Source organism: Coregonus lavaretus (assembly GCF_964263955.1).
Source record: "Coregonus lavaretus genome assembly, chromosome: 13".
Classification (NCBI taxonomy): Eukaryota; Metazoa; Chordata; class Actinopteri; order Salmoniformes; family Salmonidae; genus Coregonus; species Coregonus lavaretus.
In genome coordinates this window covers 22,225,037-22,297,125 of record NC_140000.1, presented here as the reverse complement: position 1 = coordinate 22,297,125, position 72,089 = coordinate 22,225,037, and the positions used below count along the sequence as shown (strand labels likewise).

The 72,089-nt window shown below is 42.7% G+C and overlaps 2 protein-coding genes across 2 annotated transcripts; one reads left to right on the top strand and one right to left on the bottom strand.

Moving 5' to 3' along the window:
* Positions 1–37,424: 37,424 nt before the first annotated feature.
* LOC311139971 (uncharacterized protein) lies at positions 37,425–51,757 on the top strand. The gene is made up of 16 exons (XM_084174958.1): positions 37,425–37,507; positions 38,338–38,464; positions 39,282–39,404; positions 40,544–40,696; positions 41,532–41,750; positions 42,764–42,929; positions 43,073–43,181; positions 43,373–43,468; positions 43,670–43,722; positions 46,130–46,254; positions 46,513–46,635; positions 47,240–47,392; positions 48,311–48,535; positions 48,691–48,856; positions 49,072–49,174; positions 51,119–51,757. The coding sequence occupies exons 2-16, from the start codon at positions 38,339–38,341 to the stop codon at positions 51,216–51,218; spliced, it is 2,040 nt and encodes a 679-aa protein (XP_084031084.1). The 5' UTR covers positions 37,425–37,507; position 38,338; the 3' UTR covers positions 51,219–51,757.
* Positions 51,758–55,840: 4,083 nt separating this feature from the next.
* On the bottom strand, positions 55,841–62,414 carry LOC311139103 (one cut domain family member 2-like; the record flags this gene model as incomplete). Its single annotated transcript, XM_084173988.1, has 2 exons — positions 55,841–56,151; positions 61,376–62,414. 2 exons carry the CDS (start codon positions 62,412–62,414, stop codon positions 55,841–55,843), a joined length of 1,350 nt encoding a protein of 449 aa, XP_084030114.1.
* Between the last annotated feature and the right edge of the window lie 9,675 nt (positions 62,415–72,089).

Genomic DNA, 72,089 nt, shown 5'->3' with positions numbered 1-72,089 from the left:
TCAAAACAGTGACCTTGCAGTGCGTACATAGCTACAGAATCCCCATTACTGACTCCATGGAATCACTTTAGGTAACCAACACACTCAGCACCGTGGCTCATGAGCCACCTCCTCATTTTGACCCGCAGCAGAAACGGAGCAAAACAACAATCCCAAACTAAGTTTGATCTGTTTTTTGTGATTTATTGCTTTGAAGCCTGCCTAGTATTGCCCAAAGCCTTTGGTCTTTCCTACCTCAAGACATATTTTTCCCAATCAGTATTGGCAGGAACACTTAGTGATTATAGGCAAAAAGACCCAATTGAACAGCTGCATGATGTCTAGCTGGGGACTGCTTTGGATGGGCCACAAGAGCAGTCTTGTGTTCATTCATTGTATTGAAGTCAGTCCTCAAAACAGACACCCTGGCAGACTTTTCCTCCCCTCCCCACATTGGTCACTCTCTAAATCACCATGGGGTTAGAAAGAGAATGCACAGTGTAAGCCAGGCTGCACTTTGACACTTGTCTAAGTGCTATTCTTAGACCAATTAAGATGGCTGAAATGAAACAACAGCACGGACCAGGGGGCCCGGGTGTGTGTATCCACTCTGTTGAAAGTTTCTCTGTGTGGCCTCCCGAGTGGCGCAGCGGTCTAAGGCACTGCATCGCGGCGTCACTACAGCCTGGGGTTTGATCCCAGGTTGTGTCATTACCGGCCGTGACCGGGAGTCCCATAGGGTGGCGCACAATTGGTTAGGGGAGGGTTTGGCTGGGGGGGCTTTACTTGGCTCATCGCGCTCTAGCGACTCCTTGTGGTGGGCTGGGCACTTGCAGGCTGACTTAGGTCATCTGTTGAACTGTTTCTCCTCCGACACATTGGTGCAGCTGGCTTCCGGGTTAAGCGGGCGGGTGTTAAGAAGAGCGGTTTGGCGTGTCATGTTTTGGAGGATGCATGACTCGACCGTCGCCTCTCCCGAGCCCGTTGGGGAATTGCAGCGATGAGACAAGATCGTAATCACGAAATTGGGAAGAAAATAGGGGGTAGAAATGAAAGTCTCTCTGTGTGTATATATCTGTATGTTTTTATGTACTAGAAAGACATTGTACCTGCCACAGTGTACCAGCCTCTGTGATATGCACCAGAGTTCTACAAGCGTGTTTTAAAAGGTTTGTGAGCAGAACAGCTGCTAGGCTGAGGGGGAGAGAATAGCAGTGCTCTTCAGAATGCCAGATTTGTTTTCCATTGGGTCTGCCAGGGAAAGGAGAAAGGGCTCGTAAACAACGTCAAGTCAAGCGAGCCATTTCCGATTCAATCACTTTAAAACTTTTGTAAAGACAACGTATACCTCAATAATATTGCTGTGTGTGTGTATGTACAACTACGTTAGATAGATTGTGTATTTGCATTACAGTAAGCATGTAGGGAAGCCATAAAGAAGAGTATGTCTGTCTGGCTGTAAGCTTGCGACTGTGACAAATATGATTATATTAACTGTGTGACACTGTACCCACATTTGCAATTGGATTTGTTTCATCTGGATTTAATGTGTTTTATACAAATGCTTTTTGTGTGTATTTGCAACTTAAATGTCTGTGGGTTTTGGGGAGTTTCTGGTCTTTGTATGGTGGGATGTGTGGTGGAATGTGTGTTTATGCGTTGGTATGGTGTTGGTATGTTTATGCGTTGGTATGTTAGGTGTTATGCATTATGTGTGTGTGTTCTGAATATGTTTGAATTTACACTCTCACTCTGTCTCACAGGCAGAGGCAGAAGTGGGTCACTATGACAGCCCACTCAAATCAATCTGGTTCCAGAGACACTGTTCTGTCGTGTTGCAGGGTGCACTATATTATAATTCTTTATCAAGGCAGTAAGTTAAGTCACTGCTCGCACAAAGTGCACTGTCTGCTAAATTAATAATAGCACAAATAAATGAGAAAGATAATTGGTTTCAGTGTAGCACTGATGTGACATGCCAAATGAGGTCGTTTTAGTTAATAGCATTGACGGATTGAATCCATCGAGGTACAGTGAGTGAAAGAACAATGTCTGACAGGAGGAGATGGATGTAACACAAGGATTCCAGCCTTATCAAAGGTGCTTGATTCTTCTGAAGGTGGACTTCGGCGGTCAGGAAACTTTTCGCCTATGGGGAATATACCAAGAATATATAACAGCGGCCATTTGTACCATTCGTGGATTACATTGGGCCTCTGTTACAAGGTCTCCTTTAGGCTACACTTTCATTAGACAGTCCTTCCATTTTCAGCATACTCTCTCTGCTTTCACTATTCCAAAACAGCTTTGAGAGGACAAAGAGATCAACCTCTTGAAAGAGAGCCACAACAGTTTGTTATCGGTTGCATTTTTCACAGAAAAGCAACTACCAACTACACTACATAATCCTGCACACACCACTGGACAGGTGGAGCTTTTCCCCTTTGGCACACTTACTGGGCTGCTTGCTAATCTGATCCATCCACAATCCTAACTTCATTCCAATAAAGGTAACCTGCTATGGTGGTGCTCTTAGCTATAGTCCCGTGTATAGGTCCCGTGTAGCTCAGTTGGTAGAGAATGGCGTTTGCAACGCCAGGGTTGTGGGTTCGATACCCACGGGGGGCCAGTATAACAAAAATAAAATAATGTATGCACTCTAACTGTAAGTCGCTCTGGATAAGAGCGTCTGCTAAATGACAAAAAAAATAGCGTGGGTCAAATCATGTGGAAAGCTACTGAATTGCACATACTGTACTCTCTGGGTACAGCACATACTGGGGCTGTTCTCTCATTCAATAAATGTGATAACCTCGATTGAGTCCGAAAGAATACATCAAATAAAGGCAGAGACACAGAGTCCATTTCCTTGTGGCCTCAGAGTAAGTATGCAGGTTTTTGTTTCAACCATGCTTCATTTTTGCTCAAATCGATTGGTTGGCAGATTAACAATGAGGTTTTATTATAGTGCTGTGATGTTGTGTTTACATCATTGATTAGTTTAATAAGTCATCTGATATGCAGAAACACTACCGCAATTAGTTGAACATAATCATATTAAAGTTGGAATGAAAACATGCGTAACATTAGTCCTTATCCTTTAGCACCATCTCTCATGACCACTGCAATGGTGAAAATAAGTAATTTGTTGGTTTGACGTGAGCCCAAGGGTATTGGCATTTAAATATTCATATTGTGACTTTTATTACGTACGCATAATGTACATCAGGCCTTGCTATTCAGCTAACAATGGGCTAAATCAGTAGTGATCTTGAGCACTGCAGCCTGAATAGCGTCCATGTGCACAACAGACAATGTGCTGGGGGGCACAGATTCTGTCCTGGATAGGCTTGTTAATGCACAATCCTTCCAAATGGGTCTTGTTTGAGGCTACTGACATGACATTAAAAAAAAGAGAATGACAGAAACAATCCTTCGAAACGGTCAACCAGAGTTGGTGTAAACAGAATGCATTATCTTCCATAAACTGTTTTTTAAACCAACTCTCCAATACTAGTGATGGGCATTTCCATGTAAAAATCTTTATGAGAATGAACATGTGAAGTTCATAGGAGCACATCAAATGTGGTGTGAAATGAAAACTAACAGTCTATATTTCTGGGGGAAAAAATTGTCAACCATTTTCCATCCTTGAAAATAGGAATAAGCTAAGGCATTGATTTCTGGTCAAACAGATGGAAAAGCGGTCTTAGAAAATGTCTTTAAAAGGTATTAGAAATTTGCCTTCTGTAAGTTTAAGAAATATTGCCTAGTGTCTTGTCATTCTGTTCCCAAAAACCCACATATCTTTAAGATATTTTCTAATTTCTCTCCCTCATCAAGGAGGATAATGAAAGTTCACAGAATAACCAAAAAAATCTGTAACAGAATGACTACAACTGAATGGCTACAATGGGAATTCATAGTAGTCAGAAACCACAGTTGGGTACTGTCCTCCCTTCCACTGGCATACTGTTATGTTCAGCTCATAACTGTTTTCTATCTGTCACGTGGTGGTCAAAGCAAGAGTTTGAAAACAGTCTGGACAACCCACCTCTTACTGACACCTACCCATGAGCCCCCTCTCTTTCCATTTAGTGTAACCCACTGAGCACTGACCAACACCAGACCTCCATGGATGTTGAAAAGTCGTTGAAATTTGGTCAGCCCAAATATGAACCAATCATAGACGTCTGTTTCACAAGTTTGGACAGCACAGTACAGTACAGCACAGCACAGTATAGGACAGTAAAGTACAGAAAAGTAGAGGTCAGCACAATACAGTAATGTACAGTAGAGTTTAGTACAGTAGAGCACACTAGAGTAGAGTAGAATTTACTCTATTGTACTGTACTGAAATGTACTGTACTGAACTATACTGTTCTGTACTTTACTCTAATGTGGTGTGCTGCACTGTGATGTCCAAACTTGTGAAACATAGACATCTATGATTGGTACAGATTTGGTCTGGTCCATAGTGATGCATTGTGGGTACAAACCCAGCTAGCACATAACCATATGTTTCTTAGAGCTTGGTGAGAGTGTGGTTGTCCATTGGGAATATTCTCAAATTGTTCTTTACATAACATCTACAATAAAACGTTAGTAACGTTCAGAGAACGTTCTAATAATGTTATTTAAAAACATATACGTTCCGTTCTCAGCATCAACAAAATTCTCTATCTTGTTAAGTGTGTTCAGGTGTATTGGCCGTGCCCACTTATTGGCCAGACCTTATCTTAATGAGTGCTTTTTTCCTTTGAAATGGAGTCTGTTTGAATAGACTAAAATGAACAGCTTTGTGTGCGTAAAAAAACATGTCATGCTACCTCCATCCTGGTGGCGCAGTGGACTAATTCCGTGGAAAAATAACAGAAGATTATAGGTTCAATGTGTCCAATCTGTGCTTGGAGTTCAAAAAAGTAACCCAAAATAAGATAGCAGTTTAAAAGTCTTTAAGGAAGTTATTCAAGAACCTCCAAATTAACTATAATTTCCATTCTCAGAGCATTAGTAAAACCTCCCAGGAAAGCTTTCAAGGTACCAGAGTAAAACGTTCTCAGAACCTCCCTGTAACCTAAAATACAATTTCTTAGAACAGCCAACATTTTCACTTCTGTTCTCAGAATGTAAAAAAAGAAAACGTTACGTTTTACCAGTCAGAAAAAGCGTGGCTTCGTTCCAACAACCAATGTGAAACCAAAAACATTAGTTCCCACAACTTCCAAGGAACCAAATATGCTAGCTGGGAAGGCCCCAATTATTTGATGGGTCATATGGATGCATTGACTGGCAAGAATGCAAGAGTTGTTTATCGATAGCACTGAAATCACACACACAAATGTGGAATTGTTTGGCGGCGTAGCTCATTCGAATAATAGCCAGTGTGTAGAATAATACAAATGTTCTACCTTTGTGTACCTATTCAGGATACATCATCCTGAAGAGAATGACATTCATAATTATGCATTTCTGTATAGAAGGGTTGGTTGTTAAGCAACAAAACTGACGCGTGCACAACTATGGGGCAAAACAGACGGGGGTTGGCTTAGATCTTTGACAGCATGTAAACTACACCGAACAAAAATATAAACGCAACGTGTAAAGTGTTGGTCCCATGTTTCATGAGCTGAAATAAAAGATCCCAGAAATGTTTCATACGCATAAAAAGCTTATTTCTCTGAAATGTTGTGCACAAATGTGTTTACATCCCTGTTAGTCAGCGTTTCTCCTTTGCCAATATAATCCATTCTCCTGACAGGTGTGGCATATCAAGAGGCTGATTAAACAGCATTGTCCCCAGCACAGGTGCACCTTTTGCTGGGAACAATAAAAGGACACTCTAAAATGTGCAGTTTTGTCACACAACACGTCACAGATGTCTCAGGTTGAGGGAGCGTGCAATTGGCAAGATGACTGCAGGAATGTCCACCAGAGCTGTTGCCAGAGAATGCAATGTTAATTTCTCTACCAAAAGCCGCCTTCAACGACATTTTAGAGAATTTGGCAGTACGTCCAACCACCCTCACAACCGCGTGTATGGCATTGTGTGGGCGAGAGGTTTGCTGATGTCAACTTTGTGAACAGAGTGCCCCATGGTGGTGGTGGGGTTATGGTATGGGCAGGCATAAGCTACAGACAACAAACACAATTGCATTTTATCAATGGCAATTTCAACCCTGAGGCCCATTGTCATGCCATTCATCCGCTGCCATCACCTCATGTTTCAGCATGATAATGCACGGCCCCATGTGGCAAGGATCTGTACACAATTCCTGGAAGCTGAAAATGTCCCAGTTCTTCCATGGCCTGCATTCTCAGCAGACATGTCACCCATTGAGCATGTTTGGGATGCTCTGAATCAACGTGTACAACAGCGTGTTCCAGTTTCCGCCAATATCCAGCAACTTCGCACAGCCACAGGCCACAATCAACAGCCTAATCAACTCTATGTGAAGGAGATGTGTCGCGCTGCATGAGGCAAATGGTAGTCACATCAGATACTGACTGGTTTTCTGATCCACACCCTACCTTTTTTTAAAGGTATCTGTGACCAACAGATGCATATCTGTATTCCCAGTCATGTGAAATCCATAGATTAGGGCCTAATACATTTATTTCAATTGACTGATTTCCTTATATGAACTATAACTCAGTAAAATCTTTGAAATTGTTGCATGTTGCGTTTATACACTGCTCAAAAAAATAAAGGGAACACTAAAATAACACATCCTAGATCTGAATGAATGAAATAATGTTATTAAATACTTTTTTCTTTACATAGTTGAATGTGCTGACAACAAAATCACACACAAATTATCAATGGAAATCAAATGTATCAACCCATGGAGGTCTGGATTTGGAGTCACCCTCAAAATTAAAGTGGAAAACCACACTACAGGCTGATCCAACTTTGATGTAATGTCCTTAAAACAAGTCAAAATGAGGCTCAGTAGTGTGTGTAGCCTCCACGTGCCTGTATGACCTCCCTACAACGCCTGGGCATGCTCCTGATGAGGTGACGGATGGTCTCCTGAGGGATCTCCTCCCAGACCTGGACTAAAGCATCCGCCAACTCCTGGACAGTCTGTGGTGCAACGTGGCGTTGGTGGATGGAGCGAGACATGATGTCCCAGATGTGCTCAATTGGATTCAGGTCTGGGGAACGGGCGGGCCAGTCCATAGCATCAATGCCTTCCTCTTGCAGGAACTGCTGACACACTCCAGCCACATGAGGTCTAGCATTGTCTTGCATTAGGAGGAACCCAGGGCCAACCACACCAGCATATGGTCTCACAAGGGGTCTGAGGATCTCATCTCGGTACCTAATGGCAGTCAGGCTACCTCTGGCGAGCACATGGAGGGCTGTGCGGCCCCCCCAAAGAAATGCCACCCCACACCATGACTGACCCACCGCCAAACCGGTCATGCTGGAGGATGTTGCAGGCAGCAGAACGTTCTCCACGGCGTCTCCAGACTCTGTCACGTCTGTCACATGTGCTCAGTGTGAACCTGCTTTCATCTGTGAAGAGCACAGGGAGCCAGTGGCGAATTTGCCAATCTTGGTGTTCTCTGGCAAATGCCAAACGTCCTGCACGGTGTTGGGCTGTAAGCACAACCCCCACCTGTGGATGTCGGGCCCTCATACCACCCTCATGGAGTCTGTTTCTGACCGTTTGAGCAGACACATGCACATTTGTGGCCTGCTGGAGGTCATTTTGCAGGGCTCTGGCAGTGCTCCTCCTGCTCCTCCTTCCACAAAGGCGGAGGTAGCAGTCCTGCTGCTGGGTTGTTGCCCTCCTACGGCCTCCTCCACGTCTCCTGATGTACTGGCCTGTCTCCTGGTAGTGCCTCCATGCTCTGGACACTACGCTGACAGACACAGCAAACCTTCTTGCCACAGCTCGCATTGATGTGCCATCCTGGATGAGCTGCACTACCTGAGCCACTTGTGTGGGTTGTAGACTCCGTCTCATGCTACCACTAGAGTGAAAGCACCGCCAGCATTCAAAAGTGACCAAAACATCAGCCAGGAAGCATAGGAACTGAGAAGTGGTCTGTGGTCACCACCTGCAAAACCAGTCCTTTATTGGGGGTGTCTTGCTAATTGCCTATAATTTCCACCTGTTGTCTATTCCATTTGCACAACAGCATGTGAAATGTATTGTCAATCAGTGTTGCTTCCTAAGTGGACAGTTTGATTTCACAGAAGTGTGATTGACTTGGAGTTACATTGTGTTGTTTAAGTGTTCCCTTTCTTTTTTTGAGCAGTGTATTTTTGTTCAGTATATATTTCATCTCCAATGTTTATTGAAAAACATAAGCACTTGTCTTTCAAATACATCGTTACAGTTGTTGGTTAGCTAGCTAGTACATTTTTGCCATATTAGCATTGACATGAAATCAGTCAAAACACCTCAAAACAAGACATGGTATCAAGAACAAGATAAAACTAGCTGAAACGACTCCACACATGGCAGCTTCTTATCATTGTTGCTAGCTATCTGGCCATCCAGAATCACAACAACACACTGCCTTCTTCCCCATTAAAAAAGTTTGTATTGTTTTTGTGACGTTGTCAGCAAACCCGTCTATAGTACAGATCAGGGACCCATGAGGTAATTATGTTACCGGGTGTTAATCCACTTCACTGTAGTTCAATAACCAAAATATATATATTTTTTGTTTTAAATCACAGTGTCATACACTACATGACCAAAGGTATGTGGACACCTGCTTGTCGAACATCTCATTCCAAAATCATGGGCATTAATATGGAGTTGGTCCCCCCTTTGCTGCTATAACAGCCTCCACTCTTCTGGGAAGGCTTTCCACTAGATTTTGGAACATTGCTGCGGGTACTTGCTTCCATTCAGCCACAAGCACATTAGTGAGGTCGGGCACTGATGTTGGGCGATTAGCCGTAGCTCACAGTCGGCGTTCCAATTCATCCCAAAGGTGTTCGATGGGGTTGAGGTCACAGCTCTGTGCAGGCCAGTCAAGTTCTTCCACACCGGTCTCGACAAACCATTTCTGTATGGACCTCGCTTTGTGCACGGGGGCATTGTCATGCTGAAACAGGAAACGGCCTTCCCCAAACTGTTGCCACAAAGTTAGAAGCACAGAATCATCTAGAATGTCATTGTATGCTGTAGCGTTAAGATTTCCCTTCACTGGAACTAAGGGGCCTAGCCGAACCATGAAAAACAGCCCCAGACCATTATTCCTCCTCCACCAAACTTTACAGTTGGAACCATGTATTGGGGCAGGTATCGTTCTCCTGGCATCCGCCAAACCCAGATTCGTTCGTCGGACTGCCAGATGGTGAAGCGTGATTCATCACTCCAGAGAAATCGTTTCCACTGCTTCAGAGTCCAATGGCGGCGAGCTTTACACCACTCCAGCCGACGCTTGGCAATGTGCTTGGTAATCTTAAGCTTGTGTGCGGCTGCTTGGCCATGGAAACCCATTTCATGAACCTCCCGACAAACAGTTATTGTGCTGACGTTGCTTCCAGAAGCAGTTTAGAACTCGGTAGTGAGTGTTGCAACCGAGGACAGACAATTTTTACGCGCTACATGCTTCAGCACTCGGCAGTCCCGTTCTTAGAGATTGCGTGGCCTACCACTTTGCGGCTGAGCCGTTGTTGCTCCTAGACGTTTCCACTTCCCAATATCAAGCACTTACAGTTGACCGGGGTAGCTCTCGCAGGGCAGAAACTTTACGAACTGACTTGTTGGAAAGGTTGAATCCTATGACGGTGTCACGTTGAAAGTCACTGAGCTCTTCAGTAAGGCCATTCTACTGCCAATGTTTGTCTATGGAGATTGCATGGTGGTGTGCTCGATTTTATACACCTGTCAGCAACGGGTGTGGCTGAAATAGCTGATTCCACTAATTTGAAGGGGTGTCCACATACTTTTGTATATATAGTGTATCATAGCTGACACCCCATTATTTCTGCAGGCATCTTTGAATCTTAATGCAGTTGTTTTTGGACAACGTGGTCACATAAACAACTGAGGGCGCTTTCACTCTCATTCTGTTACCAAACTTTACATCTGCACTGTTCTTCAAGTAAATGTACTGTACCATTCCAACACCACCTTATATGGATAATCTGGTACACCTACTAAGTCAGTGCAAACCTGCCTGTGTGACTCCTGAAAGTATGTGCTCTGTGGTATAGGAAAATGTGTGTCTCATGTAATATTTTTTAGAATTGGGGCCAGATCTTAAAGGTGCAATATGCAGAAATCGCTATTCCATTTCCTTGTTACTAAAATTCTAATAGTTCGCCTTATTTTAGTTTATGTGACAAAACAAGCAATGTATAGTGTAGAGAATTATTGTACCATCTAAACCTCTGTGAAATATATTTTCAGTAACCAAAAATATTGTATTTTCAGCTGTTTGAAGCTAGTGTACAAAACCGAATGTAAAAGACACAAGAACTAAACTTAATAAATGGGAAACATAGAAATAACCCACATAGAACAGATCTCCCGCTTCTTAGACTTGCTTTCAATGTGAATTTCTTTGTGCCGTACTAGGTAGTGCAATACTAACAAGTAATTGTTCAAATATATCTTTAATGCAAAAAATTGCTTGGTGATGGAGTCACAGCTGCCCAGAAACGTAATAATACATCTTAATTGTATGCATTTAATGGCTCCCATATGGCTCCATGACACATTAAAAAGATATGGCCGTTTTTATAGTGGGAGTGTGACTGTTACCGTGTGACCTTGCCCCAATGCTTTTAGCTAAGCCCATTATTAAGGGCTGCAGATGAAGCTAAAAGCTGCAGCTGAGCAACCTGTCAAAATATATTCTCATTCCTGGATTGTTGGGACTGTGTAAGCAGCCCTGCCTCCCAGAACAAGTCCATTCGAAATCTTTACACTTCGGTAACGATGACCAAGCAAAACAAAGACGGCACTGATGAAAAACACTTTCTTGCTTGACCCAGATCAGGTCTGGTTGATAATTACAAGTCAGGATAAATCATTCCCCTAACAAGGAGACTGAAATACTTCCTGTGCATAAAGCACCTCCTGATTAAAGTGACTATTTGGCCAGTCACCAAAAGGTACTATCTTTGGCACTCTCTGGCTCTCGATGTTGAGTCTGCTTTGCCAGTCCCACTTCATTGATGTGATATTCTAATTCTTCTGTGATATGCTCCTTCTCTCTGGCTGGGGAGAAAACCTACACTTTTTTCTACAGGCTGGATAACATTATTGTATCTTTCTCTCTCCCTTGATGAATTATAATTGAAATGTTAATTTTAGTTTCAGGCTGCAGATGAAAATCTATTATGAAGTTGAAAATCTATCATAAACGTCTAGTTATCTAATTATACGTTATAATGGATATTTGTATGATTGGCTCATCCAACTTATTCTAGATGATAAGAACATTTACCATGCTCACTCAGGATTGCTTTAAATTAGATTTTTTTTGTCACCACTAGAAAAATGTAGCGTCATGCATACACTTGCATCTGAGGATAAATCAAGTAGTCTAGCTTTTGCTTCTTCGACAATATAGCCTAACCAACACAGGTACTGTATTTTTTTATATTTTGTTTGTGTTTTTCTTCCTTCCATATTAGGTTGTGGACCTGTTTACATTTTGAGTCGAGAATAAAATGGAAATGACAGTCACCATTTTGGCACTTATTGTGGGATTTAAGTCGAAAGCCATGTCAAGAACTCGTTTGAGCAGGTCTCTGTCCAGAAGCCCACGTTGACCATAAAAACTATTACATGGGGTCTGAATTAGGCTGACCCATAAATCAATCGACGCCAAAGGGCGACAACACAAGTCCACTCCTGGACTACTGTCCTGCTTGAGTTTCCAGAAACAAACAAGTATGATGTCTTTCATAATATGTACAAAATATTGCTGCCCACAGGTGCTTAGTTAATTTTATTGACAAGTAGCCTACAATGCAGATTGGTAAATCAGTAGCCTAGCCTATGAACTATGTCTGATATAAAAACACAATTGCAAAATCAATTAGGGTTAGGGTTACACAATTTCAAATGTACAATGAAAATTGTATACAATGAACTTAAACTTACCAGCTAATGACTTCAATAAAACGTTGATAGTAAAACATTTCCATATTTTACGCACAACTCCAAACGTTCGGGTTCTTTCTCGCCTAAGCTTTTCGTTCGGTTGCTGGTTGATCTATCATGTTTTACAAGACTTTAAAACATATGCCTTGAGACCTCGCACAATTTAATTCGTCCTCCTTCATTAATTTCTTCTGACTACTGCAGCACCCTCAGGGAGTTGTAGGATAATTACGCTACGGAAAATAATTTAGATCGACTTCTTTATTCTCTTCTGACGCTATCGAAAGCCCGCCTTCTTGCCCCTGCTCGTGCTCTTCTGAGTGGTAGTGGTGCTCTTCTGAGTGGTAGTGATGCTCTTGCTCGAGTCGCACTCATCCCACAGAAAAATATTATAATTACCTCAAGCGAACTGGAGGAAAGTATCCTATTGGTGTGAATCAACGAACTACATGAATGAAACACTTGTCCATGAGGACAGAGTGCAACGACCAAGTGTGTAACAACGAGTTCAAAGTAGGCTACCATAGATGCGCGAATATTGTGGCGAAATCCCTGAGCTCTCAGCATTCTGACAGGATTTGTGATTTTATCCACTAGACTGAGTGAGTGCTGGAAATTATCCAGGACAGTACATTACTATCGCGCTGGGTAGGCCAAGATTTGGGAATGATGGGCAAATGTGCACTCTGGTCAGCCAAATCTTTTGACTTAGGCAAGACACCAGCTGGATAGAAAATAAAGAAATATATAGAAATAAAAAAAACGATAGGACAATCACAGACTAAATTCATCCCCTTCACGGTTCGGTTGGAGAGCCCATGTCTCAAAGTGTGCACACGCACACATGCAATCATTTGTGGATTTGCCCCAATAATCCTCACAAAAACATGATTTGATATGTTGGTATGGTTGATTCTAACCTGGAATTGAGCATTCCCTTTAGGTTATACAAGAGATTTGTGTTCAAGAAGAATTCTGTCTAGCACCTTATCAAGGTTGGCCAACCTGACTATGCTAGCTGTGAGCTTTACAAGTCAATCCAACTCACCATCAGTGGGATTCCGGCAAACAACTCTGGGTTTTGTTTTAATCTAACACTGTGACTGTTTCTCAGAAAGAAGCCAGATGGGCTAGATGTTGGGCCTTGGCTCCCACTAGTAAATGGTAGATTTGGGCTCAACCTCACGTTCCATTTTAATTAATCCTCATCAGTTTGCCTGGTGTTCTCTGATTGGAGCAGGGCAGCCTTGCGGTTCCTCTCCTCTATGGAGCATAACTCGAAGCATCTGCCAGCCGGTATGTTCTTGATGAGAAGCAAGAGGAAAAGTGCGTCTGAAACTGAGGCAGGTGCAGAAGGTTATTGTGTTTAACAACACTCAACACATGGCCATGTTAATTTGGATAAACTGCCCGAGGCCTTGTCAAAGTTCGTTTGGAACAGATGATATCCCTACAAGCTCTCACAGTCTCGCGTCAGAATTATACATTCATCCATGCTTCTCAAATGTCACATTTTGAAGCAATTCCAAACGTCACATTTCGAAGTGTTTAAGGTTAAGTTTAGGCATCAACACCGACTTTTTTGGGTAATGTTTAAGTTTAGGCATTAACTCAAAAATCTTAAGGTTAGGCATTAACTCCGAATGGTTAAGGTAATGGTTAAGGTTTGGGATAGGCTTAAAACAAAAATATAGAAAACTACTTTCTATCACTGGATTCGAACATGCAACTTTTGGAATCAGAGGCAGATGCTTGAAGGTAACAGCGCTCACTGTTGCCCCTAGTGGCCGGTTTCCACATCATCTCCTGACGTCCTCGGACGTGGATGGACGTCGAATACTGACTTGTATCAAGAGTGACCTGCCTGCGATATCCAGCATTCAGACAGAATGGAATTGATATAAAAAATGCATTAGAGATACATTATGTCTTGATTGCACAGGAGTCCCATGCTCTCCACATGACATTCTGCTACAGTGTTGTTCACTGAGGTGCATTAGTTGGCATTGGTTGCTTTGGTGACATAATGTAGCTGTCAAAGTCACGTAAATCATTTTAATGACCAGTATGGTACATTTGCTTTAGTGATCGTGAGTAGCCTTTTGTTTCTCTGTATCTGAAACTGGTGCGCCATCCATTAGTGATTTGGGAGGACAGTGGCACTCTTGGCAAAGCCCAAAGGACTTTAATTACGTTTGGCCACTGGGGGGAGAATGTCTAAAATGAACAAAGGGAGATGGAGCCGGTTCTCTATAATTAGCCAGGTTCACCTTTACCACTGAATGGAGTTCACTTACTTTAATCTGAATTAAAGTAGTACAACAAAACAAGGTAGTGGCCTACATTAGTGTCACATACTCCATTTCACATATATCAGACCTGAATGAAATCTGACAAAACACGATGAGGAATGATTTGCATCATTGTCAACATTTGCATATCAACATCGTTGATTAATGTACAGATATTTTTCTAGCCAAAAACAAAACATGTACAGAATAACAGAAAGATAATGTTGTGTTTCATCAGAATGATACCATAAAGGATCATAATCTATATAATATGAATAATCTTCATGTTTTTCTCTGCGTGGGAAGGAGCCTGAAATTAAGAATGAGCTCTTTCTTGAGGGTTTTTCTTTTTGTAGCGTCTGCCGCAGACAGCTGGTCAAAGGCCTGCTGACAGGCTCTGCTTGGTTAGCAGCCAGCACTTCGTTTTGTAACCAGGAAGATTACATTGGGATTATTTGTTTTGGGTGGCTCTGATCCATCCTTAAATGTTTTTATATAATGAAAACAAGAGATAAACAAAAACAAAGCACCCTCCCTTCCCCAAAGCAAGACTCAAGAAAATGAATTAAATGTAAACGCTAATCTCAGGCAAACCTGTAATTAACAAAACATTGTTGTGCTGAATTCCTTAAATGTTTTTGCAAAACAGAATCATGTGTTGGTAATGTTGCTTGGTTGATGCTGGGAATAGATTCTGGGATACTGGGAATTTGTGAAACTGGCATTCATCTGTCATTTTATAACAGTTTGACCACCATTTAAATTTGAGATTTGAGATTAAAATCTATAACAGACTGAACCAACCAAGTAAACAAACACACACATACACACATACACAATAGTAACTGTGGTGCATGGAATTTCCGATGATATCAAAGGTCCTCCTAATACTATTCCGTGGATCAAAGCATGGAACTCCAAATAGGCCTATCAGCTTTTAAACCCACAGTGAGGCCTCAGCTGTTTTCTCTTGTGGCTCTGCTTGGCTCTACTAATGAGCAGGCCCATAATGCAGTGTGCTCAAGTATTCTTTAAAATATTGGCACCGCTATAAAGTGAACATTACTTAGGTACAGTCTCCCAGCTCATTTCATTTTCTCTTCTGCACAGTGAGTGTTTGACCCTGGTCTAAAAATATGTGTTGGAGGCCGAAGCAGGAGGCACACACCACTTTAACTAAATCTTGTCTCGGACTACTAATCCCTAAAGAGCAAACTTGGAGATGTAGCAGCACGTGGCAGATGAGATCTACCAATTTTGAAATAAAATAGTGAATATGCTGGCAGTCTGCAGCATTGAAATGGGCTTTTCAGTCTGTCTGTGTGATGTGGAGGTTAGCCATTGCTGCTCTGCATGGACTTTAATCCCATAAACAGTAAAGGGAACATGTGCACGTCAACGAAAATAACAGACGCCTGCACAACGATCCCAGCTAATATGATTAGATATTAGGAATCATGAATGGCTTTGTTTCATTGCCAGATATGATGGTATCCCTTAATAATTTCCACATCAGCACATGTCAAATCAAATCAATTTGTATTTGTCACATGCTTCGTAAACAACAGGTGTGGACTAACAGTGACATTTTTACTTACGGGCCCTTCTCAACAATGCAGAGAGAAAGAAAATAGAAAAATAATAGAAAAGTAAAACACGTAATAATTAAAGTAATAATATACTGTATACACAATGAGTAACAATAACTTGGCTAAATACAAGGGGTACTAGTACCGAGTCAATGTGCAGGGGTACGAGGTAATTGAAGTAGATATGTACATACAACTAGGAATAAAGTGACAGATAGTAAACAGTAGCAGCAGCGTATGTGATGAGTTAGTGCAAAAAAGGGGTCAATGAACATAGTCCGGTTAGCTATTTAGTTAACTATTTAACTAACTATTTAGCAGCCTTATGGCTTAGGGGTAGAAGCTGTTCAGGGTCCTGTTGGCTCCAAACTTGGTGCATCGGTAAAGCTTGCCGTGCGGTAGCAGAGAGAACAGTCTATGACTTGGGTGGCTGGAGTCTTTGACAATTTTCAGGGCCTTCTTCTGACATCGCCTGGTATAGAGGTCCTGGATGGCAGAGAGCTCGGCCCCAGTGATGTGCTGGGCCGTATGCACTACCCTCTGTAGCGCCTTGCGGTCGGAAGCCAAGCAGTTGCAATACCAAGCGGTGATGCTGCCAGTCAAGATGCTCTCAATGGTGCAGCTGTATAACTTTTTGAGGATCTGGGAGCCCATGCTAAATCTTTTCAGCCTCCTGAGGGGGAAGAGGCGTTGTCATGCCCTCTTCCCAACTGTGTTGGTGTGTTTGGACCATGATAGATCCTTAGTGATGTGGACACCGAGGAACTTTAAGTTCTCAACCTGCTCCACCCAGCCCCGTCGATGGTATTGGGGGCGTGCTCAGCCCTCCGTTTTCTGTAGTCCACGATCATCTTGCTGACGTTGAGGGAGAGGTTGTTGTCCTGGCACCACACTGCCAGGTCTCTGATCTCCTCCCTATAGGCTGTCTCATCGTCATCGGTGATCAGGCCTACCACCGTCATGTCGTCGGCAAACTTAATGATGGTATTGGAGTCATGTGCGGCCATGCAGTCATGGGTGAACAAGGAGTACAGGAGGGGACTAAGCACGCACCCCTGAGGGGCCCCCGTGTTGAGGGTCAGCTTAGCGAATGTGTTGTTGTCTACCCTCCCCACCTGGGGGGGGTCCCATCAGGAAGTCTAGGATCCAGTTGCAGAGAGAGGTGTTCAGTCCCTGGGTCTTTAGCTTAGTGATGAGCTTGGAGATCACTATGGTGTTGAACACTGAGCTGTAGTCAATGAACAGCATTCTCACATAGGTGTTCCTTTTGTCCATTTGGGAAAGGACAGTGTGGAGTGCAATAGAGATTGCGTCATCTGTGAATCTGTTGGGGCGGTATGGGAATTGGAGTGTGTCTGGGATGATGGTGTTGATGTGAACCATGACCAGCCTTTCAAAGCCTTTCATGACTACAGATGTGAGTGCTACTTGGTGATAGTCATTTTGACAGGTTACCTTAGCGTTCTTGGGCACAGGGACTATGGTTCTCTGCTTGAAACATGTAGGTATTACAGACTGGGTCAGGGAGAGGTTAAAAATGTAACTGAAGACACTTGCCAGCTGGTCAGCGCATGCTCTGAGTACGCGTCCTGGTAATCCATCTGGCCTTGCGGCCTTGTGAATGTTAACTTGTTTAAAAGTCTTACTCACATCGGCTATGGAGAGCGTGATCACCCAGTCGTCCAGAACAGCTGGTGCTCTCATGCATGGTTCAGTGTTGCTTGCCTCGAAGCGAGCATAGAATGCATTTAGTTTGTCTGATAGGCTGGGTTTCCCTTTGTAATCCATGATAGTTTGCAAGCCCTGCCACATCTGTCGAGCATCAGACCCAGTATAGTAGGATTTGATATTAGTCCTGTATTGACGCTTTGCCTGTTTGATGGTTCATCAGGATTTCTTACAAGCGTCCGGGTTAGTGTACTGCTCCATGAAGGCGGCAGCTTTAGCCTATAGCTCAGTGCGAATATTGTCTGTAATCCGTTGTACGGTCACTGTGGGGACGGTGTCGTCAATGAACTTACAGTGGCTTGCAAAAGTATTCACCCCCCTTGGCATTTTTCCTATTTTGTTGCCTTACAACCTGGAATTAAAATGGATTTTTTTCGGGGTTTGTATCATTTCATTTACACAACATGCCTACCACTTTGAAGATGCAAAATATTTTTTATTGTGAAACAAACAAGAAATAAGAAGAAAAAAAAACTTGAGCGTGCATAACTATTCACCCCCCCCCCCCCCCCCAATCAATACTTTGTAGAGCCACCTTTTGCATCAATTACAGCTGCAAGTCTCTTGGGGTATGTCTCTATAAGCTTGGCACATCTAGCCACTGGGATTTTTGCCCATTCTTCAAGGCAAAACTACTCCAGCTCCTTCAAGTTGGATGGGTTCCACTGGTGTACAGCAATCTTTAAGTCATACCACAGATTCTCAATTGGATTGAGGTCTGGGCTTTGACTAGGCCATTCCAAGACATTTAAATGTTTCCCCTTAAACCACTCAAGTGTTGCTTTAGCAGTATGCCAGACAGGATCAGCCAGAGCCTTCCGCCAGACAGGATCAGCCAGAGCCTTCCGCCAGACAGGATCAGCCAGAGCCTTCCGCCAGACAGGATCAGCCAGAGCCGTCCGCCAGACAGGATCAGCCAGAGCCTTCCGCCAGCCATGAGCAGCCAGATCCGTCAGCCTGCCATGAGCAGCCAGATCCGTCAGCCAGCCATGAGCAGCCAGATCCGTCAGCCTGCCATGAGCAGCCAGATCCGTCAGCCAGCCATGAGCAGCCAGATCCGTCAGCCAGCCATGAGCAGCCAGATCCGTCAGCCAGCCATGAGCAGCCAGATCCGTCAGCCAGCCATGAGCCGTCCAGCCAGGATCCGCCAGAGCCGTCCAGCCGGGGTCCGCCAGCCAGCCAGGATCCGCCAGAGCCAGCCAGCCAGGATCCGCCATTCAGTCCGGTGCTGCCCCTTAGTCCGGTGCTGCCCCTTAGTCTGGTGCTGCCCCTTATCCTGGTGCTGCCCCTTAGTCCGGTGCTGCCCCTTAGTCCGGTGCTGCCTCTTAGTCCGGTGCTGCCCCTTAATCCGGTGGGGTTAAGTTGGAGGGTGGTCAGTTGGAGGAGGCTACGGAAGCGGGTAGTGACTATGGTGGGGTGGGGACCACGACCAGAGCCAGAACCACCGCCGAAGAGGTATGCCCACCCAGCCCTCCCTTGGTTAGCCCTAGTTGAGGCGCGGTCGCAGTCCGCGCCTTTAGGGGGGGGTACTGTCACACTCTGGCTCCGGGACTTGTATTTGAGCCAGGGTGTATTCGTGTTGTTGGGGTTTGTTTTGGTTAGGTTGGGAATAGGGTGTGTTCATTTGGGTGTCCTGCTGGAAGGTGAACCTCTGTCCCAGTCTCAAATCTCTGGAAGACTGAAACAGGTTTCCCTCAAGAATTTCCCTGTATTTAGCGCCATCCATCATTCCTTCAATTCTGACCAGTTTCCCAGTCCCTGCCGATGAAAAACATCCCCACAACATGATGCTGCCACAACCATGCTTCACTGTGGGTATGGTGTTCTCGGGGTGATGAGAGGTGTTGGGTTTGCGCCAGACATAGCATTTTCTTTGATGGCCAAAAAGCTCAATTTTAGTCTCATCTGACCAGAGTACCTTCTTCCATATGTTTGGGGAGTCTCCCACATGCCTTTTGGCGAACACCAAACGTGTTTGCTTATTGTTTTCTTTAAGCAATGGCTTTTTTCTGGCCACTCTTCCGTTAAGCCCAGCTCTGTGGAGTGTACGGCTTAAAGTGGTCCTATGGATAGATACTCCAATCTCCGGTGTGGAGCTTTGCAGCTCCTTCAGGGTTATCTTTGGTCTCTTTGTTGCCTCTCTGATTAATGCCCTCCTTGCCTGGTCCATGAGTTTTGGTGGACGGCCCTCTCTTGGCAGGATTGTTGTGGTGCCATATTCTTTCCATTTTTTAATAATGGATTTAATGGTGCTCTGTGGGATGCTCAAAGTTTCTGATATTTTTTTATAACCCAACCCTGATCTGTACTTCTCCACAACGTTCTCCCTGACCTGTTTGGAGAGCTCCTTGGTCTTCATGGTGCCGCTTGCTTGGTGGTGCCCCTTGCTTAGTGGTGTTGCAGACTCTGGGGCCTTTCAGAACAGGTGTATATATACTGAGATCATGTGACAGATCATGTGACACTTAGATTGCACACAGGTGGACTTTATTTAACTAATTATGTGACTTCTGAAGGTAATTGGATGCACCAGATCTTATTTAGGGGCTTCATAGCAAAGGGGGTGAATACATATGCACGCACCACTTTTCCGTTATTTATTTTTAATAATGTTTTTAAACAAGTTATTTTTTCATTTCACTTCACCGACTATTTTGTGTATGTCCATTACATGAAATCCAAATAAAAATCAATTTAAATTACAGGTTGTAATGCAACAAAATAGGAAAAACGCCAAAAGAGATGCATACCTTTGCAAGGCACTATATTAATTAAGCCAGTGACTGACGTGGTAAAATTCTCGATGCCCTCGGATGAATCCCAGAGCATATTCCAGTCTGCGCTAGCGAAACAGTCCTGTAGCTTAGCATCCTCTTCATCGGATCACTTCCGTATTGAGCGCATCACTGGTACTTCCTGTTTTAGTTTTTGCTTGTAAGCAGGAATCAGGAGAATGGAGTTATGGTCAGATTTGCCAAATGGAGGGCGAGGGAAAGCTTTGTATGCATCTCTGTGTGAGGAGTAAAGGTGATCCAGAGTTTTTTCTCCTCTAGTTGCACAGGTGACCTGCTAGTAGAAATGAGGTAAAACAGATTTCAGTTTTCCTGCTTTAAAATTACCGGCCACTAGGAGCGCCGCCTCTGGATGAGCATTTTCTTGTTTGCTTATGGCCCTATACAGCTCGTTGAGTGTGGTCTTAGTGCCAGCATCGGTTTGTGGTGGTAAATAGACAGCCACAAAAAATATAGATTTAAACTATCTTGGTAAATAGTATGGTCTACAGTTTATCATGAAGTATTCTAACACAGGCGAGCAGAACTTTGAGACTTTCTTAATATTAGAGATCGCGCACTGTCACACTCTGGCTCCGGGACTTGTATTTGAGCCAGGGTGTATTCGTGTTGTTGGGGTTTGTTTTGGTTAGGTTGGGAATAGGGTGTGTTCATTTGGGTGTGTGTGGTTTTGGTTAGTTCTTGTGTAGTCATGTGACTCCCAATCGGAGGTAACGAGTGTCAGCTGTCGGCTCGTTATCTCTGATTGGGAGCCATATTTATCTGTATGTTTTCCTTTGGGTGTGGTGGGTTTTTGTTCCGTTTCGGTCAGTATACCGTGGACTTCATGAGTCGTCTTTTGTTTTGTATTACGTGCTTTACTCAATTAAAGTCATGTTTCTTGCACACGCTGCGCCTTGGTCTCCTTCGCTCTTAGACGACCGTGACAGAAAAACCCACCATCAAAGGACCAAGCAGCGTGTCCGGGAGCAAAGAGACTGGACATGGGAGGAGGCGCCTGGTAAGGAGATCGAGAGGCTGGCGATGGCCCAGGTGGGCAAATCGTGGTCCTGGGAGGACATGCTCGGGGGCAAGGGACCTTGGGGGAAGATCAAGGCCCTGGCGAGAGAGGAGCAACGGCGTCAGCAGGGTCATCGTTGGAAGGACGTGAGGCAACCCCAAAAAGTTTTTGGGGGGGGGCACATGGCTTGGGCGGCTGGGCAGCAGGAGGCTGCCACAGGGAGATGTGGAGAGAAGGCTACCGGATTACGGGAGCCATTGGCGAATAGAGGGAGGGAAGCAGTTGAGGCACGGCGTAAGAGACTGAGGTGTGTTACCAGTCCGGTCCGGCCCGTTCCTGATCCCCGGTTAAGGCCAGTGGTGTGTGTTCCCAGTACGGACCGGCCTGTTCCTACTCCACGCATCAAGCCCACGGTGTGCGTCGCCAGTCCAGCCCGACCTGTTCCTGCTCCACGTACCAGACCCACGGTGTGCGTCGCCAGTCCAGCCCGGCCGGTTCCTGCTCCACGTACTAAGCCTACGGTGTACGTCGCCAGCCCGACCCGGCCTGTTCCTGCCACTCGCACCAAACCTACGGTGCGCGTCGCCAGCCCGGTCCGGCCTGTTCCTGCCACCCGCACCAAGTCTACGGTGCGCGTCGCCAGCCCGACCCGGCCTGTTCCTGCCACTCGCACCAAACCTACGGTGCGCGTCGCCAGCCCGGTCCGGCCTGTTCCTGCCACCCGCACCAAGTCTACGGTGCGCGTCGCCAGCCCGACCCGGCCTGTTCCTGCCACTCGCACCAAACCTACGGTGCGCGTCGCCAGCCCGGTCCGGCCTGTTCCTGCTCCCCGCACTAGCCCTGAGATGCGTGTCCTCAGCCCGGGACCACCAGTTCCGGCACCACGCACTAGGCCTTATGTGCGTCCCCAGGGTCCAGCATGCCCTGTTCCTTCTCCCCGCACTAGCCCTGAGATGCGTGTCCTCAGCCCGGGACCACCAGTTCCGGCACCACGCACCAGGCCTTTAGTGCGTCTCGGCCGGCCAGAGTCTGCCGTCTGCCCAACGGCGCCTGAACTGCCCGTCTGCCCAACGGCGCTTGAACTGCCCGTCTGCCCAAAGGCGCCTGAACTGCCTGTCTGCCCAACGCCGTCTGAACTGTCCGTCTGCCAAGCGCTGCATGAACTGCCCGTCTGTACTGAGCCTGCAAAGCCGCCCGTCTGCCATGAGCCTTCAGAGCCGTCCGCCAGACCGGAGCCGCTAAAGCCTTCTGCCAGACAGGAGCAGCCAGAGCCTTCCGCCAGACAGGATCAGCCAGAGCCTTCCGCCAGACAGGATCAGCCAGAGCCTTCCGCCAGACAGGATCAGCCAGAGCCTTCCGCCAGACAGGATCAGCCAGAGCCTTCCGCCAGACAGGATCAGCCAGAGCCGTCCGCCAGACAGGATCAGCCAGAGCCTTCCGCCAGCCATGAGCAGCCAGATCCGTCAGCCTGCCATGAGCAGCCAGATCCGTCAGCCAGCCATGAGCAGCCAGATCCGTCAGCCTGCCATGAGCAGCCAGATCCGTCAGCCAGCCATGAGCAGCCAGATCCGTCAGCCAGCCATGAGCAGCCAGATCCGTCAGCCAGCCATGAGCAGCCAGATCCGTCAGCCAGCCATGAGCCGTCCAGCCAGGATCCGCCAGAGCCGTCCAGCCGGGGTCCGCCAGCCAGCCAGGATCCGCCAGAGCCAGCCAGCCAGGATCCGCCATTCAGTCCGGTGCTGCCCCTTAGTCCGGTGCTGCCCCTTAGTCTGGTGCTGCCCCTTATCCTGGTGCTGCCCCTTAGTCCGGTGCTGCCCCTTAGTCCGGTGCTGCCTCTTAGTCCGGTGCTGCCCCTTAATCCGGTGGGGTTAAGTTGGAGGGTGGTCAGTTGGAGGAGGCTACGGAAGCGGGTAGTGACTATGGTGGGGTGGGGACCACGACCAGAGCCAGAACCACCGCCGAAGAGGTATGCCCACCCAGCCCTCCCTTGGTTAGCCCTAGTTGAGGCGCGGTCGCAGTCCGCGCCTTTAGGGGGGGGTACTGTCACACTCTGGCTCCGGGACTTGTATTTGAGCCAGGGTGTATTCGTGTTGTTGGGGTTTGTTTTGGTTAGGTTGGGAATAGGGTGTGTTCATTTGGGTGTGTGTGGTTTTGGTTAGTTCTTGTGTAGTCATGTGACTCCCAATCGGAGGTAACGAGTGTCAGCTGTCGGCTCGTTATCTCTGATTGGGAGCCATATTTATCTGTATGTTTTCCTTTGGGTGTGGTGGGTTTTTGTTCCGTTTCGGTCAGTATACCGTGGACTTCATGAGTCGTCTTTTGTTTTGTATTACGTGCTTTACTCAATTAAAGTCATGTTTCTTGCACACGCTGCGCCTTGGTCTCCTTCGCTCTTAGACGACCGTGACACGCACCAGCTGTTGTTAACAAAGAGACACACACCACCCCCTTTGAGCTTACCCGACACTGAAATGTTGCCCTGCTGATGCATAGAAAAAACAACTAGATGTATATTATCCATGTCCTTCTTCAGCCACAACTCCAAGAAGCATAGGATATTACAGTTCTTCATGTCCCGTTGATAGGATCATCTCGAACGGAGCTCGTCCAGTTTGTTCTCCAGTGATTGTACATTCGCCATTAGAACAGAGGGTAGAGGCGGTTTATTTACCCTCCTCCGTAGTTTCATCAGGGTGCCCACATGTCGGCCTCTATATCGCCGTCTCTTTCTCTTCCGAGTGTCAGGGATTAGGGCCTGATCCAGGGTGAGCAGTATGTCCAGCGCCGCCGACTCGTTGAAGTAGAAATCCTCATCCAAATCAAATTTAGTTATCGTTGTTCTGATGTCCAGAAGCTCTTTTCGGTCTTAGGAAACGATGTCACAAACATTATGTACAACAAAATCTAAGATCAGTGCAAAAAAACACACAAAATAGCAGAATTGGTCAGGAGCCCGTAAAAAGGTCATTATACATTCCAGCGCCATTCCTCCCCATGTGCAAAGCCAAAGGAGGAAGCTCCTAAGTGACATTACATCCCAAGCCTTACGGTTTAACTAGAGTTACCCCAAAACTAACAGCTGTCACGTGGATTTTGTGCCAATGTCACCGATGGTATTTCAGTACATGCTAAGGTCTACCAACACTAAGATCAGAATGTGGTTGGACAAGTCTTTATTTTTTATTTTTTTCTTAGGGGGTAGATCAGCTTTAATATTGCGAATAGATTGTAGCTTCCATCAATATAGTTGTCTGCATCACTTCCAATCCCCCATATATCTTTTGCAAATATATGCAGTACCAGTCAAAAGTTTGGAAACACTTTTATTTTTACTATTTTTTTCATTGTAGAATAATAGTGAAAACAAAAAAACTATGAATTAACACATATGGAATCATGTAGTAACCCAAAAAGTGTTAAACAAATCTAAATGTATTTTATATTTGAGATTTTTCAAATAGCCACCCTTTGCCTTGATGACAGCTTTGCTCACTCTTGGCATTCTCTCAACCAGCTTCACCTGGAATGCTTTTCCAACAATCTTGAAGGAGTTCCCACATATGCTGAGCACTTGTTGGCTGCTTTTCCTTCACTCTGCCGTCCGACTCATCCCAAGCCATCTCAATTGGTTTGAGGTCGGGGGATTGTGGAGGCCAGGTCATCTGATGTAGCACTCCATCACTCTCCTTCTTGGTAAAATAGCCCTTACACAGCCTGGAGGTGTCATTGTCCTGTTGAAAAACAAATGATAGTCCCACTAAGCCCAACCCAGATGGGATGGCGTATCGCTGCAGAATGCTGTGGTAGCCATGCTGGTTAAGTGTGCCTTGAATTCAGTTTGGACACATCTACTCATTCAAGGGTTTTTCTTTATTTTTATTATTATTTACATTGTAGAATAATAGTGAAGACATCAAAACTAATAAATAACACATATGGAATCATGTAGTAACCAAAAAAAGTGTTTAACAAATCAATATATATTTTTTATTTGAGATTCTTAAAATAGCCACCCTTTGCCTTGATGACAGCTTTGCACACTCTTGGCATTCTCTCAACCAGCCTCATGTGGTAGTCACCTGGAATTCATTTCAATTAACAGGTGTGCCTTCTTAAAAGTTAATTTGTGGAATTTCTTTCCTTCTTAATGTGTTTGAGCCAATCAGTTGTGTTGTGACAAGGTAGGAGTGGGTATAAGGAAGATAGCCCTATTTGGTAAAAGACCAAGTCCATATTATGGCAAGAACAGCTCAAATAAGCAAAGAGAAACGACAGTCCATCATTACTTTAAGACATGAAGGTCAGTCAATATGGAACATTTCAAGAACTTTGAAAGTTTCTTCAAAGACAGTCTCAAAAACCATCAAGCTCTATGATGAAACTGGCTCTCATGAGGACCGCCACAGGAATGGAAGACCCATAGTTACAGTGAGGGAAAAAAGTATTTGATCCCCTGCTGATTTTGTACGTTTGCCCACTGACAAAGACATGATCAGTCTATAATTTGAATGGTAGGTTTATTTGAACAGTGAGAGACAGAATAACAACAAAAAAATCCAGAAAAACGCATGTCAAAAATGTTATAAATTGATTTGCATTTTAATGAGGGAAATAAGTATTTGACCCCTCTGCAAAACATGACTTAGTACTTGGTGGCAAAACCCTTGTTGGCAATCACAGAGGTCAGACATTTCTTGTAGTTGGCCACCAGGTTTGCACACATCTCAGGAGGGATTTTGTCCCACTCCTCTTTGCAGATCTTCTCCAAGTCATTAAGGTTTCGAGGCTGACGTTTGGCAACTCGAACCTTCAGCTCCGTCCACAGATTTTCTATGGGATTAAGGTCTGGAGACTGCCTAGGCCACTCCAGGACCTTAATGTGCTTCTTCTTGAGCCACTCCTTTGTTGCCTTGGCCGAGTGTTTTGGGTCATTGTCATGCTAGAATACCCATCCACGACTCATTTTCAATGCCCTGGCTGAAGGAGGTTCTCACCCAAGATTTGACGGTACATGGCCCCGTCAATCGTCCCTTTGATGCGGTGAAGTTGTCCTATCCCCTTAGCAGAAAAACACCCCCAAAGCATAATTTTTCCACCTCCATGTTTGATGGTGGGGATGGTGTTCTTGGGGTCATAGGCAGCATTCCTCCTCCTCCAAACACGGCAAGTTCAGTTGATGCCAAAGAGCTCGATTTTGGTCTCATCTGACCAAAACACTTTCACCCAGTTCTCCTCTGAATCATTCAGATGTTCATTGGCAAACTTCAGACGGGCCTGTATATGTGCTTTCTTGAGCAGGGGGACCTTGCGGGCGCTGCAGGATTTCAGTCCTTCACGGCATAGTGTGTTACCAATTGTTTTCTTGGTGACTATGGTCCCAGCTGCCTTGAGATCATTGACAAGATCCTCCCGTGTATTTCTGCGCTGATTCCTCACCGTTCTCATGATCATTGCAACTCCACGAGGTGAGATCTTGCATGGCGCCCCAGGCCGAGGGAGATTGACAGTTATTTTGTGTTTCTTCCATTTGCGAATAATCGCACCAACTGTTGTCACCTTCTCACCAAGCTGCTTGGCGATGGTCTTGTAGCCCATTCCAGCCTTGTGTAGGTCTACAATCTTATCCCTGACATCCTTGGAGAGCTCTTTGGTCTTGGCCATGGTGGAGAGTTTGGAATCTGATTGATTGCTTCTATGGACAGGTGTCTTTTATACAGGTAACAAGCTGAGATTAGGAGCACTCCCTTTAAGAGTGTATAAAAGACACCTGGGAATCAGACATCTTTCTGATTGAGAGGGGGTCAAATACTTATTTCCCTCATTAAAATGCAAATCAATTTATAACATTTTTGACATGTGTCTTTCTGGATTCTTTTGTTGTTATTCTGTCTCTCACTGTTCAAATAAACCTACCATTAAAATTATAGACTGATCATTTCTTTGTCAGTGGGCAAACGTACAAAATCAGCAGGGGATCAAATACTTTTTTCCCTCACTGTACCTCTGCTGCAGAGGATAAGTTCATTAGAGTTACCAACCTCAGAAATTGCAGCCCAAATAAACGCTTCACAGTGTTCAAGTCACAGACACATCTCAACATCAACTTTTTAGAGGAGACATGGTCGGATTGCTGCAAAGGAACCACTACTAAAAGACACCAATGATAAGAAGAGACCTGCTTGGGCCAAGAAACATGAGCAATGGACATTAGACCGGTGGAAATGTGTCCTTTGGTCTGGAGTCCAAATTGGAGATTTTTGGTTCCAACCGCTGTGTCTTTGTGAGATGCGGTGTGGGTGAACGGATGATCTCCGCATGTGTATTTCCCACCGTAAAGCATGGAGGAGATGTTATGGTGTGGAGGTGCTTTGCTGGTGACACTGTCTGAGATTTATTTAGAATTCAAGGCAGACTTAACCAGCATGTCTACCACAGCATTCTGAAGTGATACGCCATCCCATCTGGTTTGGGCTTAGTAGGACTATCATTTGTTTTTCAACAGGACAATGACCCAACACACCTCCAGGCGGTGTAAGGGCCATTTTACCAAGAAGGAGAATGATGGAGTGCTGCATCAGATGACCTGGCCTCCACAATCCCCCGACCTCAACCCAATTGAGTTGGTTTGGGATGAGTCGGACGGCAGAGTGAAGGAAAAGCAGCCAACAAGTGCTCAGCATATGTGGGAACTCCTTCAAGGGCGTTGGAAAAGCATTCCAGGTGAAGCTGGTTGAGAAAATGCCAAGAGTGTGCAAAGCTGTCATCAAGGCAAAGGGTGGCTATTTGAAGAATCTCACATCTCAAATATATTTTGAATTGTTTAACACTTTTTTTGTTACTACGTGAGTCCATATGTGTTATTTCATAGTTTTGATGTCTTCACTACTTTCTACAATGTAGAAAATAGTAAAAAATAAATAAAAACCCTGGAATTAGTAGGTGGGTCCAAACTTTTGACTGGTACTGTATATATAGATGGAATTATCATTATTTAAAAATATATATTATTATGTCTGCAGCCAGTCCCTTCCTGTCACTCACTGGATACAATTTTGCTAAAACTGTTTGTTCTACATGGTAATAAGATTTGACATATTGCCCAAGTGAAGATCATGCCAAAACAGTGAATTACCCTTGGTTTGTACAATAAATAAAGGAAAGGTTTATGAGGACTTGGGGGATTGTACCTAAGAAAAATATATATATACTGTATATACAGTGGGGGAAAAAAAGTATTTAGTCAGCCACCAATTGTGCAAGTTCTCCCACTTAAAAAGATGAGAGAGGCCTTTAATTTTCATCATAGGTACACGTCAACTATGAAAGACAAATTGAGAAAAAAAAATCCAGAAAATCACATTGTAGGATTTTTAATGAATTTATTTGCAAATTATGGTGGAAAATAAGTATTTGGTCACCTACAAACAAGCAAGATTTCTGGCTCTCACAGACCTGTAACTTCTTCTTTAAGAGGCTCCTCTGTCCTCCACTCGTTACCTGTATTAATGGCACCTGTTTGAACTTGTTATCAGTATAAAAGACACCTGTCCACAACCTCAAACAGTCACACTCCAAACTCCACTATGGCCAAGACCAAAGAGCTGTCAAAGGACACCAGAAACAAAATTGTAGACCTGCACCAGGCTGGGAAGACTGAATCTGCAATAGGTAAGCAGCTTGGTTTGAAGAAATCAACTGTGGGAGCAATTATTAGGAAATGGAAGACATACAAGACCACTGATAATCTCCCTCGATCTGGGGCTCCACGCAAGATCTCACCCCGTGGGGTCAAAATGACCACAAGAACGGTGAGCAAAAATCCCAGAACCACACGGGGGGACCTAGTGAATGACCTGCAGAGAGCTGGGACTAAAGTAACAAAGCCTACCATCAGTAACACACTACGCCGCCAGGGACTCAAATCCTGCAGTGCCAGACGTGTCCCCCTGCTTAAGTCAGTACATGTCCAGGCCCGTCTGAAGTTTGCTAGAGTGCATTTGGATGATCCAGAAGAGGATTGGGAGAATGTCATATGGTCAGATGAAACCAAAATAGAACTTTTTGGTAAAAACTCAACTCGTCGTGTTTGGAGGACAAAGAATGCTGAGTTGCATCCAAAGAACACCATACCTACTGTGAAGCATGGGGGTGGAAACATCATGCTTTGGGTCTGTTTTTCTGCAAAGGGTCCAGGACGACTGATCCGTGTAAAGGAAAGAATGAATGGGGCCATGTATCGTGAGATTTTGAGTGAAAACCTCCTTCCATCAGCAAGGGCATTGAAGATTAAACGTGGCTGGGTCTTTCAGCATGACAATGATCCCAAACACACCGCCCGGGCAACGAAGGAGTGGCTTCGTAAGAAGCATTTCAAGGTCCTGGAGTGGCCTAGCCAGTCTCCAGATCTCAACCCCATAGAAAATCCTTGGAGGGAGTTGAAAGTCCGTGTTGCCCAGCGACAGCCCCAAAACATCACTGCTCTAGAGGAGATCTGCATGGAGGAATGGGCCAAAATACCAGCAACAGTGTGTGAAAACCTTGTGAAGACTTACAGAAAACGTTTGACCTGTGTCATTGCCAACAAAGGGTATATAACAAAGTATTGAGAAACTTTTGTTATTGACCAAATACTTATTTTCCACCATAATTTGCAAATAAATTCATTAAAAATCCTACAATGTGATTTTCTGGATTTTTTTTTCTCATTTTGTCTGTCATAGTTGACGTGTACCTATGATGAAAATTACAGGCCTCTCTCATCTTTTTAAGTGGGAGAACTTGCACAATTGGTGGCTGACTAAATACTTTTTTCCCCCACTGTATTTTACTTTATTACTTTCTAACCCAACCACCCCTCCCCTAATTGGAGTAAACTAGTGAACAACAACGCTTAGGCTTCTACTTCCAGCTCATACATACTACAGTATATACATTTTATGGGCACTGTCTATTTTACAATAATTATATTTTGTTTGTTTTTACTCCTATCCTACCCTCAACCATCTATTTATTTCACAAAAGTTCTGAACCTATGTACGTTTTAAGGACACAGTATGTTTTACATTATTTATCTTGTTGTTATAAGTTGTTATTATTCCCAACCTTCAGCTCCATTCAACCCCTTCCTCTGTAGCTCAATTGGTAGAGCATGGCGCTTGTAACGCCAGGGTAGTGGGTTTGATCCCGGGGACCACCCATACGTAAAAATGTATGCGCACATTACTTTAAGTCGCTTTGGATAAAAGCGTCTGCTAAATGGCATGTTATATTATTATTATTATCTATCTCTTTGTTGTAGTACAATGTGTTGCTAATTCTCTGAACACTGATTGACTGATTCAGGACAGGCTCAGCAATTCACCAGATGCTGTTATCTAGAGCGACTTCAAGTCAACACATACAGTAGGCCTATTGGTACATGTGGCCCATGTGGGAACCTATAACCCCATGATCCACCTGAATGAACAATCTACAACACTGCAGTTATTCATTATCTAATCTCATTCTCTAACCCTTTCAAACGATGACAGAACGACCACCTATAATGGGACAAGTGGTTATTTTCAACACATTTGGATGTTCCAGATTTGCGAGACATTCAAATCAAACAATCCTGCCTACCCTCCTGGTTTATCATGGATGTATTACATTGAGAGAGAATACAGAATGTAATAAACAGTACATTTAAAAAGCAATGTACTGGAATTAAAATCCAGCTTCTCCATTTATAAACAATCTCTGCCGAGAATGAAATAAAGACTATACTTTAATCTGTTGTCAAAACATATTTTAAAACCCTCTAGTTTAAATGCATTTATCTGAATTGGTCAGTGACAAGTGCACACAGTTCACATCTGGATTCAAACCCATGCATACACATCTTTCAGTAGATTGCAAAACATGGAAAAGGAGGGGTCTTATGGATCTTGGTGTGTATATATAGAAACATGGTGTATATATGGTTGTTTATGATGATGTTGTTGCTCTTATAGAACAACACAATCAGATTACGTATTATTATTATTATAGTACCAGACCAGCTTAGTCAAACTGGAGATCCCATCCCATGACTCAGTCACGGGATCGGTCATATGATCAGAGCAGAGGATCCTGGGAGGTGACCTGCTTCCAGTTTTGTAGTGAGCTCAATGGTATGCACAGAAACAGGAAACAGATGTGGCCTCCCCTCCAACAGCTTTCAGTCATGTCTCACTGAATATTGCACGAAAATTCAAATAAACAGGAAATAAAATATGTTTAATGTAACGGTACCAGGATTTTGGACCGAACGGAAAGCTTTGTAGTAACACAATGACCATATAATGTAAGGAACTGTAGGTGAGAGTGGGGTAAGTTGTTCCAAAGAGTTAGTTGAGCCACCCCTTGTTTCTAGGAAACCATACACAAAATGAATCATATAACCACATTTGGGAAGAGGTAATAATTTAATGGAATCTGTGAAGGAAGATACCACATGGAAAAAGTGCTATGCAAATTAGGTCCCAAAAAATGATTTTCACGAAGTCAAATGAATTTAATGTGTTATAGGTTTCATGATGCTTGTTTCTAAACCAACGTAGATTGTTTTAAGACTGTTTTATACATCAGTTGGGGTCTCTATAAACTACAATATGAGGTCCTAAACCTAGCATGAAAGCGCGTCCTCAGCTTTGTGGGCTAATATAGTCAAAATGGTGTCTTTGGGATAAATTGTGCCATTAGGCCAGGGACAAGTTGAGCCAGTTTTATGCATAATATGCATAGTATTTTTGCAATGTGTCATGCATATGAACTTAAGATGCATTTTTATTGTTACAGAGCAGACATCATGTCCCATGTTTACAAACGTAAAACAAGTAGGGGTCTAGCCCCTTGAAGTGAGAGAAAGGAAGAAGTCCATTCGAGCAGCAGCAAGGGATGAGAACATTTACAGAATGACGCTTAAGAGGTACATTGGCAAAAAAGAAAACAAACATGTACCTGTGCGAAAGAGAGGCTATAATAGAGGAGCAGAGGCACACAAGGTATTGTCTGATGATATGAGGAGTCTGAGTTTGCTAAACTTATCAAGAATCTTGCAGACCAGTTTCATGGGCTTAGAGCCTCAGATGTGAAGAACCTGCCTACGAATTGGCAGACATGTCCCAGACATGTCCTGCCCCCTTTTGAGGACACCTCGCATTTGTGTGATTAGTCAAGTTCAAATTATGAAAAATTCCTTCCTCAGTTTAGTTTGTATTTGTATTTATTATTGATCCCCATTAGCTGCTGCCTTGGCGGAGGTCCATCGGGGAGGATGTACGTTCCCAAGGCTGAGCGCTCGCGACTGCTTCAGTGGGCGCACGTGTCCGACCTCACCAGCCATCCGGGGTGCGCCAGGACATTGGAGTTCCTGCGTAGGAGGTTCTGGTGGCCATCTGCTGAGGGGGATACGCGCGCCTTCGTGGCTACTTGCCCGGTGTGCGCACGCATGAAGAGCTCACTTCAGCCCGCCGCAGGGCTGCTCCGACCCCTGCCTATCCCCAAGCGCCCCTGGTCCCACATCTCGCTGGATTTCATTTCCGCCCTACCCCCCTCTGATGGATACAGTCATCCTGGTCGTTGTGGACCGGTTCTCGAGGGTGCATCACGTTTTCCGGGTCCACGGCCTTCCCCAAGATGTGGTGTCGGATCGGGGCCCTCAGTTCGCCTCCAGGTTCTGGAAGGTGTTCGCCACTTGCCTCGGCGCCTCCATCAGCTTGTCTTCCGGCTTCCATCCCCAGTCGAACGGGCAGACGGAGCGCGTCAACCAGGATCTGGAGGGGGTGCTGAGGTGCTACGCCTCCAGCAACCCAGCTACGTGGAGTCAGCGACTGCCGTGGGCGGAGTACGCCCACAACACCCTTCTCTGCTCGTCCACCGGCCTGTCCCCCTTCCAGTGCCAATACAGGTACCAACCCCCCCCCTATTCCCCAAACAAGAGGAGGAGGTGGCGGTCCCGTTGGTCCCACATCAGTCGCTGTCGCCGCACCTGGAGGCAGGTACAGGTGGCGCTTAAGCGAGCCTCGGTCAGGTCTCAACATCAGGCCAACCGCAGGCGTCGCCCGGCCCCGGTTTTTCACCCGGGACAGAGTGTGTGGCTCTCCACCGGGATCTTCCCCTCCACGTGGCGTCCAGGAAGCTGTCCCCCCGGTTTGTCGGGCCATTCAGAGTGGTCCGGCGAGTCAACCCAGTGGCCTACCGCCTGCAACTTCCCCCCACCATGCGGGTGCATCCCAAATTCCATGTGTCCCTCCTCAAGCCCGTCGCCACCTGTCCCCTGGATCCCCCTCCTCGTCCTGTTCCCCCGCTGTGCCTCGTCAAAGGACACCCGGCTTTTACTGTGGACCGGATCCTGGACTGCCGGCGGGTGGGGAGGGGTCTACAATTTCTGGTGGACTGGGAGGGTTATGGACCAGAGGAGCGGTCCTGGGTGCCCAGGATGGACATTCTGGACCCAAGGCTGATAACAACATTCCGTCGCCGAGGTGAAAGGGGGGGCACTGTTACAGGAGGGGTCGCAGTTCCGGAGCGACCCACTAGGTGTCATCCTTCAACAACCTTAGGCACCTCCTCACCCACAGTCTGGAATAATCATTATCTTATTGGTGTCACCTGTGTCTACCTGTTCACCTGTGTATTTATGCAACTCACTTCCCTGTGTTCCCTTGCTAAGTTTTCTCTGCTAGTTTCTCTATGTCCAGCAGTACTACGTAGTGTCTGATCGGAGACCTATGAACAGGTACTTGAGAAGTGTTCTCCGTGTTTCGTTATTTTGTATTCTGGCTTCGGGACCACCAGTAAAGATACTTGTTTCACCATCTCTGCCTACTGCCTACTGTATATCCTGCACCGCACCTGGGTCACACCTCACACCAACCCTTACACGCAAAGCCAGTGGCGTGTCGTTAGTAAAGATTGAAAAAAAGTAAGGGGCCTAGACAGCTGCCCTGAGGAAATCCTGATTCTACCTGGATTATGTTGGAGAGGCTTCCATTAAAGAACACCCTCTGTGTTCTGTTACATTTTACATTTTTATAGACAGGTAACTCTTTATCCACCATATAGCAGGGGGTGTAAAGCCATAACACATACGTTTTTCCAGCAGCAGACTATGATCGATAATGTCAAAAGCCGCACTGAAGTCTAACAAAACAGCCCCCACTATCTTTTTATCATCAATTATTCTCAGCCAATCATCAGTCATTTGTGTAAGTGCTGTGCTTGTTGAATGTCATTCCCTATAAGTGTGCTGAAAGTATGTTGTCAATTTGTTTACTGTAAAATAGCATTTTATCTGGTCAAACACCATTTTTTCCTAAAGTTTACTAAGGGTTGGTAACAGGCTGATTGGTCAGCTATTTGAGCCAGTAAAGGGGGCTTTACTATTCTTAGGTAGCGGAATGACTTTTGCTTCCCTCCAGGCCTGAGGGCACACACTTTCTAGTAGGCTTAAATTGAAGATATGACAAATAGGAGTGGCAATATTGTCCGCTATTATCCTCAGTAATTTTCCATCCAAGTTGTCAGACCCCAGTGGCTTGTAATTGTTGATAGACAACTATCATTTTTTCACCTCTTCCACACTTACTTTACAGAATTCAAAATGACAATAATTGTCTTTCATAATTTGGTCAGATATACTTGGATGTGTAGTGTCAGCGTTTGTTGCTGGCATGCCTAAGTTTTCCAGTCTTGACAATGAAAAAATAATTAAAGTAGTAGGCAATATCAGTGGGTTTTGTGAGGAATGAGCCATCTGATTCAATGAATGATGGAGGCCCCCTCTAGGCCACAACTGAAGTGTTTTCTTCCAAGGCGTAATGAAAGGTATTATCACTAGGATATGAGGTTACCAGGGCCTATGTTAAAAGTGTTTTTTTTAAAGTACAAAGTGTTAGAAATGTGCGTGTTACCTGTTAAGCCTATGTTAAGTGTTAAACCTGTTTTAAAAGACGCTTAAAATGATTAGAATAGAAAAGAAGAAAACAAAATGGTGATTGTGTTGAATTGTGTTTGTGAAATAAAGATTGATAAATAAAGATGGTTTTAAAAAATATGGTGGTAATATTTAATTTAGTACAGAAATTTGTAGATGTGTAGATATTATGCCAAGGTGGCTTAACTTGTCCCTATGCTAAATTTACCCAATACCCCGGGTAAAGGTGTTTTTTTGGACAAGCTATGTTTTCAAAACTGTTATGTTTACATGATTTCTGATTATTTCCAGGGATACACAACATCCTGAAATATATGTAGATATTTTTGTTAGAAAGAATACTATATTTCCCTGTGATGCTGAATCTAAAAAATAGCTCAACACACCCCACATCTATTTTGTTTGCTTAGCAATTTCGATATGAACTGGGCTGGTCTTACTGAATTTAATTCATTCGTTCAAAACTCTCCATTGGAATTCCAGTTGATTAAAGTATTGATACTGTCACGTAAACATGGTAAATCAGAAAATACCTAGTAAAATACCAACGCCCCCCACTCCACAAACACACCAACATGCACATGCACGCACACACACATCACCACATCACCATGACATGTTCTCGGTCTGAGAGTGGGACTGCTGGTTGATCGATGGAGACAGTCCTGATCTCATTATCTAGAGTAGCTGGCCCAATCAAACAGAGCCTGAAAGAGTCATTAAAGGAGCTTAAGTCTCATTCTGCTGGCCAGTGGGCAGATTCTCCTGGTGCCCCAGTCTATACCAGAGAAATGCAAATGGTCATTGACGAGTGCCAGGCTAGCTCCCTTGCACATGAATGACTCTCATACTCAAGACTGCACATGGCTTGACCTTGAACATCAAACTTCTACTTTGAGACATATTTATTCTGTTATCTAGTGTTTTATGTTGAAATAATGATGATGGCTTATCAAAAACGGTAACTAGATTTGGCGGATAAGACCATTAAACATGTTCTTGCGATGCAGAAATATGAGGAAATCCACTCAAACATGCATTCATTCAGCACAGGAAGAATAGTTTTGGTTGAATAGGGCCCTATTTTACATGAAGAAGTGTGAGTAATCAATATGCTGTTTAGTGGGTTGTTCTCATTGTTGAGTGTATGTCACAAGATGCATTCTTTTTTAAGGGGTGATTTAAGCATGTAGAGTCATGTCTGACTGCATGTACCTAAACATCATGAGACAGTCTTCATATACACACAGCCCTGACACATTGGCTCAGGACCACAGGGGGTTGACTAACATAGGGAAGTACCCGCTCCAAAAACAGAGCAATGGTGATCATATGCACAAGGGGGGACCATAGCATAGAATTGTTGGGATTTGCTACAGACAGTATGCAATATTCTATATAGGCCTCCTTGAAACTTTTGAATGTATTATACTTAACCCTGATTTGAGTCACGTGAAAAAAATCCACTTTGCTTCAACTATCCAAAGTGAAGGTCCAAAGTTATCCAAATGGCATATCCCCCCCACCACCAGACAACACCACCCCACTCACCACTCATACCCTCAATTTTACCTCTAGTATTTTTTTTGCATTACACCATTATGTAATTTCCAACGTAGGCTCATTCTGAAATAAGAAATATATATTCACAATCATTCATTTTCTTTATTTTCTGAATCTTCTAAATAAAAAGTAAGAGGCTGCTGCTAGCCTACATCTTTTAATTCAAATAATCGTTATATACGTTTGTTATAAACCTATGCGACTGAGATAACAATGTGCAGAATGAATAAAGGCCTATTGCAATATTATATATATATATATGTATATATATATATATAAACATTTGGACTGAAGTTAGAGACGCTCCTGAAATTTGAAACCTGACATCATCTGGTTTAGATGAGCGATTCCAGATGTATTTCCCCGTTGCTTAAACTTTTCCCCCTCCTAAACTCCGAGCTCCCGTCGCACTTCCTCAAACTGCAGACTATATAACTGCTCACACAGTGACCTACTTCATCGCAGGGAAACAACTGGTCAAAGGAATTCAACCGACACCTCTCCAAGTCTACGACCAAGGTAGAACTCCCCATTTTTTCAATGTCTTAAATCTGCAAACTTTTTATGTTGCCTTAATGCCTACATTTTTTTCCACGCAGTCATTTTGTAGAACTATGTTCATTAGAACTTTCAGTTTCACTTGGGATTTTATGTTTCAATAAAACAATTTACCACATCGAATTAGTTGTTAAAAATAATATTTGTATTCACTGCGTTTTGACTAAGAGTAAGCCTCGTTTGTTTTAAAGGGAAAACATTGCAGAGCGTAAAGGACTAAGTGTATAGGACTATATGCTGTTTGCAACAAAGAATGCACTTTGGTCATGGTGTAGCCAAACATTTATCAAAGAAATGAAACTATTCTCAAGTTAACTATGAAATCTTTGTAGCCTGTATAGCCTACATTAATTTGTAGCACCATGAAACAATGGGAATAGTAGACATTGAGTAAACCATAAGCTCCTAGCATAATTACTGTGCAGTAAAGGTTCATACAGTAACATGAAGTTCCCTCTGAACGATCAGAGGAATTTCCCATAGAACAGAGAGATACTGTGTCTTTTGTTATGATACCTCTTAATAATGAGCCGGAAACCAGAAAAACATGAACTGAAACCCAATGTACTTCAGCTCTCTTATTGATGTTACATTGTCAGTATGAAAGTCAACACCCATTTTTGTATTTATACTGTAATTAGTGACCATCTTTGTGTTTGTCTAGACTCTTAGGTGCTGCCACAATATTTTAATTTAGAAATATAATGCATAATGCCATTATCTCATTTTCTATATCAATGTAATATGTATTATACATCAATGACTAAAGCAGCCCTTTTGTCTTTTCCCAGAATGCTGCTGTGTGGTTGTGTACTGCTGCTCTTGGGCTCAGTCCTAGCCCAACCCCTGGACAAGATGTCACTGGACGCACAGTGGGACTCCTGGAAGACCACCCACATGAGAGAGTACAATGGCCTAGTGAGTGTCTGTCTGTTTGTCTTTCTGGCTGGCTGGCTAACTGCTCCTCACATTTATGCAGTGCTTTTTCTTTCAATTCTGCCTTCTAAGGTTGGCAATTACAGAAAGATTACCTTAACCTTGGATAACAAATACTCATGATTTTTCATATTTGCTTTGACGGTGAAAAATGCTTATGAATATCAAAGCCATTCATCATCATGAAATTAGTTATAATATAGAATGTCACTTAGACGTATGAGAACACTGTTATCTTTAAGTCAACAGTTTACAAACTATTGTGGAAAACTTCTGTATGTGTTGTTCTTCCTTGAAATGGTTTGTTATGATAGCTTGCAAGCAAGAAAAGCAGGAAACATGAGAATTAATCCTCCGTTTAGAATTTCAACCTTCTTGTTTTTACAGTAAAGAGTTATCAGCCAAGATGTTAGGAACACAAGTATTTCAGTGCTATAGCTAACTTGCCCTTACAAGACTACGTTTGGGCCTTATGGAAGAGCTCACTGCTTCAGGATGTGTGTGTCCCACAATCTGTGGTCAGCACTCAGCACATTCCTCAGCAGTCAGCAGAACAGCACTTTTTCCCCTACGACACCAAGCTTTGAATCATTATTCCTAACACACTGTAATGAGTGATCGAAGGCACTGTAAAGAATTGACAATAAATATTTTCCTTACTAACTTTCACCTCCACCATTTTGTGTCTATATGAACCAGTTCATTTGCACAGTAGTGACTGTGAGCACCGGGACCAAAGAACACATGAAAGGCCAGCTGTATGATTGACACCTGTGTTTTGTTGATGTTTTCATGGTAGGGTGAGGAGGTGATCCGTAGAACCATCTGGGAGAAAAACATGCGTCTGATCGAAGCCCACAATGAGGAGGCCGCTCTGGGGATTCACTCGTACGAGCTGGGCATGAACCACCTGGGAGACATGGTGAGTTAGTGAGCCACATCCTCTATGGGCGTTTTTTTTAGCATGCATGGAGAAAAAGCAACGAAAAAAGGGAGGGTTTAAAAAAGGGTCTAAGTAACTCCATGTGAAAACATATGTCTGGAATGTTATGTTTAAGGGAAACTATTTTGTGTTTGCTGTCCTCAGTTATCCTTTCTAATCAGTGTCTCCCTACTGTCCACAGCTTATCATTTTGGATATGTGTTTCAAATAAGGGAATGTCCCCCAGGTTTTATTTATGGTTTTATTTCACAAACAAGATCAAGCACAGGACAGAGTAGTGGCTTTTAGCTGATGCAGAGCACAGCCATCTGTGTTTTTACTCACGCAATGGCATACTGATTAAAAGGGAGGCTGTTAGGTTAGTGACCATTAAATCTACCCCTAGCTGTGACATGTATGTCAGGTTGGGTCATGAGTGATAACTGTGTTAGCATGAGACTTGAACTCCTTGAACGGGCTGTAGATTAAAATGGGAGGGAAAAGCAACCTGATATAAAGCTGCTTGGCTTTTATTGCTTGGCTTCTATGCCACTCATTAATGCTTTGTCCATTTGTTATCCATCGGAGTACCCAGAGATCAGTTAATCTGAGTGTCAGTTTCACTTCTATGTTGAGATGCGCTGTAAATAAAAGAAAGATGTATGGTTCTTCCAGTTTCACAGAGACTAGCACTCAACTAACATGTTTCAGCACTCATACTCGTATCAGGGCATAATGGGTTTAAAATTATGTACAATTATTCTGTTTTTTTTCTATGTTTTTTAATTTCATGATCTCCAATGGGATTAATAAGCCATTGATCTATCTAAATGATAACTGCTGGACTATAAACATGGAAACACTTGTCCCTACTTATAGTGGGTAAATGGTTCATAGTCTATTGCTATGCATGCATAATTCCCTCATCCCTAGCCTCTTCCCAGATGTCAGAGGAGATAGTTGAAAAATTATGTAAAATGTGTCTGCTTTTTATTTTTAAATGTCATGATCTCCAATGGGTTTAATCAGACATTGATCTATCTATATGATAACCTTTGGACTATAAACATGGCAAATGGTTCATAATCTATTGCTATGCATGCATAATTCCCTCATCCTCATCCCACTCCTCTCCCCAGACGTCAGAGGAGATAGTTGAGAAGCTGACTGGCCTCCAGGTGCCCATGAACAGGGACCGTAGCAACACCTGGATCCCTGACAACAATGTGGAGAAGCTCCCCAGGTCCATCGACTACCGCAAGAAGGGCATGGTGACCCCAGTTAAGAACCAGGTGAGAGGATGGGAGCGAACAACAAAGAGCTGTTACTCGAGTCCAGTGTTTCCCCTAGATGTATTTCTTATTTCCAAAATGTATTGCACCAAAATGTTCAATCAAGCTTAATTGAGGCCAAGATAATGGTTGTAGGTAGGGGGCAACAATCTAGGCAGGGTGCCATCTGAAGATTTTTAGGGGAAACACTGAGTTATAATTAACTCATTTCCTATTCCTCTTTGCTTTCAGTCAGTTAACTCTTTGTTTTCTTGAGGTAGCAAATGATCACAGTTACAGCACAGTCACGTAACCTGTCTAGGACAATAAAAACCCATGGTTTGTCTAATTGACTTAGACAAGTAAAGAATGTGTTTGATTATGAAAGGTAATTACTCATTATGATCTAATTGGACACGAAGGCATTATTTATTATTTATGTAAACATGGTATTTAGTTAAGTGGTACATAAAGTACCCAGACTGAAATATGGAGTACATCTTTGCTACCAGGGAACACTAGGAGATTAGCCCTGGATTTATACCATTCATCTAATGAACATTAGGTAACTTTAAATGAGCACTAATAGTCTGTGGTATCAACAAAGAGCTGTCAGGTTCAGGAGGGATGTGATAGATAGTGAGGTGTGAGTGCAGTATGTCTACCCTCTAGTGGTGAATAAGATAACTATAGATGTTCTAAGGGCAGATGGAAAAAAACTATTTGCTCAGACCCTCTGAAAGCTTTTTTAAAAATCAGGGCCTTTGACTCTCTGTCAAAGTGCACCACCTTATGGACAAATTGGAGAAGGCAGCTCTGACCCTAATGGAAACGTTTTATGTCCCCTCTTTCTCAGCTCTCCTGTGGCTCCTGCTGGGCCTTCAGCTCTGCTGGGGCCCTGGAGGGCCAGCTGGCAAAGACCACAGGCAAACTGATAGACCTCAGCCCCCAGAACCTGGTGGACTGTGTCACTGAGAACAATGGCTGTGGTGGAGGCTACATGACCAACGCCTTCGAATACGTTGAGGAAAACGGAGGCATCGACACAGACGAGGCTTACCCATACCTTGGCCAGGTAGGGGCATGGTTTGGCTAACATTGAAACAGAATGTGACTGTCATTTTAGTTTGTTGGCCAAACAGCCATTTTAGTTTGTTGAAATTACATTTTCAGTCAGCGTTTTCTTACCACACGTCAAGTGAGTTGGAATGTTCTGGATGACATTTGCAGTTTCTGATTGAGCTATCACATCACATGCTCTTTAACCAAAACAACGTTAGCAAAACAAAGGAGCTGATTGTGGACTTCAGGAGGAACCAGGCTGGACACGCCCCCATCCCCATCAAAGGGGCTGCCGTGGAGACGGTCTGCCGTGGATACGGTCATCTCAGAGAAGCTGAAATGGTGTAACCACACAGACACCGTAGTGAAGACCTCAGGATGCTGAAGAAGTTTGTCCTGTCCCTGAGGGCCCTCACAGTGTTCTACAGAAGCACCGTCGAGAGCGTACTGTCGGGCTGCGTCACAGCCTGGTACGGCAACTCCACCGCCGCGGACCGTAAGGCTCTTCAGAGGGTGATACGTGCAGCCGAACGGACCATTGGGTGCACACTGCCTGCCCTACAGGACACCTACAACACCAGGTGTCGCAGGAAGGCCAAGAAGATCATCAGGGACCCCAGCCATCCAAGCCATGCCCTGTTCTCCCCGCTTCAATCACTCAGACACGGGCAGTACAGGAGCTGCTGAATAGCCACCACTAGTCAGCTACCTGCTACTCCCCCGATCGACATTCCCCCGCTACTCCTCCCCATGGACATCCCCCAGACACCCTCAACTCTCACTTACCTTACTTACCTTACCTTCTACTCCCCCTATGGACATTATTTATCCTGCTGCTATTTCTATTGCTGTTTTTTTATTACCATTTTCATTATTTTATTTCACTTAGTCCTGCATGTTGGAGCTCAAAGCCTAAGATTTTCACTGTACCCTGCAATCACACCTGCAACCCTGTACATGTGACTATTAAACAATCTGAATCTGAATCATAAATAAACCAATCCATATCTATCACTCTGTCTACAGGATGAGCAGTGTGCCTACAACGCGTCTGGCATGGGTGCTCAGTGTCGCGGTTTCAAGGAGATCCCTGAGGGAGACGAGCGGGCACTGACCAAGGCTGTAGCCAAAGTGGGGCCTGTGGCTGTGGGCATCGATGCCACCCTCTCCACCTTCCAGTTCTACCAGAGTGGTGAGTGACATTCTGCCTCCAAGAACCATGGATAGAAGAATCAACCACTTGTAGTGGTCTAACACGACACATGCCAGTAGACTTCTAAAGCACTTCTCTTAAAGCTTGTTGAAGCTCATTCCTTTACAATGTCATTTACTCAGGTGTGTACTACGACCCCAACTGCAACAAGGATGACATCAACCACGCCGTGCTTGCAGTGGGCTATGGACAAACTGCCAAGGGCGCAAAATTCTGGATCGTCAAGAACAGGTGGGTCACAGTGCACTGGGCTTATTCAATGGCATCAGGTAACACGTTTCACACTGTTGACTTGAAATGTATTTTTTCAAAATCACAATTCATCCTCTTTATCCACTCTCTCTCTCTCTCTCTCTCTCCCCCTCTCTCTCTCTCTCTCCCTCTCTCTCTCTCTCTCTCTCTCTCTCCCCCTTCTCTAACAGCTGGAGTGAGAGCTGGGGCAAGCAGGGTTACATCATGATGGCACGTAACCGAGGGAATGCGTGTGGCATTGCCAACCTGGCCAGTTACCCCATCATGTGAACATCAAGCGGCAGAGGGCACCATGGAAGCAGGGAAGCCAAACCACATATCAATGACTACACCCATTATAGAAAATAACACTATGTTTCTGGAATAGCACATTCTAATGGTCTGGAGGTTTGAGTATCCCAGAGTTCTTTTGCAAGCACTTTGAAATGCCCTACTCATGTCTTACTGTTATATCATCAAACTTCCAGACTTCAATTGGAGTCTGATCTACAGTGGAACAACTATGATTGTGATGAGGAAAGTGTGTAGTGCACAGCAATTTACATAGGTTGTATTCAGTGTGTCAGGTCAGGTAACATTGCTGCGCAATGGGAGTTTTGTCTCACTGTCAATGCAAAAAGGGCATAAACATAGTAAATGTAAGTGTGTGTCGGTCAAGATTACTCCTGGTGGGTTTTTTGATGATCTTGACTTTTTATTTTATTGTTCAGCACTTTTACACCAAATTCTGATGATTGAATTGTAACATTGATTTCTATTAAATGGAATAAAAGTTGATTCATTTGAAATGAGAGTGTGTGTGCCTGTACATTGAGGGGAAGAGAAGTGAAAGAAAGACAAACTGAAAAAGGAAGATTAAGGTTCCTGAGGTTTTTCAGCTATGTTAAGTATCTCAAATCAACAATCACTCATTGTCCCTTATTGTATAAATACACAACAATATGAAGGAATTATACATGTAATTTGTGTTGACTGTTAAATCTGATGATGAATACAGTACAGATTAGAAGCCTTCATGAGATCTTGAGATAGAGAGACAATGAGCGAATAAACACGTGAAAATGGCACATAGTTTCATACCAGTAACACGTCTTCCTGCCTCAGACTCACCCCCTCAAACAACAGACTTCCTGTGATCTAGTCTTAAGATCAGATGGAAGCTCTTGTATAGTTAATGTAGTGTTGATTGAATGTAATGTTTATGAATACACTGTTGGCAATGTTTAAAAAAGAGATTGGCAGGTAGCCTATTGTTAAGAGCAATGGACCAGTAACCAAATGGTTGCTGGTTTGAATCCCTAAGCCAACTAGGTGAGAATTCTGTAGATGTGCCCTTGAGCAAGTCACTTAACCCTAGTTGTTCATATATTTTAACAAATATTTAAGAACAGTGGGCTGGCTACTAGTCAGTATGACATCTGCCCATATATTTTAATATTTTCACCCTATCCTTCATAGAAGTCATTCACATTATAATTAAGGGGTCTATAACATTGTTTTTAAATGCAGTGAGAAATAGTATTGAATTTACCATTATCAACATAGCAATTCGTATATGACACATTAGAAATGGTCAATGAGGAAGTTCTACCACATGACTTTCACAGATAAATATCAAGCAGGAAAACATCCCATAGAAAACAATTGACGCGCCTTACTCTCCTCTGAAGTCATCATCAGGTGCAACCGAGTTTTACAAGGTAAAACGTTTGTCAGTTTTCAATCGAGGCAGATAGACTATTTCAAGTTCATAATGTAGCTAGCTAGACTCGTTTTAATTAGGTAATTTGTTTTAACTTGACTGTATTTAAAAGCATTGTCATAAAGCATTCGTTTTACTTTCGTTTTTAATTTGTCAATGCAACATTATTTTCTTATAACCATTCATGTATTTGTGTTTTCTTCTGTGAAATTGTCCAATATCTCTTTTCATTACAACCTTTTTTGTAACTTTTATACAACATCAACATTAATTAGTTGTACAGTTTAATAAACTAGGTGATTTCTACTGATAGCCTAGTGGCAAACCTACTGAGATACTTATTTAACTAAATAATAAGCATATCAAACGACACAATATGCTTCTGTGGTATCTGAGGAATTTATGACTTTGCTAACGTTTTCAAATGGTATCTTGGAGGATGTTGATTCAGCTTAGGGAAGCATCTGGGGAGCAGTTTTATAGGGGCACCCCATAAAACAGAGGAAGTCTCATGGGATTGGTCTCTAGGGAAAACCACCCATATCATGGTAAAGATTATAAATACTTGGTTGAGACAAAGGAGGTCAGAACAACATATTATTTTCGGGTCATTGTTCTCCAGATGCCTGCAGACGTCTGTAAACTTATGCTGAAATCTTGTGATATAAATAAACCTTTATAATCAAAGTACAGTGTAAGCGGACTCCTTGGTCTCACAGCAAAGATTAGCATTATTCTTTATAAACAACACTTCATTTTTATGAAATTATAGAATTTGACCTGTTTTGGGGCTTTCTTTTACGCAGTAGAGATCGGTTACCTACACCGGTGCGTCAGGTAGCCTAATCTTGAACACTGAAGCTTCCTATTGAATAGGACATCAAAAAGATTCTATACATAACAATTTTGTAGAATCTGAATGATGGAGTTATTTATTTGATCAGTGTTAAAGACTCTTGATCAACAGTTTGCTTGCGCAACAGTTTCAATACCCATTGATGGTTGGTCTTGTGACAAGCTGACTCATTGTGTATAGGCTACAGTAGTTCCCGTCGCAGTAAATGGTTATTGAAATTTGTTTAACTTTTTGTTATTTGTGGAACTTAAACTGAATTGAGTATTTGAGGCACACACACACACTATTACTTCATTATTTGTATCAACGATGAAACAATAAAATAGAATTGCCTCCTGGTTGAATAATACTTTTTTATTTTCTGTGCAGGCATGATGTTGTGGAGACTGCTGCTCACTGCGCTATGTGGCACAGCAGTTGCCCTGTTTGACCCAATGCTGGAACAGCACTGGCAGATGTGGAAGAAGACACATGGCAAGAACTACCAGACTGAGGTGAGATGAGCCAGCATCACTGCAAGATGTTTTGGCTAGGATGAGGCCAAGCTGCTACTATAGTGGCATTTACACAGGTTCTGTTTTCTGTATAGGTTGAAAGTACCACAACCTTTCCCAAATATATTTCTTACATGTAACTAGCTAACACTGAATGCATTGTGATTCAACCTGTGTGGTTTACATATTTGAAAGTGTATTGTTTTAAAAGTCATAGACTGAGATTTGTCTACACCTGTGTGTGTGGATACTGTGTAGGTTGAAGAGCTGGGCCGAAGGGAGATATGGGAGAGGAATCTTCAGCTGATAAGCCTGCACAACCTGGAGGCGTCCATGGACATGCACACCTATGACCTGGGCATGAATCACATGGGGGACATGGTGAGGGCCTCAGGTCACTGACAATGCCAAGGGCCAGTTTGGAACTCGGATATCTGAAGTTGTTACTAAACTTAGTACCTACCTCCATAAAAGTTTGATAGTGCTTGTGTGGAATATGATTCCAGAAAACGTATACAGAATATGGTATGCTTTCACTAGGTAATGCAGACTGGCCTGGTTTACATGACGGAAGAGTAAAACATTTAGATTTTGACCTTCATGTTTATTTTGTTGAGTTCCTTTGTCGTTGTTTTCCGGTGTTCTACTTTCTTGGCAAATAGGTGTTGAAATGTTGCTAAACTGGTTTCCTGAAGATTAATGAGCATGACTGCAAATATGCTTCCTTATGCCTCTAGTATGTAGTATAACAAGTGGCTGTACCCTTTCATGAGTACGCATCTGATTTGTTTTCTGTAAATAGACAAGCTAAAGTATCATCACATTGACCTATGTGCCTTTAAATGTATTTCTGATCCTATTTCAACATATCTTCCTCCAGTTGATGTAGCCTTGGGTTCATGGGATGGGTTTATGATACTGATTACAGTGATCTTTAAATGCTCAGTTTGGTCAATGTGTTGCATCTCTTGTCAACTATTTTCAGACCCAGAAGGAGATTGTCCAGTCTTTTGCCTCATTGCGTGTTCCTGCTGACCTCAAGAGGGAGCCCTCTGCATTTGTAGGATCCTCCAGTGCCCCCATACCTGATACTGTTGACTGGAGAGAGAAGGGCTACGTCACTGAAGTCAAAATGCAGGTAATGATGAACAGCTCCTTTATGTACTGACGTATGTGTAACTGATAGATGCACACACACACACACACACACACACACACACACACACACACACACACACACACACACACACACACACACACACACACACACACACACACACACACTACATGTTCATGTTTTTAAATGTATGTAAATTGTTAAGTCTTTTGTCTGTAATGTATTTTTCGTTATGTGTCGGACCCCAGTAAGACTAGCTGTCGCCATTAGCTTATGGGATCCTAATCAATCAAATCAAATCATATAACATTTGTTTACATGTGTACGGTTGTATGTATATCATACATTATATGTATTCTCTTTTTTAACTACTGGTAAATATCCTTGGTATGTATTAAAGTTGTTGTTACAGTGTAATAACTGATATCAGGATGTTAAAACACAGTGTTGTCTCTTTTCAGGTCTCACTTCCTCTGTTTGTCTATTGTAGGTTTCTTCCATGTTCTCAGTCGTTGAATTAGTTCCTTTTTTGTGAGGTAGTCGTCGGCCTAAGTGCTAGGGTGTGCGAGTTTAAAACCACTGAATGACAAGCACTGCACGTCTACATAACGTTAACATTTCAGTTCCACTTTATTGTATAAATAAAATGTTTCTGTTTTACATAGTAAAATAATAGATACATTGAACTGATTTCATCATTACTTTTGGGGTGCAGTGAGAACTGAATCAAGAACCACTAAGCACTATTTGAAACCAAGTTGTGGTTCCTTTTTGTTATATTGAACAAGTTTCAGCAACCATTGCGACCACATAATTTCTTGTAGATTTAATAGTAATGAAACAGTACTGTAAAAAAAAGGTATTACAAATAGGACTCTCAAATGAACTATCCAGGTATTAGTTTGGGGATTGCTTCCCTAACAATTGTCTTGTCCATAGGGCTCCTGTGGCTCCTGCTGGGCATTCAGCTCTGTCGGGGCCCTGGAGGGCCAGCTGATGAAGACCACAGGTAAATTGATAGACCTCAGCCCCCAGAACCTGGTGGACTGCTCCTCCAAATACGGCAATATGGGCTGCAACGGTGGCTTCATGTCCAAGGCCTTCCAGTATGTCATCGACAACCAGGGCATTGACTCTGATCAATCCTACCCCTACAAGGCAGTGGTGAGTATGAACTAGTAATAATAGTATGAATAGTGTGTAGCTGGGGTCAGCTGCTCGTAGTAACTAGCTGTTGTAACTAGCTGTATGTAGATTATTTCAACCACCTCCCCATGCCACATTATCTGACCCCTTTGTTGTCTTGTCTCCCCTGTTAGCAACAACAGTGCAGCTACAACCCTGCTCAGCGTTCTGCAAACTGTTCCAGGTACAGCTTTCTGCCGAAGGGGGATGAAGGGGCTCTGAAAGAAGCACTGGCCAACATCGGACCCATCTCTGTCGGCATTGATGCCACCCGACCCAATTTTGCCTTCTACCGCAATGGTATGAAAAAACGTAATTTCAACTTCTTGGGTCATGTTTTTACATTTTAAGGACAGTATGGTCTTGACATTGGTAATGTAAATCAAAATCTGAAACAATGTGGCTTTTATTGTGTAATTTTCCACTTTATGGTCAACTGCTTGGCTTTGACTTGAGGAGAAATGCATATTTATTGAAGGCTGACATGTCATTGTCCAACCCATGTATCATTGTAGGAGTTTACAATGATCCAACCTGCACAAAGAAGGTAAACCATGCTGTCCTTGCTGTGGGTTACGGTACCTTGGGTGGGCAGGATTACTGGCTGGTGAAGAACAGGTAAGGGGATTTAGAACTTCACTCAGAGTTTCCATCTTCAAAGCTCCATCTGCTCTTCTGTTGTTCTGTATCTAGATATTTAGTCAAACAGGGCTACTGTTCAGGGCTGAGATGAAAAGATCCTACAAGTGGACTTTTATTAAACTAGATTCCCCTTTTCAAACCTCCATCTGCTCCTTTGTTTTATTCTGACAAACAGGACCATGGTGAAGGATAAAAAGGGATGTGAAAAGAGAACATAAAACTCAAATTAGGCTTTAGACAAATGAACTTTGGTAGTTTGGGATTGAATGGTATTGTTTATTGTGGGGTTATTCAACCGGGGGTCTGCGGCCCCTTAGGGGTACTGCAGGGGGTCCGCCAAAATAATTATAATTTTAATATAATTTTTCCCCCCAATGTTTTTATGAAAATCTCTAGCAACAGCAGAATAAACAACATGCCTACTGTAGAAAAAAGGATAATATCTTCTTTCTACACTGAACAAAAATATAAAAGCAACATGCAACAATTTCAAAAATGTTACTGAGTTACAGTTCATATAAGGAAATACATTATTTTAAATAAATTCATTAGGCCTTAATCTATGAGTTTCACATGACTGTGAATACAGATATGCATCTGTTGGTCACAGACACTTTTAACAAAAAGTAGGGGCGTGGATCAGAAAACCAGTCCGTATCTGGTGTGACCACCATTTGCCTTATATTTTTGTTCAGTATAATAATGTCAACTTTATCTCTAAACTCCTAATATTGAGCAAATTACACTGATTGGAACCAATTACACTCACTGGAGTGTCTAGCATAAAAAGGTGCCTGTGAATAGGCTACCAGTACGGCAAGTGCCGCTGGCTGTTGGTTAGCTGACTAAACTCAACTCCATGGTGAAGGAGGTTTCTGATAAACTCCACCAACGGAGTTGAGCAGAGACCAGGCGTTGTGGAATTTAAGCTCTGACTACATCGATTTGCCCAAGGTCAATACTTTTAAAAAATTTAATTATGAAACACTCACCTTGTACCTATGTTTGTCCTCTGTAGTTGCATGTCTTTCTTTGTTTGATTAAATCCATATTTTTTAAATAAATGTTAATCAAATACAACCAATGACTGTTTGCTCGTTTCTTTTTCTCGAAGATGGCAACTCAGCGCAAATGCGCATGTGCCAATTTAATCTCCGATGACGTAGGCCTAGATTGTGTGATTTGATTGGACAATGAGTATTTGGAGACCTAGGCCTACTTCATCGGAGATTCAATTGGCGCATGCGCATTTACGCTGAGTTGCCATCTTCGAGAAACAGAATCGAGCAAACAGTCAGTGGTTGTATTTGATTAACATTTATTGAAAAAGAATGGTACGCAACTACAGAGGACAAACATACGTACAAGGTAAGCATTTCATAATTTACTTTTTTTGAAGTATTGACCTTGAGCGAATCAATGTAATCGGAGCTGAATTCCACAAAGCCTGGTCTCTGCTCAACTCCGTTGGTGGAGTTTATCAGAAACTTCCTTCACCATGGAGTTGAGTTTAGTCAGCTAGTGTAGCTGCTGGTAAACTTTCTTGACTTGGACATACATTTTTGACAACACATGGCTGGCTAACCTTTGTTTAACCAGCTAAATAGCTGCTCTTAGTGAAAATGTGTGTTGGAGCTACCTTTCTAGCTAATAGGCTATGTTAGAGTTTACATTTCCTTTTACAATTATAATGTGGGGAGGTCAGAATAATGAAAAAACGATGTACCAAATCTATGCCATTATGATTCACCTGATGATAAGGCAGGTGATTGTTTTTGTTGCTAACGTATGATGGGGGTCCCTGGGTCGCTGGTTTGCCTGGGAGGGGGTCCCTGGGCAAGAAAAGCTTGAAGACCCCTGGTTTATTGAGTATCAATGTTCATTGGAAATATGTTTCAATCTTCCTCACCCTCTGTCTAGCTGGGGCTTATCGTGGGGAGACCAGGGATATATACGGATGTCACGCAACAAGGACAACCAGTGTGGCATCGCCTTGTACGCGTGCTACCCTATCATGTAACTCCTGCCAATCAAAGCGGCCTAACTGGAAAAACTGAGCCCTTTTATTAATTTAATGTAATTCATTTTTCTTCCTCCATTGTTTTAGTCTTGTTTTTACCATTTCACTTTCTGCCACTTTATGTCTATATAGACAGTACTTTAAAGGTGTTTTTACAAATTATGTATAAGGCAAATGTCATTATCTACATTATAAATAATAATATAATAATATGCCATTTAGCAGACGCTTTTATCCAAAGCGACTTACAGTCATGCGTGCATACATTTTTGTGTATGGGTGGTCCCGGGGATCGAACCCACTACCTTGGCGTTACAAGCACCGTGCTCTACCAGCTGAGCTACAGAGGACCACACATCACTGTAGCTAGCATCCTGTCCAGGGGGTGTACTTGTACATGAAGCTGCCTCACGCTACAGAAACAAGCGATAGGCTCCTGCTCCTGCTCCTGTGAGCCGTTCTGGCTCGCACATGCCAAAGCTCGTGCAAGGCTACTTACTTACTTAAGTATATTTTGTCATCGAATAAATATATCTTTGAAAGAACTGATTTGAATTGAATTAATATTTCTACCTCCAAACTGTAGTGACTGTAAATTGTTTATTTTCCATTTCCTCAGTCACAGACGAAACGAAACATATGTAGACCTACATCCTGTGCTCAAATGTGTATTGCCATGCAGCGTGAAGTCAGTAGACCAACAATCTAAATTGGGTTACAAATGAGTCATTTTAATTTTTTGGTGCAACATCACAACAAACAATTTCACATGAGGTATTCAAAGGGATTTTCTTAAGTTGTTGTTACAAAATGTCCCACCATGATTGACATTTAAAGTGTTGTGTTTTAAGCCTTTGGTTGGTTAGCCACATTCATTAGTTAGTCTAACACATGGACGAGAATGGCACAATAAGTATGGTGGGTGAGTCCTAGTTTAGGAACCCAGACACAAACCCATGTCAAATACAATATTTCCCTCAATTTGGCCTCATTAAAGCTTTTGTATGGAGTCATTTATTCCTGCTTCCAACAGTGGGATCAACCAGTATTTCAAATATACTAACATATTGGAAAAGGAGAAATGGTTTTACAAATGTGGAAAAATAGCTTTAGTCTCCTCTTGACCTTTTGTTTTTGGTTGAACTCTTGATTCTTGGGCTTTCATAACTATTACAGTAAGTCACATGATTCTAGTTTGGTACAATGAATAGGTAACGTTGATTACAGCAAGATCCTCCTTGCTTGGATTGTCACCTACTTTTTTGGTCTTGAAAATGATTATATACAGATTATTGGTAAATATGACTTCTGTAGTGCACTGGACTACGCTTTGGCTGGATGGGTCTTGGTTGCTCCTGTAACAGATTGATTCCAGCACATTTGGTTTTGAAAAAAACATGAGAGACAGATGGACAGACAGATAGATAGACAGACACCCTGAAAGGATGGAATCTTTGGTTAAGAAACTTCTTTGCACACAACATCTCACACAGTTGAGGTAGATGGGTAAGTATTCATGTACACAGGGGGACAAAGGGAACACTGGGGTTACGGAGTCAAAAGACTTCCTCTACAGTCACAACTTCATGTCAATCTCTCAGTTCCAATTTCAAATGCTGAACCTAAAAATACTGTGTTACTTAGCACATCTCACTGGAGCAGACTTCACTATCTTTGGATTTCTAGTGTACTAATTTATAGTACAAAATAATATCAGAGGGTAACCATGCATATTCAGATATACCTGTGTTTTTAAGCCCCGGAAGAGTTTCTGAAGAGTTTCTAAACATCCTCGACTAAGACATACTTTTACTTTTAGAAATACATTTCTTTACAATCCACTAGGGGGTGCAACAGGCTAAATTGATGACAGACCACCTGCAATAGTCTATCAACTCTCCATACAAAGGGGAGTTCTCTCCCTCAGTCAAGACAGAGAAGACAATGACTGAGAAGTCTCTCCCCATTTGAAGGCAGACTCTATTCTAAAATATGGGCAGCGGAAAAATAAAGGTGTCATGGGGACCTATCCTATTGTCTTTGATAGAACACCATATGACAAGCTAGAAAAAAAGGAACATCAAAACTGGTAGGGGTTTTCATGTTCCCTGCACCAGACTGGGCCCCCTCCATCGGTCACAGCATGCTTACAATTGTTGCTCATTAAACTTTAATTCTACTCTATTGTGCCCTTGCACCCCCCCTCCCAAAACATTGCACCCTGTTCAGGGGTGATTCAGCCACCTCTCTGATCTCCCCGCCCCCTTTGAATGCCCCTAAGCCCACGGGTCTGGCCAGGAGCGGACCCTTAGACCAGATACGCAGAGAGGAGACGGATGAAAAAGGCTCCCTTTGAAGTTTGCAAAAGTCGATGGCCTCTTTCATGACCGCCCGTCTTTCAAGTGCATGCTGTGAAGGGGCCCCCACAACACGCCCCTCCCAAGGTTAAAGACAGGAGAGGCGCAAGCTAGCTGGTGGACAAGCTATCCCTCCCCACTACCCACCAAAGCAGAACCGAGAAAATGCTTGAGGAGCCTGTGGAACTGAGAAGACTGGCAGAAGGGATGAGTCTGGAAGATGGTGAAATCACATTGAGCAGGACATAGACAGGAGTGTGTGCACTGCAGCAAGGGGAGTCACTACTATGCAAACCTCGAGGAAGATGCACAGCATGCATGTTTCCATGGGGTCTCAAAGGATTCACACTTAAGAGCCTGAAATGCTCCGTAAGTGCATCCCTGGACACTCGAGATACTCTGCTGAACGGTGTTTGAACACAATTCTACAAGCAACCTGTGAACCTATGAGATGTCACATTACCACAACATTCAAACAAGCCTTGGCATAAGACCTGACCACAGAGACATTTGCCAATAGTAAAGAAATCCCCATTATTCTACAAAACAAAGGCCTTCAAGAGAGAGATACGTAACATCACTGGGAGTCGGGGAGAGGAAAGGGGTTTAGGCCATACATTCAGGGAGGACAATCTTAATCTTTGGTATTACGATGGGATTCTACAACTAAAAGTGCCCATCAGAAAAAAAATCAGTTTTACACAGACATACAAAGCATTATTAAATAAATACTTACAGTATATAGATAGCATAAATAAATTACCAAATAAATAGAGAGAACGGAAAAGAAAAACAATAAATACACAAATGCAGTAATAAATACATCGATCAGTTCAGCAATTGCTTTTTAAATTCTTGCTCCAATGAAACTGGTTATAAGGAGGCATGTTAAAACCGTCCCTTGAGGAACTAAAATGACCTTGTTGTATGTAGCAGGACTGGAACAACAACTCATACTTCCATTGGATTTCTATAAGTAGAGCAATGTGCTTGAAATCTGTACAAAAGGGCTGAAAGAATCACATTCCTCCATTTTCTAGGCGTCTGTAAAAAAAGATTTGCAATGGAGCCGAGGTTTGTTCAGTTAAGTGTTTTGAAACATGAGTGGAAAAAATACTACACCATTACTATACATTGTGTTACAAGTACTTCTTTCCTTTGCGTCCGTCGTGTTCAAAGGGTTTTGGTTGAGTCAAAATGGCTACAGAGCTTTTGTTTGGTAGGTCAGTCAACGTCTTAAAGCTGGAGGGTTGCATCAAAAAGTCTCTGACTTGGCATCCCTTGAAATTCAGCCCTTGTTTACTGATTCTGTCCCGATTTAAAGTGAGACACACCAAGGTTGCTCCTTGAAAACTGATTCATTCAAGCTGGAACCGTTGTCAAGAAGTGTAAAATAAAAGTCAAGGTTCTCGTGACAGGTAATGATTGAAAACGGAGAATCGTAGAGAGCAAAATAACCTCCTGATCATCCAAAGAGTTCTGCAGTCCTGCGAACCATGTTATATGGGGACACATGCCGCATTCTTTAGAAAACGTGATGGAGCTATGATTTTGTCACAATCCCCATGTTATTCTCTGTGACCTTCGTCTTGATTCTTCAGAGAAACAAAGGACATAAGAAGATGAAGATCTGTCGATATAACGGGTGGTGAACATTTTAATTAGGGGTTTTATGCAATGCAGTGATGCCTCTTGATTTTTCTTTCTAGGAGGGAGATGAAATTAGCCATGAGGGCAAAAACAATATGTCTCCTCCTGATTATTAATAGCCTCATAACCATATTATTCCTTGTGTAATTATTTATATTAATTTGTTTTTGATCTTTAACTCTGGATTGTTGGAAAATGACCCATAAGTAAGCATTTCACTGTTAGTCTACACCTTTTGTTAACGAAGCATGTGACAAATGAAATTTGATTTGATAACCTACCATATTCAAAATGACTGTTAAGGAAATATAGAAATCAAGGGTGCTCACTGTTACCATCTTAAAATTCTAATAAACTATTCACCCACGACCATTCAAATTATAGGAACTTGTCTCAAACAAGTTCTCATATTATTTTGGGTATCACCCCTTCAATATCAAGGAGTGCTCAACTTTGGTGTGAAATGCTCTGTGATAATTCTTCATAAAAACGAAACTACGCCAACTCCATCACACCCTCTGATAATGAGGAGTACATTATTACGCCTGATCTCTACCTAGACCAGTCTATGTGCCCTCTGCTGCCACGACGCCCACCCAGCCCACATCTATCCCATCAGGCCGTGCTGCAGGACACAGCAGAGGAGGACACGCTGGAGCCCGAGGAGCCTGTGGAGGAGGGTCGGCCCTCTTCTGCCCACTTGTTGACATTGCGGCGCCGGGCGTTCATGAAGAAGTTGCTGACGGTGGAGAGCTCCAGGCCCAGCTGCTGGGAGATGGTGACCTGGAGGTCCTTGGCTGGCCGGTGGTTTTCCCGGAAGATGGCCAATAGGGTACGCCTCTGGAGGTCTGTGAACACCAGCCTGGTGCGCTTGGGGCCCTGGTTGCGCTCCAGTTTACTCTGCTCCTGCTCCTTCCGCTTGCAAGCTATAGGCATAAGAAGTATAAAAATGGGTTAGCTAAAACAGATTGGCTAGCTAACTAGGACAAATGGATTAGCTGAGAGAAAGTGGATTTGTTGAAGGAAAACAGATTAGCTAAGCAAGTTTGATTCGCTAAAAGAGATGAATCAGCAACTTGTTTCACTGCACAGTTGGTAAAGTAAACCTAATCCACCAGAAATCAAGACATTAGGCTGTCACACTTTTACATGCAAGTAGGCCACTCAACTTGGATAAATGCTTACTAGACAACTAGACTAGGCCTAAATACTTGTTGTCATGGTCATGGACATTATCCTCCACCTGCAAGAAAATACATAAAGTAGGCTACAGATAAATAACAAATAAACAGGTTCTTCTAGGCACGCATTTCATTTTTTAGTGAATAGGTCTACATTTACATTTACATTTTAGTCATTTAGCAGACTTACAGTTCATCTTAAGATAGCTAGGTGGGACAACCACATATTCATTTCAGAATTAGCCTATGCTAGATTAGAGCATAAAATAAAAAGTCAATGTTACCTCCTGCACAACAACATTGGCTACTTTAATTGCCTACCTGCAGTTTTGGATTATGTTGCTGCTATTATTGACTATCAACGGTTTGTTAAATTAGTGTTACAGTTTTCCCAAAAAAAAAGACACATTTACTGGTAAAACTCGGCTACAATGTTACTTCACTTTCATTTGGAATTTCAGTTCGACTAAATTCCAAATTGTTGTTTTCCGTTGACAGTTATCCAGGACAGAGGACAGAGATGTAGCAACGGGGGCAGAGGCTACCATTCTACAGGAATAACAGACGTTTTCCAAGGCAAAAAAGAGAAGCCAACTTGAGGCAGGCAAAATTGGCCATGCCAACCAAATAGCATCCAAATGTAGACTATAAGTAGCCTGCAAGCAATTTTTGCAGTAAAGTCCCTAAATGCTTTTTGCATTAGGATAGTAAATGTCTAAGTGCAAGTCTGTGCATTCACAGGAGAGTGAAAAGTGTTTATGCTCCATAGGCTATTCACACACAATTGCAGTCCAGGATCATAGTATACAGTAGCCAGTGCAGTCCTCGTGAGGGAAAATAATATAATGTCTCTGAGAGAAAATGCAGTAATTTGAAATGACCCACTTACAATGTTATATTGTTCAACGTTTACATGTAGCCTAATTAGAGTGCTGAGATAAAACTGTATAGGCTATAGGCTGTGTCTGCAGTGCATCCATTTGAGGATTAGATAATACAAAGTGTATGGGCTACTCTGCCCACAACTAAACATTTGACCACATGTACAAGTAGGCCTACAATAGATACTGTATGTACTGGAAACACTACACCCACCGTTGTCTTCGTAAACTAAGACAGCCCCTCCCCCCCCTTTCTTCCTCATTTTCCCTCCTCTTCCCCTCCGACTTGCCTTAGTGGACACTCCAACATCATTAGTTTCTCATAAAAGTCATTTACATGAGGCGGAGAGAGTGAGTGATAATCACTTTAGGGGGGACTAATTTATTTTCTATTAAATAGGTTACGTCAGAGGGGATTGAAACAAGCAGAGTCTGCACTGCTCCGAGTGTTCAGAAGCCCTAAGTGGACTAAAACATATTTGGGTGACTCTTGTAATTACCTAAATGCACACTTTTAAGACATCTCAATCAGCAGTGTGTGGTTGTATTGCTTTTTTGCTGATGGTGATGGTATTTTTTAAGCGTAAGCAGGGCACACAGCGAGGCTGCCCCCAGTCTCAAAGAAAGGCGCTGAGATGTTCAATAGATAGATTGGCTTACTGTATATCTCCCCATTGAAAATCATCTCACACATTGAGGGTTGATAGGCCTGATATTTGCTGTAAAAGCACAGTAGTGCATATGATAAACGGCAACTCAAAGACAATTTATAAATATTTTATCATTAGGACATTTATTAGCAGCGCCATTAAATGACGACATTTCAAATTCACTAGGGCTAGGCCTATAGCTGAGGTCTAGTTTAGCTAATGTGAATGTTGTGCATTAATACATTGTGCTGTAATTCCCACTGTATATTCACTCTGAATCATTATCTGAAGGAAATGTTAGACTCTGGGATGTCTAACCTCTTGTCAACTTGTGATTACAGGGCCTGTTAGCTTTTAGGCATCTACAGCTCATTTACATTTCTGAGAGTTATCGAGCCATGTCTCATTAAAATCTGAACGGCCTGAAATGTCAAACGTCAATATTACCACAACTAAAATAAATATGTTTTCCCAACTGCTACATGTTTTACTGGCATTATATGTTCATACCATGTCAATAAGAAGACTGCAGCTATAGAACCCATACTGTCCTGTGCTCAGAAACACATAGTAATGAAAGCAATGAGATGAAAGTAGTGGTTAGCTTGCTTGTACTGTGGAATTATGGGTTGTTGGAGGAGTCAGGGTGTCCTACTCCTCTTTTTTTCCTCCGCCCCTCCATCCTGTCCTTTTGTCCCTCCCTCACTGGCGATCATAACGCCAACCATTAAGTAAATGCTTCCTTATGCTGTAATCATGTGTAAAAGGCTTGCAATTACCATGCTATAAATCCCTGGCACCGGGGCTACTCCTGGAGACATAAATATTCCCCTATAGGCTTCTTATGATCGTGGGAACAGCCCCTGATCATGATGTATGCCCTTGTCTCGTGTTGCTGAAACGTGATCGAAAGCCCTTTCCCTACCCCCCGGCGTCTGAACCTCCACCCCCCTCCTAGCCGACCCCCTCCCTGTCTCCCCCCTCCAGCCCCAGCCCACCCCCTGCTGATTTCTTGGGCCAGGGGCTGATAGAAATTATTGATTAAATCTGTGCAGCTCAGACTCCTCGACCCATAGAGGCGGGTTAACCCCTTCAGCGCCAGAATGGGGAGCTGCAACAACCCGATAAAAACAACATTGTTTGTTTGGGAGACTGTGCTGTTTAAACCATACTGGAATGTTACGCATTTTTCACATGCAAATATTTCCCTTGTGACCTTTGAGCTAGGATAACTGAACTGAATATAATAGTGTACATACAGTGGATTGGCTTCATGGCTTTAATTACTGGGGGATGGCGCAGCCACTGGACCTGAGACATAAACCGCATTGACCTTTCTTATTCATTTAGACCTTCAGTCAAGGGCTTCAGCCATCATCTTTAAAGTTAGGTTCCTTGATCCCTCGCGACTTAAAGTGTTCAAGCACCACTGTGTGGTCTTTAGCTGCACCTTGCCTTCTTCTCTGACTAAAGCCTGATTGCCTCCTCCACAGCCTGAGGTTAGCCTGAAGATGCATCTAGAGAGCATAACCACTAAACAGGAGAGAGAAAAAATAACCTTCTCCATGTAAGCTCTTCAGAATGTCTCCACATAAAGAGAAATATTAAAAGACGATGACATGACATAATCAGGTCCACCATTTATCCTAAAGCTTTGCATAATAAAACATTTTGTCGAGGGAAGATAACTGGCATGATAAAAATAAACATGGAGAGCTGGCTGAGATACTGACATGCTGAAGGAGCTGGTGGGTATTTAAGGGAGAGTTGCATTAAGGTGGATCATTTTAAAACTTGAGGCGTGACGCAAACAACATTTGAGCTATCTTCAGACTAGGGAGCACAGGGCACTGTGCATTCTAATTCCAGTCTCGATCTGCCGATGTGGTCGAGGTATGTGTGTGCAAGGCGTGCTGCTCTTTCCCATGGAAATCAATAGAGGCTTGTAATTAAACAAAAGGGGGTTGGCCGGGAAGGGAAAAACAACCCCCTCAGAAAGTAGGTTATGTAGAAAAGTGCAGAGCTGTCCAAATTGTGCCTTTGCCAATAACTAAATATGCAAGTTTAGTCTGTGTGGGGGAAAAGCATTGTCAAATGTTTGTACGCTCGCAATATATTCCCCACGTAAGCTCCTTCATTTTTTATGACTAGGATTGATCTGCTCCTTGAATTTGGAGCAGTGAGTCGTGGAAAAAATATATATGACTGTGGAGGTAAAATAACAAGAATACTGCAGGATCATCCAAATTGTTTGGTCATCTATGATAAAAAGGTGTTTTCTCAAAATGAAAAAAAGTATTATGTTTACAGATCGCACAACACCTCAGTGGCAGGGGGAAAACATTTCCTTCCTTGCACAATAACACTGCTTCAAGTAAAGATTGGATGCATTGACGATATACTGTAGACAACAAAACTGTCACATAACAGAAACTCTGCAAATCTAAACAAGATAATTCATCACTTGTAACTGGGTTGAGTATGATTAGTGTAACATTTTGTCGAACTGAGGATGTACACGTGTTCAGAGAGCTAAACAATCAAAGATCAATAATTGTGAGAGGATTGCAAGAGTGCACAATCATTACTTATGAGCCCTATTGTGTTTTTGGGCTTAATCAGTTGGGCTGCTGACAGATAGCGAAAAGCTGTGATCAACTGTGCTTGCTTACACAGCTCACAGCCCCCTGCCGACATACACACACTCCTCTCAGCCCATATCATATTACTGTGTTCACTTGGATCTCTTTCTGTGCTTCGTGTATCAAATGGGTTCTCAGTCCCTATGGAGTGACAACACTGTAACAAGGCACTGTACATTGATATGCACTTCTTCAGTGCATATCCCCAAAGAATATCAAATGTCAACCAACAAATCATGCCCTGCCTTTTAAAAATACCTATTTTTTTTTCATAATGTTGTTTTATCTTGTACTCCCATTTCACCAATATTCATTTTATTTTTCCCAGACATGGGGATTTCATATGAAGTGTGGGTGAAAGCACAGGTGTATGTTTCCACAACAGAAACAACATTTCCTAACTATCTCCCCAACTCTTAACTTCAGGCATGCACAAACAAATCGTATTTTTTGGCGATTTCAAAAGTTCTTAAACCACCAACAATAATCCTTGTAATTATGATCTCCATGGTTCATTTAAGAATGGAAAATGTCCATTCTAATGGTTTAACTAGATCAAAATAAATTGTGTACCCTGCTCCTTGAATGATCTGTAACATGTCTTTTGTGAGCGCCTAAAATGTGAGAGTCATGACTGTGCAAACTATGGACCTATCATTCAAACCTATCCTTTAGGAACATAGGAAAATAACTACTTGTTTTTCATTCCTCTGAGCAGCATACAGATCTTGTTGGATTTTTTTAGAAAAACATGGAGAGAAAGAGAGAGGTGGAGAGAAATGGAAAGAGATCTTACCCTCCAGCCGCAGTGAGGCCATCCTTTGAAACTCGGGCTCCTGCAGCCAGCGGGACATCCTCTTGAAGGTCTCGCGGCCAGACTTGAGCTTGCCCCAGGGCTTGGGGTTCCTCAGGAGGTCAGACAGAGTGCCCTGTGACCTACACAGCACCCTCTCTGCAAAGATGGCCTGGGGGATGCTGTACCTCTTCAGCTCAGTGATGATCCTCTGGGCCACGTCCCTGGTGTCGATCTCCTCTCCAGCCCCTCCACCTCCACTGCCCTGAGAGCTGGGCAGCATGCCCTCACTGCTGGGCGAAGAGGACGAGGAGTGGGGGAGCTCCCCGGCCTTTGAGGACTGCTGGCTGGGGTGGTGGTGGTGTTGGTAGTGCTGACTGTAGATGTGAGGATGGTGGCTGGGCGCGTGTTGGTGAGCCTCCATCTTGTTCAGCTGATGGCTGACCGACGAGTCGCCGCCCAGCCCTGGAGGGGACATCTCCCTGCCGAAGTCCGCCGTCCTGCAGAAGATGTTGCCCCCGTGGACCTCGTAACCACTTGGAAGCATCTGGCCACCATTGCTGTTGGGGCTGTTTCCCAGGCTCCCGTAACCGTGCATGGGTGTCCCCAAGCCAGAGCCTGTAGAAGGTGGCGAAAGGCTCTGCGTCATCCCCAGATCTTTGCCGTAAGGGTTGTAGAAGTTGCCACCCAGGCCTCTGTCCTCACGCATGAGAGTAAAGCTCCCGATGACATTGCTGACCGGCAGGCAGGGATGGTGGTGGTGATGGTGGTGGTGAAATTTGTCATCGAAGGGCTGCAGGGGGGTTAGTGTGGTGTACGTGCTGCCACAGCTAGATGGAGCATCTCCTCCATAGCCCAACGCTGACATGGAGTGGTCGAAACCTGGAGGTCGGTGCTCAGGCTCCAGGGACATGGAGTGCCCCCCAAGGGAGGGCCTGGGGAAAGCAGCTGAAAGGTCCCGTGAATGCAGCATCGCTCTGCCATCCTGACTGTGGAGCTCAGAGTGGATTTGGACAGACATCTCCCCTAGGCTTCCATCCATTTTGAATTCAGTGAATGTATCTTTTTTTCTATCTTGATCTTGTTGTTTCAGTAGCCTAGTTGTTGTTTAACAGTAGCCTAATAGTCTGGATGGCCCTCTTCTGTTGCACAATACTATGGATTTATTGATTTCTGAATGGATTGATTTATGAGCTTATATGCTGTCTAATTAATTATCTGATAACAACATAAGTAGTGTCTTTAAACTCCTTCAAACTCCAGGAAATCGAGTGTGAAGCAGCTTCAGTAAGATTAACTATCACATTATTTGGATTTGTGCTACAACACTCTTCTTGTCCTTTCTTTGGTGCTAGACTGTGTTCTTCGGCAGAATCGTCGCTCTTTTGCCTGCGGGAGATCAAATGTTTACTCGCCTGTATTTTAGTTGTAGCCTACTCATGCAATAGTGACGTCTAGGCTATTGTAGACTATCACCACAGTCACAAGCATTTCAAACATTAAGAGTAATTTTTCATTTCTACGAGAGCCGATCGATGCATATGTAACACAAAAAAAGACATCGAAATGTCTTCATGGGCAAATCCACTCTTACAAATCACATATTGCCTCATGCAAAGTTCTGAATACTCGATGAGCGCGCACACGATTCTTTGGACATTAACGTGCGTCATGCTTGCATATTTCTCAACACAACACGGACAACGAATTGTGGTTATATGTTCTATTTAGGAGCGTTTAAGTGGTTTTGAGATATAATGACACCAAAAATAAACAGATATGTGTCCTCTTAATTGTATAATTCCTACCTTATTCCGTTATATGAGCGCATCCGCGTCTGTTGTCCGTGGTCTGCATCTCTCCGATTGTGTCGCTTGTCTCTGGTCTTCCAGCCTGTCCGCGCAGATTCACACAATTGGTCAGATCCACGGAGGGATGCTACATACAATAAAACGAGAGGCCAAACAATTGGCGGTTAGGTATACGTCCTTTCCCTGTCCTTTGGTCTTTTTTTAAGTCAAACGTCCAACTGTAGCCTCGCTCTTCTCTACCTAGCAGCTCTCCTCTTTTTCTTTCATTATCTCGTGAGATTTTCCTCCTCCTCTTCCATCAGTCTGCTACTTCATCGATTTCAGCACCACCAACTCTTTCGCTTCTCTTCCTCCCCCCGCTCACACTCGCTCCTTTCAGTAGGCTACGTCACAGGCTTAAAAATCTGACAGATGTGCAATGAAATTCCAACTCCAATTAACCCTTTCGCTTCGGCCAACGTCTCCAGGGAGGGGGCAGGGTTTGACCAACTAGGTGAAGACGAACCCTTTCTCACAACCCCAAAGTTAAGCCTTTTTATCTAATAGCATGCAGAGCTTATGAATTATGCGAGCATCCTGACCATGGTTCAGCTATTTAATTCACCTGACCCTGGACTGCAACGGTTAGGCTCCTGTAGCTCACTGAGCTAGCCTACTGTGTTGTGCTTTTGTGTCCATCCATGCTACACAACCCTATTATTATTATATTTATCCTGATGCCGGACTGCAGATTTAACTGTAAGCAATTGTTTTCTGTCCATATTTTCCTTTATTATTATTATTATTATTATTATTATTATTATTATTATTATTATTATTATTATTTGTACCAGTAGTAGTAGTAGTGGAGGTTGTATTATTATTTTTCTTATTATTCTTATTATTGTGTGATTATTATACTATTACCCTGTTACTAATTATAACAAATGGTATTAGTCATGAATATGCAATTACAAGAATCGCATTACTGTCTTATTGACTATTGAACATCTATTTATATTGACTACATGGTGTAGACTCTCACCACCCATTTTGGAATACCTAAATCTGTATCCCTCCATAGGGCTCATCTGAATTATATTATAATGTCCTCCTGCTTTAAAGCTTTTTTTCTCTTTTTTTGGAGATGTGAGTGGAATGTAAATCCAACTTCTTACACATAAACGTTGTCAAGTGACACGCTTGTAACTGATTCATTTAGGGGACCTCTTAATCAGCACTCAAACCACGGTTGAGCAGGCCCATTGACACCAGATTTCGCACTTCAATCTGTAGTTCTAAACAAGATCAATGAGGCCATTCGTTTAAATGCGACCTTTTTACATAAGATACTCGACCTATAGCAGATATTGCTCTGGCTTTTCATTTAACACAGCACATATTTGGTGAGTCCACTGTGTGTGTCTGTGTGTGTGTGTCTGTCTGTGTGTGTGTGTGTGTGTGTGTGTGTGTGTGTGTGTGTCAGATAGAGAGATTTGGGAGTTGAGAGAAGGAGAGGTGGTTGATACTAGGCATACTAATCATATCTAACTGTCAGTTTAATTTTCAGAGATGAGCAATTCTGGCGTTTGAAAAAATCCGTGTGCGGTGGGACCGATGCCTTCCCGGAGCAGATGCTGCCCTATCGATCCGCGCCGAGAAAGCCTGGATGGTGAGATACATGTATGGATAGCAAGTAGCTGGAGGTAAAATGGTCAGCAGCTACAGAACGAAAATAAAAAGGTCTTTTAGGAGGTCGGGGTGAAAGTTCACCTTCTGTGGCTGGAAAACTCGAGTAGGCATGCTGACACCCGAGCTTCAGCACTCAGACGCTGGCCGGGAGTATGTGGCCCTCAACTTCGCTTCATATCCGTTATAACAATATATGTTATTGTCAGAAAGACAGTAGGTTACTGTGTTTATTTTTGTCAAATCCGTACATTGATTAAGATTATACAAAAACAACACCAGGCTATTCTCGACGAAATCAAAAAGAGACTGCTGTCCAGTTATTTCTCTCTTTGCCAAAAAGCTAATATCAATAGCCTATATATATCGTCATATGGACATTGTTTTGTTTTTGACCTATGCTTCTATCGGACTAAAACACCAGCCTACTGTCATCTTCTTTAATGATTTTTGTTTGTAAAGGCTACTGCTCACATAAAAAAAAACGTGTATTCCAATGCTTAATTCATTGATTTTTTTTCTAAATCTACACACTGTCCTTACCTGAATTTTATTAGCATAATAATCACATAGCCTATAGGTTTCACAGACAGAGCTCTTGCTTTGAAGGCCTACCGAACTGGATGCCACTTTCACCTCAAATAGCACACAATAATACAACATTTAGCCATTTATCTAAGACAATATATTATGATATAGGCCTATTGTAGGCTACATAGGCCTATTGCCATTATAATACCAACAATGATAACCATAATGATGACAACAATAAACGTGGGAATTAAAAAAAAAATATCTGTATTATTTTTGTTGAACATTAAAATATAAAATATCATACCTGACTGAAAGATCTGATGGGTTTAATCAGGATATGTTGAGGCACAGATACATAATTTAAAAAAAAAAGTTTACTCTTATCATAAGCCTATACATTGTCATTGTATCAGAGATTTCATGCTGACCGTTTCAGCGCCGCTAAAGGAGAACAGTTCCTCGATGGTCGCATGAGATCTGTGAGGAAGGAAAAGTAGGCCCACAACTCCCTTGGTAATCTATATCTGAAAATAAATGTTCAGTCTTAATACTAGTTTCAAATCGCTCTAGCACTTCATACAAATCAGTTTTTGCTTTGCATTTTATTTTTAGTAAGGACTATGTGATGCATAGCCTACAGAAAAAGACATAGGCCTGCCCATTTCTATTTCCTAATGTAGACTAGTCGACATATCTGGCAAATGTTTTCACTTGACTTTTCAAATAATTATTTGAAGCATAGGCCTACATGCTTCTATATTACACAATAGCCTACTGAGTTTGATATGAGACTTGTGGATTGTAGCATTATGATCTTATTTGGTGGTGCTTTCATCTTGAGAACCCTCATACATTATTAAATCCGGTATGATTTCACTTGAAAACAGAGGCATTTCTCTGCGCAAATGATGAAAAACATGAAACCTGAAAGCGAAACCGTGTCCAGTGCCTTGGTTGTTTACCTTCCAGCCCATAAGGGACAGGGCTTTGAGACCATGCATGTTTCCTCTGCTTTAGCCAGTAGCATATAGTCCTAGATTCCTTACCAGACTAACTTTTCCTCGAATCCATTGAAGATTAGGATCAAAAGTAAGCTATAGGCCAAGTGCATGAAAATGAAATCACACGCACACAAACATGTACACACACACACGGCTTGCATCTTCATATTTACTTTTTAAGCTAACCTCAAGTTTCCTACACGCAGAGTGAATATGTTATTTGCGAAAATATCAACGCTGGACATGTGATCTGTAGGCGTGTTGTCTCACAGTTATCAGATTCCCTTTTTTTCTTGATTGAGAAAACATAATTTACGATATTTATGTACTGAATAGACTAGTTGAGTCGAATACCTTATAGGCAAATAATAAAACAAGAATAAAACACAAGGCCTTGCCCTATACTTCTGCCGATCACTAAACACTCGGTTTGGCCTATTCTGCAAGAGAAACACAAACGAACACATTCGTGGTTATTACATTTATAAACGTTTTACTCTGTATTATGAACTTTATTTATTTCATCATTATTTATGCATGCCTACTGTATGTTTAATCATAAATGCAGCCAAACCATGCAAACTTTACATGCTCGCCTGTAACAGCTTGTCATTTTTCAACAAAACCTTGCATCCAAAAGTTACTTTCCAATTTCGTTGTGTCGGTATGGGCTTATGTAGGCCTATCTCACCATATGCATAGGACACACACACTTTTATTTGAACGAGTTAACAAACCATCTGCTAATAAACTGAAAGATCTTGACATTTTAAACATTGTAAAAGCTATTCCAAACGTTCATTGTGCAGTCCATTGGATATATATTTTGATAGGCACAAAAATATAATTTTCCTGTTGTCTATTCTCTTACTAAAATACCACGTTCATTACATCAATCCCAGTTACACGAACTTTAGCATTTCAACTTTATATAAGGTCATTAACATGTCTGTTACTTGAAATAGGCCTACAGAACATGTAAAAAGTTGAAATTGTTTCAATAGTTGTCTTTAAATCAAGAAAATGTCGCCAGCTTGTTGGTCTGTTTGGGCATTATGCGGTGACATAGAGGTGTATGGATGGCATTTGGGGTTGAGTTCGGGATCTGCATAACAAATTGTAGGCTATCTGTTCCTTTTACATTATGTTCATCCAACTATATAATACATTATCTTATATTTGGTCACATATGGGAGTGCATTTGGCCTATAAATGCTAGACTAAACTGCTAATGTCATAAATAGACAAAGGTTAGGCTATAGAGGTGATAGGCCAACTTGTAAATGGGAAATATCTATCTATTTATTTGTATTGGTTGGCAATTTGTTTGTCAGTTTCAAGAGAAAAGTTTAAATAAAGATAGCTGAATAAAAGGTATTACGAAATAGCCTTCATTGTAACCGTAGTGTTGAGTGTTTTTTAAACCGCAGAATAATTTTAAAGCAATTATCAAATCTCATTATTTCTCAAATGATTAGGCCTACCTCATGCAACATTTTTAAAACCAATACTTATAAGAAAATACTAATTTGTCTCTAAAATATATACATGTTCTTGGTGTTGTTCTCTGAAACTGTATGATGCTTCATTTTATGGTTTTTATTTCAGTAGGCCTATAGATTAATTCCTAAAACGAAAACACACCCATCAACCAATCAATAAATCAATTACTACCATGACGCTTGATGCAAGAGAATAATCAATAATTGAATTCATTTGACTTGATTAGACTTCTAACATCAGAAAATAAAATAATAGGCTATTGATCTATTCATCAATGAAAAGTCTGCATGCATATTCGTGTAACTTACAACTTAAGACAATACAGTTGTTTTTAGTGTGTCAATAAACGAGTGAGTCAATAAACCGATAGACATATAACTTGATTATCAATTGTGGATGTACTTTTAGTTGTGGATAACGCATACTTTAGAATTAAATCAAACGCATTGTGTTTCAAACGTGGCAAACCGGGCATTAGGCCTGTTTGCTGAAGTCGTGTCAATAAAACCCTACTGTCATCTTGGAAAGCAAACTCATATTTGCTATCCAATTTTCTTCCAATATTTTGATGAGATCTAAAAGACATATCAACTGCGTTGAATGACAGGTTGACATAAATTGACGCTCAACAAGTAGCCCAGGGGTTCACTTAAGTGCCAAAAGAGCGCGAATGTAGGATACTTACCCATTTATAAATTAAGATTTTTGTGTCCTAAGATTTTTTATTTTATTCTAAAAGTATAGCAGCATATCTTACATTAACTGTATTCAGTCATTAGCCTACCAATGCCAGTAATGATATCCTAAATGTCAGGGTCAGAACAACTTTGTGCACTTATGCTTTTATGGCATACACTATTTTCTCTATGAACAGATCTAGTCATTTGACTTTAGTTTTGAAACATTTTTACAGTTTAATATTAAACTTAGACGGCCTATAGGCAATATAATATGTTACACGTAGGCTATTTGTAACCTGTCAAACAAAAAACAAACATTTTTTTTTTTCAAACGTCCAATAAGATTAGCCTATATTACTGTACTTTTGTTCACACTGGTCTCAATTCAATTAAAGCAATAATTATAATACATCGCAGAAATGGTCTCATTTCAATTAAAGCAATAGATTATAATACATCGTAGATTGTTTTTGCCCTAGCCTAATAATTGAGGAGTATCGACTTTTCGATGCATCGAGTTTTCAGATTAAGACACGTGTGTGCAGCCAGGTGCAGCTGTTGGCTAAAGTTATGGCATAAATGTTTTCAACATGAGGGTCTTCGATAAAACAACATGTTGAGTTGTTTTAGCTTAGTTCAGTTAGCTTAGTTCAGTGTAGGCTAAGTGTGTGTGTGTGTGTGTGTGTGTGTGTGTGTGTGTGTGTGTGTGTGTGTGTGTGTGTGTGTGTGTGTTCGTGCGTTTGTGCATATTTGTTGATGTTTAGCCTAATCAATATATGCATCTTGCATATTTACAAATGTAGGCCTAAATATCACATCGCTATTATAGTTAGAATAATTACAGGCATCCATTCTTTATGTTAATGACATTATCTTACTGCTAATTTTTCCTTCTGAAAGAGGGAAAAACGATTTTATATGCAACCTTCTGCTCGACGGGTTAGAAGGGTCGATATAGTTGCGCTTTGTTTTACTCTCTGGCTCTGGTACACATCTTACACTAACTTTATAAGAGTTCTGTAAAGTTTGAACATTAGCATTAAACAACTGACTTTGCTTTTGCAGTTTCCTACAGGAACATATGAGTGCAGTAGAGTTAAACACAGTAAAATTGGTCTTGTGTAACTAAAACCCAAAACATGTATAAAGAAAACTGCCTCTTGTCAAAGATAATGTGATATAAATATTGCCTCTATGTCATGGTTACAATCTCACCTTATTCCTCCTGGTCAATAAAATATTTAGAGCCATCTTTTTGTTGCATAACTTTAAAGCCACTGTCTGGGATTTGAGAAGCTGTTCACCAGTCATTTAATGAGGTTAAAGGCCCAATACAGCCGTTTTTGTATCAATTTCAAATCATTTCTGGGTAACAATTAAGTACCTTACTGTAATATATTAAAATGGGCAAAGCTTTTTAGCAAAAAACTATTTCTCAAGCAAGACTTTTGCTAGGACTGTCTTGAAGTGGTCTGAGTGGGGAGGGGAAAACTGAAAACTAGCTGTTATTGGCAGAGAGGTTTGGAACTCTCTTATTTGTCTATTATCAATTTATGATGTCACCATGGAAAGCCGAAACTCCCACCCTGTCACAGTTCTTGCGTCTCGAGCCCTGTGTGAATTTGAAAGGGGTTACATTTCCCTAGCCCCATCCCTCAGCTGTATACCGAAACAAGTGGCAGGGACCCCATTTTGTGTGTTTTTCAAATCCCAGAATATAGTTTTAAAGAATCCATGCATGGTACCTACTGAAATTATTCTAAAAGTACCTATTTATGATTATTCTACAATAAATCTAATAGAATCTCAGAAAATATTGTGATTGCACAACACTACATTTTTTATTGCGGCCTATTGCGGCTAATGCCTTGGTTGTCTTGTGATACCTATGACTATGTTGATGATGCAATATATTTTGGTTCTTGCATATTCTATTTTATTTTCTATTCTACCTATAGTTCAACTGATTTGATTCCAAAGCAAACTCAAATGAACACCCCCTCTCTCCCTCTTTCTTCCCGACCCCCCTCCCTCTTTCGCTTCTCTTCTCTCTCTCTCTTCTCTCTCTGTCCCTCTTTCTCTCTCTCTCTCTCTCTCCCTCTCTCTCTGTCTCTCTCTCTCTCTCTCCGTCTCTCTCTCATGCCCCCCCCCCCCCCCCCCCCCCCCCCCCCAACACACACGCACACAAACAAACCCTGCCGTTCTATCATCTCCCTCCTTGCATGCCCTCCACACCTTTCAGTCCCGCTTGGAATAAAAACCAATTTCTCAGAAATATCCATAACCATCCTATGAATTCCCTAATCATAACTGCTTGGCAATGTATGACCATTTGCCACGGTGCATTAGAGATATCACTTATGAAACATTTACATATAGATTAACATCATACGTACTGTTCTATTTTCTATCATGATAATGCTTGCCTTGGCCTGTCAGCATGAGAGTGTGTTTCTCTTACAGCCAAGAGTATCAGTCTTTGCGGGTTAGCTCAGTGTTGTCCAGTCGGTGTTGTTTGGGGTTTCAAGCCGGCAGCATCGCTCTCGTCTGTTTGCCTGTCAGGTCAGCATCTGCATCCATTTCCCCCTCCTCTCCCATCCTCTGTTCCGCAGCCTCAGCCTGCTCCGGAGCTCTCCTCAAATTATCCCCTGCTTTTCGTTCCTTGTCCTGTGTTTTTAATCCGTTCTGCATCCTCTGCCTGAGCTCTGTCTCCCTGCTTGTGGCAGGGCTCTTCTGTGTCCCAGCTGCATATGTGCATCTCTCTCCTGCCTACCAGTTCTCTCCCTTCTCTCTTTAATCAGCATGTTAATAAGAAAGGTAACTAATCAATACATTCAATGGCCTGGCCTGGCGATTGATACCATCTCAAACACCCCCCTCACTCTCCCCAGCCAAACACACACACCCACACACAAACACACAGAGTTCAAGCACTCTTGCTACAGGCGCTCTCTGTGGTAATTGTAATAAATGATCATTTTCCAAATGTTTGGGGCAAATTCGGCACATCAATCTAATTACACAGAGTGAAAGGCTACGTTTTCTTTCTCACTCTTTCTTTTTTCTCCTCCCTATCAGTGAACTTCACATTTGGATGCCCATACTGAAGCTCTTAACTGCCCATATTCTTCATTTTTTGTAGGCTAGTAGTGTTGTTTCAGTTATTCGGGCAGGGAGGCCCACCAAATCCTCAGGGCAGAAAAAGGTTGCTCTCAGAAGGGATACAAATGTTTAAGAGAAAATACACTCATACAGCTCAGGGCTTAAAAAAAAGAGTAAAGAACATCCTGCCTTTTACCAAAGCAAATGCATAACAACATTCCCACCCCCCCAATATTATTAATAGAAAGAAAAACTTCCAAACCGTCCTCAGGATATGGACTCAAACAGAGAAATAAAACATGTCTCCGCAACTACTGAGGCTCACATGAGAGACATGGCAGAGGATGAAGGGAAAGTCTTCATGCAGGGAGGAGGCAATGCTACATTGGCAACTCTACAATACAAGGTGGCCTTTTAT

Coding starts and splice junctions, on each gene's coding strand:
- LOC311139971 (XM_084174958.1), top strand. CDS start 38,339: ATGCTGCTGTGTGGTTGTGTACTGCTGCTCTTGGGCTCAGTCCTAGCC. Junction 43,723..46,129: donor CTATGATTGTGATGAGGAAA/GTGTGTAGTGCA, acceptor TTTTCTGTGCAG/GCATGATGTTGTGGAGACTG. Junction 48,857..49,071: donor TTTTGCCTTCTACCGCAATG/GTATGAAAAAAC, acceptor GTATCATTGTAG/GAGTTTACAATGATCCAACC.